Genomic DNA, 72,089 nt, shown 5'->3' on the forward strand with positions numbered 1-72,089 from the left:
TTGTTTTTCTACATGCAATGCACATTAAAAAAAACATGAGGCCCAGTTATGCCCACCATTTTGATGCTGTTGACTCACCTTGGGGATGGCCCTGCTTTGCCCATGTTTTATATACAGCTATTTGTGCTTCTTTTAACAAGCATTCATTCTTTGCAACAGACAGCATACTACCCACAACCCCTGAGGATTTGCATATTAGTATTTCTCTGATTGTTTCCCCATCTTTAGTAACCATTCTATTAAGGTAGATAGAGTAGTCTACTTTCCCCATTCCAGATATATGATTGAGGTCAATAGGCTTACACTGTAACAGGAATGTTTGGCATTGTAGTTTGAGTGACAGTACTAATTGTTTAAGAATCTATTTTGTTTCCAGAATGCTTCATCTAAAATAAATGTGATCTCACAATCTGTCTCCTTCTTCCAGGATTCTGAGGAAGTAAAATACAGCTAAACTTGGATCTGTGGACCTACATATGCTCTCTTGCTGCTAAAATAAACGTCAACCTTATCTTAAAAAAAATAAATAGAATACTTAAATGCTAACATGATTTTTTCCAATCTATTGTTCTGTCAAGTACAAGTCTTGAAATTTCATAGCTTTTAAAGCTATGCCAGTTTTTGGTATTTGTTGTACGGTTTTGTTCTACAAATACTGTTGTTGTTTTTCCGCAGGTAAATGTATATTGATACTTCAAATCAGAGCCCATAGTTAACACAGTAACACTGTGTTAATTACAAATATTCTCAGTTAATTATATTTGTTCCTCAAACCTAGTGCATTATTTGGTGGGGATTACACTCAGTTGGCCACAACTCTGAGCCTTGGCAGAGTAGTATGTTAGAGAAGCTATAGGAAGACATTTGTTTCCAACCCCTTTCCTTTTCCAGCAATACTCAGACTAACTGATTAGCCTCACAGCAAGCTTGTGAGACAAGCCTTGGCAACCTTCAGTTGTGTGGATTTCAATTCCCAGAATTCCCCAACCAGTATAAACATTGTTGTAAATTTGGGGAATTGAAGTTCACACATCTGGAACTGATCAAGTTTGGGATATTCTGAGTAAGATTAATAGAATTAACATTTACTATTATTTTCCCTATGAAATCCTAGGAATTACAGTTTTGTGAAGAGGTAGGAATTACTAAGCATTTTCAATATCTTCAAAAAGCTTGCATAGGATATGTTTAAGGAAAGAGGCCTATAGTTCTGATAGTCCCTAGAACTCTCTCACACAAGTTATTATTCAAGTTCAACATTGTTATCATATATACTCACAAGTAAGCTGAGAATTTTAGGTACCAAAATGCACCCAAAAAATTGGGCTCAGCTTATCCCCAGATGGGTTTATCCATGAGTACATACAGTAATACTTAATACCCATATATCTTGTATATAGTTGCATATAAGCCCATCAAGATAAGATAACCCTTGAATTTTTAACCAAAATACCATGAAAAATGGATAATCCGTGGATTACCCACAGATAAACCAACTGTAAAAATTAAAACGTATGAAAACTTTGAGGGTTAGCTTATCTGCAGGTGGAACATTTTTCACTATATTTTAGTTTAAAATTCAAGGGTTGGCTTATCTGTGGTTGGGCTTATACACAAGTATGTATGGTATATTCATAAAATGGAATTTTACAAGTACGGGGGTGGGGGAGCAAATGATAGTACATGTTATGTCCTTTAAGCTATGATGACTTGACACATTTGCTGTCATCAAAGCTTGTAACAAACACCATGCTGAGCACCTAGCCAACAAATTTATGTAATCATCAGGAATTGAACTTACCTAAGGAAAAGCTTTATCTAAGCTCTACTCACTGCCATATCTGAAACACTAGGAGGATCTATCAAAGCTTCTCTGACGCTTTTGTAACAGAAGCGTGTTCCATATGCCCACTGTGTTACCGTGCAGTAGTGGCCAGATAAAGGGAATGGTGTTACAGTGGAACAGTAGTGGAGAGTAAAAAATCAAGCATCTCAACCCTCTTTGCTCCAAAATCCCTCTTCACTTTAGCTACAGTTTTTCATTTAAAAAGCTGCTCTTGAAGTTTCACTAAATTACAGTGTAACGTAAATAAAGATAGAAAGTATATAGTTCTAATCTATTTTCTCCCCAGAATGTACAGAAACATGGAAGTGGAATATCATATATAGAAATGTTAGGAGGGAAATTTAATTTGAGCAAGGCTCTCTTAATTCCATTGCTTATGAAAGAATGCAGCACCCTCTAGTGTACAATCCTTGACTATATTCTAAAATCAGCATAAAGAGAAGTTGCTTACACATCTTAAGGTAAAGGTAAAGGTTTCCCTTGACATTAAGTCCAGTCGTGTCCGACTCTAGGGGGCAGTGCTCATCTCCGTTTCAAGGCCGAAGAGCTGGCGTTTGTCCATACACACTTCCGTGGTATGTGCCTATTAATCTACTCACATTTGCATGTTTTCGAACTTCTAGGTTGGCAATGGTGGTGGGTTTTTTTGCTTACTGGCCGACTTACATTTATTGGATGAAGGGTTTAGAACTCCCCTGTTTTCATTAGCTTACATGCTTCAAGAATTCTAAGCAGAAAAAAAGGAAGGAATCATCTGCAAAAATAGGAAGCAGAGAGAAAAAGAAGAGGGTTCTTAACCGGACAGTCCTAACAGAAAATAAAAAAGGGGCCCATATTTGAGACTGGGCTAAGGAAAGCTTCAACAGCTGAAAACTGAAGACTCACTGAAACAAGACAAAGACAACAGTTTGAAAATACCAATGCTTTTATTTAATTATTCCTTTATTGCATTATCATAAGGGTTCTCCATTTTCAGAAAACGAGCTCTAAACTGGAAAATAATGCACATACAAATATTCTACAGGAAATCAACTATACAGAAATATACAAAGCATTTTGTTAGTTTATGCAAAATACAGAATTAGAATGCCCAACATCCTAAATCTTCTAGTTCGATACATGAATCAAAGTACTCATAGTTCAGTTAGTTATCATCAGAACTATAAAAGATAAACAAGCCACCTGGAAAAAAGACGATGTTTACATGTATCTACAACAGTGCAAATGTATCACAGCGTGCAAGCAGCAGCAGTCTCTAGAATAGCAAAACCAACAGGAATCCAGAGTAATGCAGTGTGCATCACACAACCAAGACAGAAGAACTGTTAATTTACGTAGATGCACTCTTTAGCACGCTGAGGTTTTGAAATTACTTGCATTGACTTTTGCTTTTTCTTAAAAAAAAATAAGAAGAAAACCACACATATGCATAAATGTCTTAAATAAATACGTTTTTAGGGCAACAACTTACCACAACTAAGAATCTACATTGCACAGAAGGTATGATTTAAAAACAAAAAGTGTCAAAAATACTGTCACACTGATACTCACATACAGGTGATAATTCCTCTCCCACCATTAAAGATGCCTCAGATAATATCAATTCAAAGTTTGTTTTAGAACTACAAATAGGAATTTTTGTTGGGCTCTTTTTGGAGCAGGGGCTCAGCAATACTTGAGCATGGAGCTCAGAAGAATATAGTTCCTAAAAGAAAAGTAGGATATGTATAGTCTGAAACTCAAGAGCATGCACATAAAATGCAAACGTTTCATGATCTGTGTGTTGTTTATTCGTTTAGTCACTTCCGACTCTTCGTGACCAGCCCACGCCAGAGCTTCCTGTCGGTTCATGATCTCTACATCATAGTTTTGATATGTCTGAAAATAGGTTTCACATAAGAATACAATAAACTGAATGGCTTTGATAACATGCTTAAGCTTGTTTACTGGAATCATGGTTTACTTCATTGATCCAATTTTCTGGGTTCATGTAACACAGTCTTCAGCAAAGGATTGTTACCTTGTCGTGGTGCTGAAGCTTGAGCACCTCAATGATGCCATGAGCTAAACCGTGAACGGCCACCCAAAACGCGAAAGTCATGACAGAGAGGTCAGACTAAATGTGATCCCTGGGGAAGGTAATGGCAACCCACCCCAGTATTCTTGCTGTGAAAACTCAATGGATCAGTACAACCAAAGATATGTCAGTATACCATCGGAAGATGAGACCCCCAGGTCGGAAGATGGTCAAAATGCTACTGGGGAGGAACAGAGGATGAGTTCAACTAGCCCCAGACGTGATGACGCAGCTAGCTCAAAGCCGAAAGGACGGCTAGCGGCCGACGCTGCTGGTGGTGAACGGCGAATCCGATGTTCTAAGGATCAACACACCATTGGAACCTGGAATGTAAGATCTATGAGCCAGGGCAAATTGGATGTGGTTATTGGTGAGATGTCAAGATTAAAGATAGACATTTTGGGCATCAGTGAACTGAAATAGACTGGAATGGGCCACTTCACATCAAATGACCACCAGATCTACTACTGTGGACAAGAGGACCACAGAAGAAATGGAGTAGCCTTCATAATTAATAGTAAAGTGGCTAAAGCAGTGCTTGGATACAATCCAAAAAACGACAGAATGATCTCTATTTGAATTCAGGGCAAGCCATCTAACATCACAGTGATCCAAATATATGCCCCAACCACAAATGCTGAAGAAGCTGAAGTAGAGCAGTTCTATGAGGATCTGCAGCACCTACTGGACAACACGCCTAAAAGAGATGTTATTTTCATCACAGGAGACTGGAATGCTAAGGTGGGCAGTCAAATGACACCTGGAATTACAGGTAAGCATGGCCTGGGAGAACAAAACGAAGCAGGACATAGGCTGATAGAATTTTGCCAAGACAATTCACTCTGCATAACAAACACTCTCTTCCAACAACCTAAGAGACGGCTTTATACATGGACTTCACCAGATGGACACACCAAAATCAGATTGACTACATCCTCTGCAGCCAAAGGATGGCGGACATCTGTACAGTCGGTAAAAACAAGGCCTGGAGCTGACTGTAGTTCAGATCACGAACTTCTTCTTGCACAATTTAGGATCAGACTAAAGAGATTAGGGAAGACCCACAGATCAGCTAGATATGAGCTCACTAATATTCCTAAGGAATATGCAGTGGCGGTGAAGAATAGATTTAAGGGACTGGACTTAGTAGATAGGGTCCTGGAAGAACTCTGGACAGAAGTTCGCAGCACTGTTCAGGAGGCGGCGACAAAATACATCCCAAAGAAAGAGAAAACCAAGAAGACAAAAAGGCTGTCTGCTGAGACACTAGAAGTAGCCCAAGAAAGAAGGAAAGCAAAAGGCAACAGTGATAGGGGGAGATATGCCCAATTAAATGCAAAATTCCAGAGGTTAGCCAGAAGAGATAAGGAATTATTTTTAAACAACAATGCGCAGAAGTGGAGGAGGACAATAGAATAGGAAGGACAAGAGACCTCTTCCAGACAATTAGAAACATCAGAGGTAAATTCCAGGTCAAAATGGGTATGATCAAAAACAAAGATGGCAAGGACCTAACAGAGGAAGAAGAGATCAAGAAAAGGTGGCAAGAATATACAGAAGACCTGTATAGGAAGGATAACAACATCAGGGATAGCTTTGATGGTGTGGTCAGTGAGCTAGAGCCAGACATCCTGAAGAGTGAGGTTGAGTGTGCCTTAAGAAGCATTGCTAATAACAAGGCAGCAGGAGACGACGGCATCCCAGCTGAACTGTTCAAAATCTTGCGAGATGATGCTGTCAAGGTAATGCATGCTATATGCCAGCAAATTTGGAAAACACAGGAATGGCCATCAGATTGGAAAAAATCAACTTATATCCCCATACCAAAAAAGGGGAACACTAAAGAATGTTCAAACTATCGAACAGTGGCACTCATTTCACATGCCAGTAAGGTAATGCTCAAGATCCTGCAAGGGAGACTTCAGCAATTCATGGAGCAAGAATTGCCAGATGTAAAAGCTGGGTTTAGCAAAGGCAGAGGAACTAGGGACCAAATTGCCAATATTCGCTGGATAATCGAAAAAGCCAGGGAGTTTCAGAAAAACATCTATTTCTGTTTTATTGACTATTCTAAAGCCTTTGACTGTGTGGACCATAACAAATTGTGGCAAGTTCTTAGTGGTATGGGGATACCAAGTCATCTTGTCTGCCTCCTGAAGAATCTGTATAACGACCAAGTAGCAACAGTAAGAACAGACCACGGAACAACGGACTGGTTTAAGATTGGGAAAGGAGTACGGCAGGGCTGTATACTCTCACCCTACCTATTCAACTTGTATGCAGAACACATCATGCGACAAGCTGGGCTTGAGGAATCCAAGGCTGGAGTTAAAATCTCTGGAAGAAACATTAACAATCTCAGATATGCAGATGATACCACTTTGATGGCTGAAAGCGAAGAGGAACTGAGGAGCCTTATGATGGTGAAAGAAGGAAGTGCAAAAGCTGGCTTGCAGCTAAACCTCAAAAAAACCAAGATTATGGCAACCAGCTTGACTGTTAACTGGCAAATAGAGGGAGAAAATGTAGAAGCAGTGAAAGACTTTGTATTTCTAGGTGCGAAGATTATTGCAGATGCTGACTGCAGTCAGGAAATCAGAAGACGCTTAATCCTTGGGAGAAGAGCAATGACAAATCTCGATAAAATAGTTAAGAGCAGAGACATCACACTGACAACAAAGGTCCGCATTGTTAAAGCAATAGTGTTCCCCGTAGTAACATATGGCTGCGAGAGCTGGACCATAAGGAAGACTGAAAGAAGGAAGATCGATGCTTTTGAACTGTGGTGTTGGAGGAAAATTCTGAGAGTGCCTTGGACTGCAAGAAGATCAAACCAGTCCATCCTCCAGGAAAGAAAGCCAGACTGCTCACTTGAGGGAATGATATTAAAGGCAAAACTGAAATACTTTGGCCACACAATGAGAAGACAGGACACCCTGGAGAAGATGCTGATGCTAGGGAGAGTGGAAGGCAAAAGGAAGAGGGGCCGACCAAGGGCAAGGTGGATGCATGATATTCTAGAGGTGACGGACTCATCCCTGGGGGAGCTGGGGGTGTTGACGACCGACAGGAAGCTCTGGCGTGGGCTGGTCCATGAAGTCACGAAGAGTCGGAAGCGACTAAACGAATAAACAACAACATGTAACACAGTGAATCATAAACTAGCTGTACAGGCTGAGATTCCATGATGCATTGAGCTAAATTGTTATTAGCTAATTTGTAGTTTGGTGTGTTGTATGAACTCAGCCAGGGTGTTCCCCACATATTTAGCTAGGGTTCTGAGCCAAGCCTAGATATATGCAAATATATTTGCAATCTAGAATTCTTTTATTGAGGGGGGAGGGGGGCAAGGTTCCTGCCTGTCTGCAGAGATACCATGAATGTACAATTTGTACACAGCAAGGCTGGATTTACATCTTCAAATGAAAACATGGAAGTCTGGAATAGGGAGCTATCCTGAATCCCTCATTCCTGCAATGCATTCCCAAAATGTGTGAAACAGTCATGCCTACTACTCTAGCTGAAAAGCAAGGGAGGTCCCAAATGAACCTCAGTTGTAATCTCTGTATGTGACTTCCTAAGGATGCTTGTGTGTTGTTGCTCTGTTGTAGATTCTCACTACATAATATATTTAAGGTATTTTCAGGGATGTCAGTTAGAAAAATCATTTTGCATCTGTTTTTTATATCATATGTGCCATATGTGCAACCATTTTTGTTCATTTGTCCTAGTCATACACATTTCACACAGTAATTATTTCCAGTTTCCATTGCTGAAAATAATTCCTGTGGACTTACAATTTGTAACAGAGTTTTCCTTCAGTTGTGGAAACGTTATGCCAATTACAGTTTTGTCTAAAGAATGGGCCTACAGTATCTATGATAGGAGTATCTTTAAAATGTTATATTCTAGACCAGCCTTTCTCAACCTTTTGACCCTGAAGGAACCCTTGAAATATTTTTCAGGCCTCAGGGAACCCCTGCACATTCAGGCTGAAATATAGGCTGGAAGTTACAAAATTGTAATATTCGTTTCATGTGTAGGCCTGCATATATGCATGAACAGTGTTCTTAAACTAAAAATAAAGAATGAAACTTACCTCTTTAATGTGAAGTTGCTCGAATTTGAAATAATTTTTTAAATAAATTGTGATCTCCCAGGGAACCCTTAGTGAACTCTTGCAGAACCCTAGGGTTCCATGGAACCCTGGATGAGAAACCCTGTTCTAGAAAATCCTGGCATGTTAATAAATTACCTGGTATTTCCACTATCTTAGAAACAACACAATCAAGTTAAACTGGGTGAACTTTAAGTAATTTACAAACTGAAATCAACAGAATTTAAAGGTGCTTAATGTGGATTGTATTTTTTTTTCAAAAGAATTAGGAATTTCTTAGTAACTTGATCCAATATTGCATCAGAATATGGAAATGATCACGTTATCCAAATTGGATATATTACACTGGAAGTAAAAACAGTTATTAAGGATGTCATACAGTATATAGTTCCAGATAAGCTGTTTTCTTTCACTTGTTTTTGTAATATTTGTGGGGGGAGATAGGTGTTGATAACAATAAGATGGAGGTGGCCAACCCAACCCAAAGGCTTATAGCCACTGCAAATTGACTACAGGGTTTCAGATTGGTCACCACAGGGTGGATCTTATTTGAAAGACTGATGCATAGTCCACCACTTGGCCTCCCCCTTTACCTTAATCTAGTGGCCTTGAGAGAATGTACCACAACATTATCATGCTCCATATCTTCTGTGGCTCATGTCTCCTGTACCAAAATAAGGTTACATTTAGAGATATGATCCATAAATGATCTATCCTACACTTAGGGTGCCAACCTGCAATAAAAGATGTTCAGTTCCTGTGAGTGCCTTAGTTGTCAGTCAGTAGACATGCCTGAGGAGCTTTTAGGAAAGCACTTCTTGTGTGGCTCTTTCAAATCTGGTGGGGTCCACCACAATCCATCCATCCATCCATCCATCCATCCATCCATCCATCCATCCATCCATCCAATTTTATCACCACCCATCTCCCCCCAAAAGGAGGGACTCTTTTTTTTTTTTGGAGGTCATTACCCTCCAAAGGAACTTGGGTATGAGGCAGGTTCTCTTGTCCAAGGTAAGTAATTACATTTTTGGAGGTTGTCTGGGCTAATCCCAAATGTTGTTACATATCCATTGTTAATTTACAAAGTTCTTAATAGTTTCTGGATGCAGACCTACAGGTACCTAATTAGTGGTGCAGATTTGAATCTTGTGATACATATGGGCCAAATTGCATGCTACTTTAAAAACATAGCCAAGAATTGTGTATGTTGTTATTTATTACTCTAAAGTAAGACTAGATGACTAGGATTGTGGGGAAAGGAAGACTTTGGCTTTGCCAGCCAGTCAGTGCAATCCCAGTTACTAGATCATTTTCCAGCAATATAAACTATGCTCTTAAGGAACTTGTTCTAGCCTGGAAGAACTGTGGAAGGGGCAAATGATTAAATCAATCTTATAATATGGATAAAACAAATTATCTTCAGCCTTATAGCCTTGTTTGTTTTGTTTTAGTTTTTATTTGTTTTGTTTTAATGTTCTAGCTTAACTCCAGAGATGTTACTTGAGTGATTAAAGTATCCATTCAACAACAACCTCTGCTAGGAATCTAGCTGTTTGGAATCAGCCATTTGATCTGGTTTCTGAATGTACAGCTTGAAATCTATTCTGGATTGAAAACCTGGTTTCCTAGTAAACCAACCTCAACCTATATCAGTGAGGTAGATATGGCTGGCCTAGAGTGCTAGCCTTCTTCCCTATAATGCTTGTTTTACAAAATGTTATGTACAGCTAGAATTTGAAATTACGGTGTAGGCACTTCTAATAATTGGCATCAGTTTACATATCTCACATGTCAAATTAAATGTCAAACTGGTAACAAAAACTGTTTAGATAAATTTGGTGCAATCCAGCAGAGTGAATGAGGGAAATATAAACTGTCTATCAATGGGTTTGAAATCACTAGCTTTGCTGGAATGTGAAGGTAGTATGATTTGCATTTCTTTTAGAAAAAGTCAAAACTGGTAAAAAAACAGAATTGATGAGTCTTGTTGTACACAGTATTATGTCTAATCAAAGCTGGGGGGGGGCACATATGTATCACAGCGACCTTTCTACTAAGTCCTTAAGCATTCACCATACAAAACACCAAACTACTGACAGTCCTTTCTCTTTTTAGAATATGTGTTATTAAAATATGCTAGAGTATTCAAACAGGCTGTGAGATTGGTTTCCATTTTGCTTTCTTTGGGGTTTTGCATTCACAGAAAGTAGATAAAACATACAATGAGTATTTGAAATTCCACAGGAAAAGACTCTATAAAAGCAGAACGCTAGGAGTAAGGAGCTGGGTATTCATCTTGCATTTTCAATCTTTTTCTACATCATTCACTGGAATATGAGATAATAGTAAAATTTGGTGCATGAGACCAGCTCATATGATTAAAGATCCAAAACTGGGTATTAAGGAGAACCAATACCAAATTTATCATCTTCTTTATTTTTAAGCATTCAGTTTAAAGTGGCACCTTTTCATAAAACTGGAAAAATATGTAGACTGCTGTGGAATTTCTTGTGGGGAAAACACTGGTAAGATGCAGCAGGAAGTGGTGATGCAACATTTCTTGTTTTTCCACATATAATAACAGACAGACATTTTCTATCTTGTTGCCAGAACTACAACTACCTTAGAAAAAATACAATTTCCAGGAGAGGAAACCCTTGGGATCAGCAGTGACATTTTTCAGAACTGAAACAAGAATTCTAGTTCTTCTAGGGGCCAGCTAATAACATGGTTTGCAACTGAGCTTTGAAAACTCATCAGCCACAACCAAAAAACAACAGTCTAGAACTGCATGTTATCACATTTGTTCTATCTCTCAGCTCGAATTTTGTATCTGAGAACAAAATAGGCAATGAGACGTAAGGAGATGAAGAAAATTCCAAGCACAATGAAGTCCAAATAAAGTTTAGCATTTTCTACATCTAATTCTTTGAGGATAGCCTCTGATTTCTGAAAATGGCAAGTGTCATCTTTGTCACAGTGAAGATCTTCTCGATCCAAACCATAGATGGAAAGAATGACACCTTCAAATCCATACCTATGGGGAGGAATCATTTAAAAGGTCAAACTCAAAGCATACACACATCTGAGCTCTACTGGCAAAGAAATGCAAGAAATCTATAGCAACAGTATTATTATTTGATTAATAACTTGTATTTTGGTTCTGCTGAGCACTCAAGGCAGTTAATAATAAATGAAATAAAGCCTACAAAAAGGATATTAAAAACATACTGTACATTTAAGCTAATGCAAAAATTCTTATTTTAAAAAATCCTTCAGTTGAAAATAAAGGTGATGCCTCAATAGGGATTTTTTTTCCCTCACGGTCACAGAGTTGCATTTGCTGATTAGGCTGAGAATATGTAACTTGACTCAAAGCTGTTCAGAGCCTTTGTGCTGAGCCAAGCTTTAAATTCAGGCTGTACAATTCAGGTCCAATTTTAGCTATACAGCAGATCAAAACAGCTTACTCATATGTGGACTCTATAAAGTCAAATTATACAGTCTTCCCCCACATTCATCTTTTTAAGAAGTGCATGCATGCATGTGGGTGTAGCACATGTATTTGTGTATATACACAAACACACATGCCCAGAATAGTTAAAAATGAAAATAGTTAGCTGTATGAAAATAGAGTTCCAGAGAATTCCCTGAAAGATACAGCCTTTGCATAGCTAAGATTGAAAAACCAAGAAACACCCTTCAAATGTACCTGACATAAGAGATGTAGGACATCCATTGGAGATAAGCAGGAATGGTATCAAAACTGACGAAGAAGCCTGAGAAGAGAAGAACTGGGATTGCTGTAACAGGACCAACAAATGTTGCCACCTTAAAAAAAGAATAGACAGAAACATTTTTTAAAAAATTAAGAGATTGATCAAACGTTTATGAGAATCATGTTTGCTAAAAGCCATTTTTAGTGATACATGGTATGGACTGCGGAAGCACAGTGAGTACAGTTCAGTTCCAACTGCCAATACATCATTCCCCAACCTTTGGCCATGCTGGCTGGGGAGAATGGGAATGGAAATCCCAACCCCTCTGGAGGACATCAGGTTGAGACAGGCTGGCCAAAGAGAGAGAGATATAGAAGGTAGCATAAAGCAGGAGAAGAGACCTGAAGGGAGGTGGATGCTGCTCCAATCAAAAGTCCAAGGGACTGAGCCACAAGTGATGTCATGGTCCCCAGTGCTGCAAACAGGACAAATCGCAGAGCATCAGAAGGCTGTGCTGTCATCCAGTACACAATGCTGCAGTACGCCACAGGAAACATAATCTGTAGTAGACAAATAACAGAACATGGTGCTCTGTTAAGTCAAGAGTAAAGGAAGGATTTACATCCATATCTTGGTATTAGTGAAAGAGAGAGGTAGGTATCCCATCTCTTTGTCTTTATGAGCTGAATATTTTTAGTTCCTATATCTGCCAATGCATATGAGAAGTCAGAGACTACTTTTCCTACTTCATATTATATGAATCATTCCTGTCTGGATTTTTTGGGACTAGAGCTCCAGTTCATGAAATGGTTGTGTATGCACATGTAGATCGGGACCACTGGAGCAGCTTCAGAAGCAGACACCGGCCTTGTGAAAAATACAGCTGCTTTAATAATTTGAAGAGAGTGTTTTGTTTGCCCAAGAACACAGAATGAAACATATCACTTTAAATGCTTTGCACATCCCTAAGGTTTTATCCTGTTAATTTCAACTCAAATATAGCTGGTCTATCTTTTGTCTCAAAATTTGGCAGCCACTAGAAACTGAGTCAATGAAACCATCCATCTGTAACTTAGTTTTACTTCTTGGCATAAACAGGATTTGGGCAGCCCATTTCCCAGTGCATACTGAAGTAAAACATTTACAACTGGTTGTATACTATACAGTATATATTATATACCATAAAAGAATTTGTGGCAGCATGAATTCATATTCATAAGCTACATATTGCATTTTATGAACCACATCAGAAAAAATCATTTATTAAGTATTGGTATCTACCTTCCTGTTCTTTAAAAAAAGAAAAGGTGAGATGCAGAAAGAGATTTACCTGAAAAGGGACATCAGCCACAGTTTTAGCCAAGTAATAAGCCTTCAGACTGTACCAATAATTCAGATGTTCCCTAAGAAATACGCTCATCTCAAGAGGAACTATGTAGAAAAATTAAAAATAACAGCACTTGAAATAAATAAAATCAAAAGCAATCCTAGAAAGTAATGTTATTATCCATATGTGGTAGTCTACTATTCAGCAGCAAGTAGGAGAAAGGGCTCTTCACTTTCCATTAGTCTAGTAAATAACGGATTTATCTAGACTAAGAATCAGGCCTATCAAAAATACATAATTTGGTACAGAGCTTGCATATATTTCTGGAGAAAGCAGAGGAACTGGATTTTCCAGCCCCAGTTCACTAAATTCACCCCGTTCACTCATCACATTAAGTCAAAATGTAGTTTGCTGAAATCCACGGTAGTTTGCAAATTATTTTCTTTCTAATGATTCATTTCCACATCATATGCTTGAACTGCTCTTTTGAATTCAGCTGTGAAACAGGAAGGCTGCTAGGCTAGCTCTGCATCAATAGGCCATTCTTTTTCTATCAGAAACTTTGCAACTTTTCTTTTGAAAATCTTGACCAACAGTCTTTCACAAAACTATCCCTATTTAGATGCTGTCCTGAGCCTCTTATGTTTGACCTTGTCATATTTAGTTTCTCTTTCATTTGAAAATGTATGATTTCAATGTGCTTATTCATTAATATATCATTTTTATTAAAAAAAGCATGAATTGGTTTTATTTATATGGATATGTAATTCTGAAAACTGCAGAATCTTCACAATTTAATTTTTTTTAAAGTGTAATGCATTGTTTTAGATGCTTATTTCAGGAAATTCTCTCCCTAATATACTGTATTATTCAGAAAAATTCAGTTGTCGGAGAAAAAAACTTAATTTTCCAGACTGCTTTTATAGTAAGATGTATATTCTCTTTCTGGTTAATTAACAGCAATATATTGGAAAATTGTCCTCACAGATAATCTTGGAATAAACATATTTGAAACCCTATATAAGCTATAGGATGTTAGAGTACAACTCCTTTGGAGAGTATGGAATTCCCCCTCCTTCTGTATTAGCTACTGGGAATACATAGCCTACAAAATATCAGAATAGTATTGCTGGATCGGGCCAAACCTTAACTTAGTCCAGCATTCATTTCTCACAGTGGCCAGATAATGGCCTTGGGGTGCACACAAGCTGGAGGAACAGCCAAACCACTCTTCTAGTATTATTCCTTGGCAGCTTCTATTTGGGGCGTATTGCCCCCAGTTTAGAGATAATTTTAAGTCTAAGACTGATAACCTTCATAGACCTGTTCTCTGTGAATTTATCCAGCTCCATAAAGCCATCCAAGTTAGCAGCAATCACAATATCTTGTGCTAATGAATTTCACCAGTTAATTTTGTATGTAATAGCACACCTGCTTCAGTTTGATCCTTATCATATTGCTAAATTCACATTATGGGATAATTGAAACTAGAGAATAACAAAGCCACCTTTTTGCTGAAGAAGGTAAACAGCGGGTAGAGTGTAATCCTATTAAAACAATAGGATTAGATTATTGTTTTGCTCTTTTGAGGAACTGCAACCTAGGTATCATTTGCTGCCTTGGAGAAGGAAAATATTTTCAAATTAAAATACCTTTTGGCACTAGACAAGAGTCAGCAGCCTTAAGTGTCTCACAACCAATTGGCTACTGGAGGATTGAGTAAATTCTTTTAAATAAGAAGCCTTTAATAATCCTTTATATATGATTGTACATTGTCTGTTGATCAAGGGGTTGTTTGATAAGCAAGCACAACTGCAGGTCTTCCCTTCCTCTACTTTGGAGCAGCTGTTGGCACTTCAAATAACCTAACTCTAAAGTGAAGAGACAATTTCCCCTCTTAGTTGCAGAGATTTAGCAGTGAAAGACAAGGGTTAGGTCAGAAGCCTGGATTTCTCTTTCTTCTGCTGTATGCATTTACTCTGCAGTAAGGTCAAAGGATTAGGGTGAAAGGCTGCTGTCCCCCTAAAACCAGACTAGCTGATTAACTGGAGGGAAGGGAAATAAATGATCAGAGAGAGGGAAGAGTTTTAGCTTGTGAACAACGAGCTTGCTTTAATTGTTCTCATGTTTGCTGGTGAAAGTACTAGCCAAAGTGGTAGATTTAGAATATTTCTCCTGAACCTTAGTTGGAAAACATCAGTCTCTGCTGATCATTCAAGTAGACTTTAAAACACTCTGATTTCCCCACATTCCACCCAGGTTCTCCAGTTGGTATATTTTTTATTTTGTTTTTGGATATAAGGCAATCTTTCATTAACCAACCTGAGTGAGAGTAGCTGCTTTGTGGGAAAATGGGGAGTTATCTGACAATACTCCCAATGGAAGAACTAAGCTCTTGGAAACACATATGGGAAAGAGGAGGGAAATCATTCAAGAGCACTTGAATGATCAGCAGAGAATCCTAGATTCCAAAGATTTAAACCCATGCAGGTGTCAGCTACCAATCACTTTCCTGAGCCTACCCTATGATACAAATCAAAAGGACTGCAACACTGGCCAGCCTCACTGCTGAAAACCTGTAAAACTCAGCTCTGGGAGCTGTGCAGTTTATAGACATTCTTTCCTGCCAACTTATAGTTGGGATGAAAGTGGGTGTGGGTGTGAACTATATGCCTTTTCCTGGGATCACCTGCCACACACTCCATGAAAAAGATGCAGACAGGTGCTGGCCTAGAAAACAGGAGACTGTGAGTTCTAGACCTGCCTCAGGCATGAAACTGGGGGACTTTGGGCCAGTCACTCTCTCTCAACCCAACCCACCTCACAGGGTTGTTGTTGTGGGGAAAATAGGCAGCAAGAGTATTAGGTATGTTCACCAGCTTGAGATTTATATAAAAAGACAGAAGAAGAAGAAGAGGAGGAGGAGGAAGAGGAAGAGGAAGAAGGCACCACTGCAAGCTCTGAAGAGCCTTTTTCCCTGGAATCCAAAGTGCTGCTCAGCCCCAGTGTGTTATATGCATGTATGCATATAACAACTACATGGAGTGTTGCTTGTATTACTGAAAAAATCTAACAGGTGGCTTATTAAGCCATTAGCATTTTGGCAACCTTCCAACCCTGGTGCCCTATGGACAGTTACAGCTTCTCTTGCAATTCCTTGCCAATGTAACCAAAGGCTAGGAATTTTGGGAATTGAAGTTCAGGATATCTGGGAAGCAGCTGGTTGAGGAAACCTAGTCAGCTGTATGACACTGCTATTACTCACATGTAAGGACCGTTGGCATGAGAGCAGCAAACATAAGGAACAACATGGAAAAGAAGAGGAAGCCAGAATTGCTCAGGACTTTCTTTGCTTCATTTCCAATCCCCAAATACAGCAAGCCTATCAGAAGTCCAATTCCAATGTGTGATGTCACCCGCAGATGTGTCAGGACCTGTTAGGAAGGAATATTATCTTTGGGCTAAGAATATTTTTGAGTTAGCAAATCCTGCAGCCTGCTAACATCTATACATATACACCACTCTATCACATGATATCTCTGTATAGTGTAGAAGCGAGAATGCAAATAGTTTTCTAAAACAATGTGATTTTTGTATTAGTCCAGCCTAAGGGGCTTCTTAGATGTGATGCTTCCAGTTAATGTTTCCAGTTAGTGAAAAATTAAAGTATCTTCCTAAATTTTCCAGTGTGACAAAAGAAGACCCCTTGAGGACACAGGATGTACAGTATGCATGCAGGTCTCACTAACAAGGGAAAAGGAGGAATAGATTTGCATAACAATCAGATGTGAGGGACTAGTGGGAAAAGAAAAAAGAAATATACTTGGGTACAGAATACAAGGCTGGACCATGCATTTTGCTAGAGTTCACCTTTATAGTTTTAATTCCATAAACTTCCCAGTATTTTGTTCTCATTCATTAATGCCAATATGGACGGACTGTAAGAGAACAGGACTGAAGACCTCTGCTAAGAGTGTGGATGAAGCTACAGACAAAGGAGGTATCTCAAAAGAGTTGGAAAAAAAATCAGAGGTCTGAATAATAATGTGCTTAGTAACAGCTTTATGTCTGTATTTCCCTTCACACCTCCTGACTTTTGAGGCCTAGGGTAAAGGTAAAGGTTTCCCTTGACGTAAAGTCCAGTCATGTCCGACTCTAGGGGGCGGTGCTCATCTCCGTTTCTAAGCCTTAGAGCCGGCGTTGTCCATAGGACACTTCCGGGTCATGTGGCCAGCATGACGACACGGAACGCCGTTACCTTCCCGCCGAAGCGGTACCTATTGATCTACTCACATTTGCATGTTTTTGAACTGCTAGGTGAGCAGGAGCTGGGACTAGTGGTGAAATAATGCAAGACTGAAAGTATGAAACATATTTTTATTTTATTTTATGCACTTAATATGGGTAATGTGGCTTCATATGCCAAAACTTGATCATTTACAATGTACTTTTCTTTTTAATACTTACTGAATCCCTCATTATGGTGAGAAAGGTTCTTTTAAACAGAATGCAAAACTGAGTAAGACAGCTGGCTGAGAAGCTATGACAGCCTTCCATGGATGAAGAATCCTAGTGCAAAACACAAATGGAAAATAAAATTTTTGTGCTGTTTTGTTTTTCAGGTTTCATCAACAGTATCAATGAACATAACACTAATTCTACAGATTCACTGTCTAGCATTTGGGTAGGCATTGTATTGACTTGGTTTGCTGCAGTTGGTTCTCACTGAGGGACAAAATCTTAACTAAAGAAATGTGCTGGCTTGGTTATATTCGGGACAGTTGAAATCCCATTCCATCCACTGACTCTAAGATACTCTAGCAGAAAGATAATGTAGTCAAATAATGAAATATATGGGCAAAATGCCAGAATGAGGCCAGGAAAATAACCAAGCCCAGCCAGACCAGAAAAACATCCACAAGGCTGGCACAAAATCAGGCCAGACTGGGCTAGACCTACATTTGTATTAGCTGACTTCTCAGTCAGCAGAAAGCAAATGTAAGCCATTTCCAACATACTGAATCTAATCGCAGCTCCCCACTTCTGGGCAGCGGGAGTGATGTTTGACCTGGATTCAGCATACAGCCAAATACTGCAACGTAGCTCAGTGAAGCTTTGACCATTTGGATTATTAGAATTGATTGACTAGTATCAGGACTTGATTTTAATGAAACCTAAATTGAAATACTGTATGACAGATCTGACTCAAACTTACAGTTTAAGATAGGAAAAGTTTTGTTGAATCAGATGAAAGGTCCAGTCAATTCATCTTCAACTTTCTAAACAGAACTCAACCACTTGCTGAGTTTAAAATCAACAGCTCTCTCCTGAGATATAATTCCTTGTCAACAACAGGTATTTAGAGGAACACTAAACATAGCCTTTATCACTAATAAGTAGTGATATATTTATCCATGCATGAGAAGTCCTTTCTTAGTCTTTCTCAGACTCAGTTTTTCTTCTGTTTCAGGTGAGAAAGATGTTTCAGAGAAACAACATAAATGCTCTGAATAAAATATTTCACATGGTATCAAGATTCAACATATTAAGGCTTTACACTTAAAAATAACTTTGACAGGTACATCAGCTATAATCTTAAATCATGTCACTTCCTTTGGGTTTCAACAGACTTTAATGAACAGGGTGTGAAAGAAAAAAGTGAAATTAAACTCAGTGTTACTAATTCCAGGGACTGGATTTCAGATATAAACCTATTCTGGATGGATTGGCATTCCCACTTAAAGAACAGTTGGCCGCTGTGGGTGCTCTTGGATCCAGCATTCATGCTGGACAGCCACATGACATCTGTGGCATGGGGGTCCTTTTACCAGTTTTGACTGTTAAATCAGTTGTGCTTCTATCTGGAGAATAGAGACCAGGGATTGGTAACAAGTGTACTAGTACTCTCAAAATTTTATTATTACAATCCATTCATTGTGAGGTGAACCTTGAAGATGGTCCTAAATTGCAGATGGTCCAGAATTCAGCACTAGAATTTGGTGACAGTTTATTTCTGCAATGAAAAAGTTACACTGGTTGCTGGTTGTTTTCTGAGCCTAGTTCAAAGTGCTCACATTGGTATACAAAACCTTTAACTTGGGGCAGAATTACTTGAGAACCACCCAGATTTCTGTATGATCCATCCCACAGCAGGGCATCTCTTTCAGGTCCCATCAGAAATACCTCTAACACTAATCATGAATTCTTTTTTTTTTCAGAGTGGGTTTTTTTTATTGTGGAACTAACTGCTGAGTCAGGTTCACTTTTTATTATAGTTTAGGAAAATAATAATAATAATAATAATAATAATAATAATAATAATAATGATAGCCACCCAACTCCCAGTGAAAGGAAGTGCTTAAAACTAAAGAAACTACTCAAAGAACTCCAGTAATTGACTGAATTACCTCCTCTGATGGTCTGTGCCATAAAAAGGGGTTAAGTTCATTTTCTCCTTCAGAGTTTCTCTTGTAATCTTCATCACACATTCCCTCTTGCACAGCTTTCACAAGCCTACTATTCTGGTCTCCATATTCACCAGAGGCAACTTCAATCACTAAACAGGCAGAAGAAAATGATTTAATCCATTTACATGGAAGAATAAAAGCCAGATACATGAAGCATTATTCCTAGTTGTCGTGTATGCATACAATTGTGGAGTTTGGGACAAAGTGCAGCAACACTTCCCACTTTCAGAACTTCCCACTTTCATCAACATGATGAAAGCAGCATTGCAATTTTGTGCCTTAAGCTCCACCCATTTGGGCCATATATGTGATAGACTGCATTGTGACGCTGTGACTTGGGTAACATCAGAGAAGAGTCAGGACTTGCATCATAATGCTGTGACATCAGTCTGACTGCCCTTGGCCCCCTTCGTCCATTGTCAAAATGGCTATTGCCATTTGAAAGCATTTGGCATGCATTTGAAAGCAATGCTGTAAACACAACTTTTAATGCCATGCAATTAATGATCATTTTAATTAAGGATAATATCCACTGGAATTTTATAGATAGGAAATTGAGTTCCATCTTACATAATAAAACTATACTGTCTGCTGTTTCAACATCTAAGTCAGCCACTTAAGCACAAGCTGTATCTTGGAATTAGAAACAGTGCTTTGGAGTACGTGGCAGCCATTACAAATTAAGAAAAATAGCAATTCCAGAGATCTGAGAATCAGATAAGGAATCCGAAAATACTTGCTGCAGCTACAGACATAGAAGTACAGTATATGCTAGAGGTTACATACTGATCCTGCATGAATGTAGATTGTTCTGATGATATGACTAACATGAAAGTTTAGGGTACAGCTATCAATATAACCCTGAAACCTAACCGTCCCCCCTTGTGTTCATTTGTGGGCATGTTATTTGGACTAAGTATGTGAAAAGCAGCTAACTCTATGGAGAGGAAATAGAGTTTAAAAGCTGCACAATTTCTGAAATCGTTTAAATTGATTAAAAATATTTTTTCCTGGAGGACATCTGCATCTTAAGCCAGCAGGAAATTAATTGCTGTAGAAAGAGTTACTAAACACAGTAATTGTACCAGCACTTGTTATGGTTCAGTTTTGCAGAAGAAAATAAATACATGTCATGTATCTCACAGCAAACTCATACCAACTATAATTACAGCTATTAGTGTTGTCCACCAGTTAAACAATCATGGCTGATTAGCCAACCAATTTAAATGTGAACTTTATTTCAATGTTCATGAAGATAACTTTAATAATCGAAGTTACTACAAATTCTTTTTTTTTTAAAGGACACTTCTGTATGCTATTCTTTACTCCATATGATAGGAACACATCCAAAATGAAAATATTAAAAAAAAAAGATGTCCTGAACGTTTCACCATCCTAATTGAATTCTATTTTCAGTAGGTAAAGTATACCCTTCAATTAATATAAATTAATTATGGTTGCAATATCCTGTTGAATTTAGGCTTATAAACAATCAGTTTATACCATAAACTCCATCTCTCCCAGACTCTGCTGTGCATTTTAAGGTTATACAGTGCTATTTTCATTGGGGTAGAACACAAAACACCAGAAGACTTTTCCGTAATTTTCCAAATCACCTGAAGGGTTTTCCCCAATTTCTTTGTGAGAGGACCCCAGAATCGTCAGACTCAAGAGACTGATTGCTTTGTGATTAAAACCCACACCTGCAGTAGTAATGAATGATGAAACTTAGTTTAACTAGGTAGATACCCACAATATAAATGTAGAAAAACTTTTTAAATAAAATAGAATATATAATCTTAAAAACATCTTCCATGAGTATAAAAAATATTCAGATCCATATGACTATATAGATATATTTATAGGATTATGGCTGAGTATTATTATTCCTATAAGTGACTATGATTAGCACTTTATAGAAAATCTGGGTATAAATTCCAATAATAAAGGTATAAACATAGTGAGAAAGATTTATGCTAATTAGGGTGTTAGCAATTCCATCATTCTGAATTACAAATTCAAAACAAAAGAACACTTCAATATGTTATTCTTTGCCCCATATGAATATGTCCAAAATGAAATTATCCCACAAATAAAGCATGTGGGTTTCTGTGTTTTTAGCCATAAAAGAAAAGGAAGAATTTCAGCAAATACAGCTTTGTTGTATTTTACTTGCTCTCAGTTTTATTTCAAAGGAATTTTTTTTTATTTGTACTGGGTTTGGTAAATCTATCTACCACTAGAGGGTATAAGACATCAAGAAATAGATACCACCTAATTACTATGCTTATGTAGATACATACAAGTTCAGTATCCTTCCCAAAAGCCTGTGAAAGAAAGTTAGAAACTCCATCGTTTTGCTCACCAAAATCTGCTGGATTGTGATATGTTGGACAATTTAAACCCAAATCTCTCAAATAAGGGACTAAGTTTAATACTTTCCCACGATAAATGCACTGGCCTTGGCTCAAGACATAGAGCTGAAATAAAGAAGAACAAGAAATGATGAAGAACCTTCCTGTCTAACTACAGAATTATGGTGTGCAATCCTATCATGAAAAATGTTATCTAAGGAAAAGGAGTACTTAAGACTGACACAGTCTTCAGGATGCTAGTATACTTACCAAGAAGCAATAGGATTTTGCAGTACATAGTACAACTGCAGTACATGCAGTACAACTGTCTCCTCATACACACAAAAAACACCTATTTTTCTCATGCTTAGTGTTGTTGTTGCTATAAAAAGTTACATAATGTTACATATTTTTTAATTCTGTAAGCCACCCAGAATCACTGTGTGTGAGTTGGGTGGCTTTATAAATCTGTTTAATAAATAAATAAATATCAGCATTTTTTTCAAGAGTAGCTTTAAATCAGTCCTAAACCTTAATTAACAAACATTATTTGTTACATATATTAGCACGGATGCACTATTATACCACTGCTAATTTAAGGTTATCTCTAATCCCACTTTTCTTATCACAAATTTCCTAAATACACAATCTCAATGTCTTCAATCTCTCAACAATTTCCTAACTCCTCTACATTCTGTTTTAATTGCTGACAAATTTCAATGTTAAATACTTTTATTTGATTACACATGGATTATTATTTTTATTTTATTTTGATATGAATTAATTAAATCTTAAAACTATGCAGATCATGGGCAATCTACCTCAAAGAGTTGCTTCACCACACAGAGATGTTTTGCCCTACCTTCCCAGAACTACATTTGCCCACCTTGATGAAGAGTCATAATAAGGCTGATCTATTTCAATCAACAGATTTAATGAACAGCAGCTATTGTCTTCAAACAAAGCAGCTGTTCTGCTCCTTTGAAAAAGAACAGGGTACCACTTCATTCCACAGAGGCATTTTGAGGAGATCTGTCCTTAGACATCCATCAAAATAAAGTACATCTGCATAAACCTACTACATATCATATGTGGAATGTAACACAATCCAATGTCCGAGAAAGGTTGAGTAAGAGTTAAAAAACTGCATGAATGGCAATGTGTATGAACTCTGCAACATCTCATGTTTTATTCTTGTGCTAAATGTTAAGACTGGTAGATCTTTAAAGGGGCACTTCTCTTTGTTGAGCAAAGCAGCCCTTTCAAATCTCCTCCCCTTATGAAATGAAACATCCCCACTTATGTTCAGCAAAGTTGGCTGGCTATTTTCATTCAGCTGCTATTCACAAGGGCAGACCTGATGAGTGAGGCAGATTGGCCCTGCCTAGACTTTTTGTGAAGGCAAAATTTTACTACATCAAAGTGCTACAGTGGAATTCTGTGAGGAAAAGCACCTTATTAAAGCAAAGTACCTGTGATTTGCACACTAATAAATGCATTTACTACAGTGTAAGCATTTTGAAGGAACAGCTGGCAAGAGATAAGTTAACTTCCCCACAACACTCTGTTCTAAACTGATCCCCAAAGTAATTCAACTATGTTGACTCATACATTTCTGCAAGTGATGTTTCATTGGTGTGAAAGGTCCCCTGTGCAAGCACCGAGTCATATCTGACCCTTTGGGGGATGCCACTTTCGCGACATTTTCTTGGCAGACTGTTGCGGGGTGGTTTGCCATTGCCTTCCCCAGTCGTCACCTTCCCCAGCAAGCTGGGTGCTCATTTTTCCGACCTCAGAAGGATGGAAGGCTGAGTCGACCTGAGCCAGCTGCCCGAGAGAGAATCCAGCTTCCGCTGGGATCGAACTCAGGTTGTGGGGAGAGTTTCGGTTGCAATGCTGCTGCCTACCACTCTGTGCCACATTAGGCCCCTAGAAAACCCAAGATGTAATCCATCACCTATGGGAGGTTGCCACTAATACACAGGTTTTCCCTGTGAATGTATCACTGGAAATTCTCAAGATGCATCACACAGAAACAGAGAGATGTGTCCAAATACAAAAGTTTTCCATATGAAAGGATAGTTAGCCATGCAGTCATTTTCAAGCAAATAGTATCCCAAAGTGTTTTTGAGGTAGCAAAATCCTGTGTGAAGATCATGGTAGAATGACCATAGAATCAGACTGAACCCCAAACACCCAATGGTAGCATTTCTATATCTACTCTTAAACACTGGGCTTTCTTTCCTCTGAAGTTTTAAAAACCCTCCAAGGCTGCATTTTACTGAAAATATTATAACATCCATTCTCAAATTAAGCTTTTGGAAAACAAATTTCTGTGATTGTTTGCTTATTCTCTCTGACATTATTTCCCCAGTGTTTAACACTGATGTCTTCCCATATCTAAGGTAGGGAGGCACATTACTTAAAACACATCAAAAATTTTAAAACAGGAAACTTGTGCAGGAAGGCAAACCAAAACTAAAATCCATTTTAGCTTGAAAGTCAAACTTGGAAGCAACTACTTCATGTGTTAATACACTGCACACCGTGTATGTAAATTGTGGTTTTTGGAAACAGATGACCTCTGTGATTTATACATTAATGCTTGTTAATGTGTGACTGCCTCCAAAGAGTCCTCTAATAATGAGGAGAGGCCTTTCCAAGACCAGGACCTATGTGGCTCAGACACTGTGTGTACATATACATGTCAAAATAATACCTGATCAAAGAGTTCAAAGAGTTTGGCGCTAGGCTGATGGATAGTGCAGATGATGGACCGGCCACCCTGGGCTAAAGCCTTCATCAGAGAGACAACCTGAAAGCAAGATGCACTGTCTAGGCCACTGTGGAAAAAATAAGAAAACATACTTTGTCAGCTTCTGTTCTTCTAGTATTCAAAACTGACCTTGGAATTAAATGAAGAGGAACTTTTTAATTTCAATGGAAGTTGATCAAGAGACTTCCCAAGGGTAATCTTTGATTCTTTTTTTTTTCACATTTTAGCTTGTCATTTACAAAGTTGCTATTACCATATTCAGTGCACCAAAATGTGCCCTTGACTACCAGCGATCTATGTATTTTTGCGTATGTGTGTGCGTAATATTTTTTTCACATATCTCAGTACATTCAAGTTTTGAGTGTCATGAACCCAGAGCAAATGAATATCTCTCATTTTGGGAGCCTTTGAAAGGGCTGGCATACATTCAGTTAATCAAAGTTGTTTGACAGGAGAGTACCTTTGTGAAAGTGTCACAAAGATACTGAACAATACAAGTGAGGTATCAGAAAAACAGGGGAACTCGTGTGTTTCATTTTCTAAACCAGGGCCCTGTAGACTTTTTGGGTGGGTGGTTTGCCAGTCCACAGAATGGCTGTTACAGAAGATATAAACAATTGCAAAGCATCTGTTTATCACAAAGCTACCTGAAATCCCTCTAGATCATCCCCATGCAGGATGCTGCCTGCTACCTTTGCTTATGTTGATCCTTTTTCCAGAGGAGAAACAAAGCCCTGGCTGTAGCTGCCCAACATTTTTATTTCCTAAAAATTTGTTTTACATTTATTGGGGGCCCAGAGACACTCTTGAAAATGCAGGAGGCTGGCCGTTTTGCTTTACAGTATGCTGGGTTATCATTTTTTCTAATTAAAAATGGCTTTTAAAAACGTCCAAAATCAGGGAGGCTGGCTAGGACAAGGAATATGTCCATGAACCTCCTGGTATTCTCAGTGCCAAAGGGTTGTTGCTGTTTGTTGTTGTTAGATTTATAACAAATTCCAGGACCAACTCATGAAGTCACGGGGAGCAATGACTTGTAGCCGTGACAGCAGTGTGACTGCCTCTGAAGGCCATCTGCTGGGAGAGTAGTGGGCTTCCTTGTGCAGTTGGTTGGCCACTGTGAGGACAGACTGCTGGACAAGATGGGCCCGGGGTCCGATCAAGCAGGACACTGCTTATGTTCTTATGTTCAGCACCTTGTTTTCCTTATGGAGCTCAAGGTAGCATACATAGCAGTAGGGACCCCAGTTAAATGCAGGATTTCACAACCCACAGCTGTGTACACTGTGCTTAATGAAGAGATAAAGAAAACAACAAGGCTCAGAGAGCACCGAGGACTCCACATATATTTTTTTCTATCCTTCCTTTGGAGGAAAGGAACATCTTAAATTCAGGATTATCTTCCTTTCAGATAAATATAATACATGTATGCACAAAGAATTTCCACTGTCAAAGGCCTCTATTATCTTTAAAAAGATCTATTTCAAATGTTGAATTAAAAACTTAAGTGGAAATTCTCCACTTTTTAATGTTAGATATTAACTAAGAATAATACATGTGTTAAAGCATATTTATAATACTGTAATTGTCAGTCTTTACTCTAGAACACAAATTACCTGGTAGGTTCATCAAAAAACATAACTGGTGGGTTGTTCACCAGTTCCAAAGCAATCGCGAGACGCTTTCTCTGCCCTCCCGAAAGGCTTCCAGTACGAGTACTGGCACATGACAGCAAACCCAAAGCTGTCAGGATCTCATTCACCTGTGAAAAGAAACAACATAATGGAAACTTTTCTAATAATTTCTATAATCATATTCAACAGTACATATCACAATAGTTGACCTCTGAGACATAACTGGCTTCCTGATATTTTATGTGGGTATGTGGGTGGATATTTCATAAAATCTCTAATATGTCAGTTCTGAAAAGCGCATTGTTTAATATTTATTTTACCATGGTTCAACACTTTGGTAATTTGCTATTCCTAATAGTTAAGGTTGTGACAAAACAAGACTAAGCAGTCCTCTTTAATGAAAAATATGATCCTATTCTACTTTCATCTATGTACTATATACTCTGGTAGGGTTCCAATTTATCATTTACCAGAGGCCCTTCCTCACTTCTCATCTAGAAAACAGAGGAAAGATTGGGGCTACCATATTTGGACTACAAAAATCTGGTTGACTTCTAGATTGCAGCAGAGTGTTAAGTGCCTTTGTGTCCCTTTACTTCCATCTTTATCTGTACTTTTTCAGCTCAGATATAGTAGCCCTATGAAAGAGGAATCCCTCATACCCTAATTAGAATGTTTTGATTTATTTGCACTTAAATTTTAGATACTGTAGATGCCAGCTTTTCTCTGGAAGATATATCCTTAAAATATATATTTTTTAAAAATAGTAAAGATTGCATTTTTAGTCCATGCACATCTTCCATGAAGATCCATTTGACTTCTTTCTGAGTAAATATGTCCAGGTCTTCAGCTTTTACTGGAAAGATTCTAGATGTGCTAAATGTTCCATGCTATGCTTTTAAATATGTCTTTGCCTCATGCATTATTATTTTCATGATTAACATTGCACTATATCCCATCTTTTTCCTGGGACCTCAAGGAAGCATATATGGGGATCTCCGAATTTTATCACCATAACAACCACCCTATTAAGTCGGTTGGGCTGAAAGATAGTGATTGTCTAAAGTTGCCCAGTGAGTTTGATAGCTGGATAGACTTTCATTTTGGATCTCCTGGTCCAATAGCTTAATCACTATACCACGCTGGCTCTTCAGTGAACTTTTAACAACATGCCTTTAAAAGCATATTTTACCATAAAAACAAACCCTGAGTTACCAATATAGCTAAGAACCTAAATATCATGTTCTCAATATCATTCTTCTGTACATACATTTCCCATTTGTTCTTCCATTCAGTCATTTCAAGCTACTAATTTTAATTTCATAAGTTATATGCAAACTGGGTATCCTTTTCATTCAACATTTTTTAAATCTGGCCAGAAAAGAAAAGAAAAAAGAAAAGAAAATGTCCTATAAAATCTTCTAAATGTACTGCTTTCAGACATAAAAATAATACTTTCAGATATTAAAAGTATACTGTGTTTTCTTATACAAGAAAATAGGTGCCAGGTTTTAAGTCAGAATAAAATAATGCACATACCATTTCTCTCCTGCCTTCATCTTTTTCTTGAAGTTTCAGATGAGCAGACACCTGAAATAGTAGAATATTATCCTTATTAAGTCAATTTATTTGGGGAACTCATTCATGCAAAAAACTTACACAGTTTCTAGCATACAGTATGTCTTTTACAACTTACATGGCTGTTGCTTTAAAATACAGATCCAAGCTATTATTGTATGGAAACCAGGAAACAAATCATTAAGAGATGAAATATTACCAACGGTTTGGGTTAGGGTAAACATTTGTTAGGGTAATGTGAGAAGCTTGCAGGCATTCACAAAGAGAAAAAAATCCACCTTTGACTGAACCACCTCTTCAAGAAACTACTTGGAAACATTTGATCTGAAAATTATATTTGTATTCTAATAATTCTGCTTAGGAAAATAATATTTTCCTAAGTTCTGAATGCATTTATGGATACTAACCACAAAAAAAGAAAGAAAAGAAAAGAAAAAGAAAATATTTGATTGGATTCTGCTGCAATTCAAGAAAGCCAGCCATGTAGTTCAAGACTTGGCTCTTGATAAAACTCTCAGGTTGAGATCTGCATATCATCATTAGATTTATCTGTTCAATTCAGCATCTGTGACACAATGCTCAAAGAGGCCAGACATTATTTTCAGAGTGAATGCTTGCTTAGAAAGGCATACAATATTTGGTCAACAAGATACTGTCATGGAAGTTTAATTTCAATTTTTTCTGAGACCCCCAACATGATAGAGAAGGTGACAAAGAACTGGGAATAGAGATGCGAGTGGGATATCATTAAAAGAGTCACAAAACAAAACAAAACAAAATTGTATGGTTGAAAAGAACCCCAAGGTTATTCAATAGCCACATGCAGCAAAGGCAGCACATTTTCTCTTGTGTTTAAAATGTGAACATGATGCATAAACTGACCTTTGGTGTTGTAAGTATGGGAGAAATAGGATGTTGGAAGGTCACATTTATTAATAACATATACCACTGTAATAAAATTGTGATCTGCCCAGAATGTACTGATTTGGGGCAGCATATAAAGGCTCTAAAACGTGTAAATAAATAACTGGATTCCAGTTGCTTCTGTATTTCTTTAACTTGAAATCCACGCTCTGTGAATGTGCAGATCTTGTGATGTATAATATAGCTTAATAAAAATAGCTTTTTAAAAAATCACCAGTTTCTTGCTTAAAAATTCCTTTCTTCCAGGAAAGCTCAGTGTACAGTTTATAATCTCCTAGCCATTCTTTGTTTTTTTTGGAGGGGGGATTAACCCATTGCTGGGCAAAGGGTACAATCTGTCCACCAGTCCTTCAGCAAGACAGATTTATTAATGGAAGATTTTCTTCCCCATGAATTGCGATGGCAAATTATCGCTGCCCATAATTTCTCTTAATCCTTTTCATGAATGCACCTCATTTCTTTTCATTCTCTTTGATGATGCACAAATCACTGCTGTATAACCTGGAAGCAGCTAATTCATTAAAAAACAAAACTGTATGTTGTACAGATATTGCTGCTGTTGATAATAATCATACCATCATAGCTTCTTGGACAGTAAGATGTGGAAGCAGCATGTCATCTTGCATAATGTAACAAGACACTTTGCGGAAAGAACGCAAATCACGATGTTGTCCATTGATGAGAATCTCTCCTTTCATCCCAGTCTCCCTGAAAACAAGATAAGAAAACAGCCTAATTTTTTCTTCATGTCTTTAGATCAGATAAAGCAGGCAAGACTGCACATTCAGGTTTTTCACAGTATAGGAGTCAATTTTATTTCAGCATATGCAAGTAAGCATGAAGTGTGTAATAATTATTATCAGGGTCTGATACACCAACAGTTTTATTGTAGACAATTCACAAATTTTATTTATTTATCAAGTTTGTACATATGCAACTATCATATCCAAATGAGCCCTCATAATAGCACAGTGTTGGATTTGTATCTCTGAAGTTCCTGAAAGAGTAATGCACTTTGATTGACAATAACTTCACAATTAAAAGTTAAGTGCATTTAATATACAAATTTAAACAACATATCTAATGAAAATTAAAAACACTTAATCTGCAAGATAAGATCTGGATGATGGTGGTGCTGATATAAGCTGAAGTATTTCTCACAAAGAGCAGTGTTGCATAAAATTATTTGATCAAGAACGAATATTCAGACACAGGGCTTTTTGCAAATGAGAGGCTACAAACTAACATTCACAGTTTGCCAATCTACCCATTAGACATGTGCAATCACCATCTTCACCAGGAAGAGCTGTTAATCACATAGACACAGGGAGATACCCCAGGCTCTCCCTTTTGGAGATAGAAGGGAAAGAAGTAATGAAATGTCTTAGTCACATGTCTCTAAATTACATGGCCAAGAGGTGGATTATAATTTTTTCCTTGTAATTGCAAGAAAGGCAGTACATGTTGCGACAGCTCTATCTTTCCCACACACCAGAGCTATGGAAAGATGCCAGGTCAGGTGGCCCTGGAAAAAATAGATGATGGCAGAGGAAATGACCAAACTGCTAACTCAAAGCAGGAGGTGGGACCAGGGCATAAAGAGAAGAGGGCTTCTGAGAGAAGGCATATGAGACCTCCAGCCTTCCATTCTATGAGCCCAGCTATTCCACCACAGGGCCTTTCTATACTTTAGACAGAAACCATTGGTAATATTTAAACGTGACAAAGAGATGCAGCCTATCTGATAAATATAAATTACATATATTTTCAAATATATATTTTTCTCACACAGTTCATCCGGGCAACACACTTAACACATCTTAGACATTGGTTGTAAAAACATGCATGTGTTTGTCTTTATTCTTACTGACCTGTATCCTGCCAGAAGATTCATAAGTGTTGACTTCCCAGCTCCAGAAGGACCCATAATTGCCACCAGTTCTCCACTACTGAACTTTCCAGAAATTCCTTTCAGCAAAGTCTTGAAACCTATACAAATGGAAGGAAGATAGAGAATTCTAAAGTTTAGAAAACACATATTTTTCTAAGATAGATGGGACAGCTATCTTAGTAAAAACCACAGTAAAAAATTAGTAATTATAAAACTTGTGTGGTTCGGGTGTGATGCATTTTACAAAACTTGGCCACCCTAATGGAAATAAAAACTTAGCCAAGTTAAGATAAATAAAATTACACTGATTGGATGGTAGCAACTGTAAATAAAACAGATCCAGGTGGCCTGGAAATCTGACTAGATAGGTGTTATTAACTGCAACCAAGCAGTGGTTCTGGAACTCCATCACCACAGTGGCAAAGTCTTTGTCCATTTTTTTTCTAATATTCTAATATTTTTCTTTGATTTTCTAATATGTTTGCATCAGCTCCAGCCCAGGTTAAGATAATCTTTCAGTTTCCACAAAGAAACCTTCTTGTTATAGGCCTAAAGATTCTAGTGGTCTGGTTTGATAGGAAAGTTGTTGTAATAAAACCATGCTGAAGACAGCGTGACCTACTATTCTTTTCCATTTCCAGGGTAGCTCCATGGCCCAAATTACTTCCCGTGTTGAACAACTGAGATCATGTACAGTATTTCCAGCTCAGTTCCATTTCAGCAAAAAACCTACCAGCTTAGCAGCATTCCCACATAGCAGGTGCTAAGGTTTTCACAAAACAAAACAAAACCACCACATAAAATCCTGGGATGGGGAATTGACCACTGACTGGAGCAGCATTTTTGTGATCTTGTATTGGTCAGGGAGAAGGGCTCATGTGCTTTCCTCAGGGTTTCAAATCAGTGGTGGTAAGGACACTCATGGGTCAGTTTTAGAAGATTTCATAGCATTTAGCAGAGGAGAATGATGACAATTCTTTACATTTTCCTTGTTCCTAGAAGAAAAAGTCTATTAATCTAGATTCCCTTAATCCTTTCCCCTCCCAATATACAGTACGCATCCAATATACTTTAGATATGCCCTGGAGCATTCACCAAGACACACATCCTGGGCACATTTGGGAGATGTATCAGAGGGTGGAAAAGTGAAGGATGTACTGTAGCTATGGATGTCCACATTGCTACGGAAGGATATAATTGAATACGTTCAGTAATTGTTGTGAATAAAAATTCTATACCATTTGATTAGCTAGTATTCCTTTTTGATTTTAGAATTCTATTAATAATAGCACTCATGCCCATTTGTCTACTTTTAGTAGTTAAAATACATTATTAGATTACAGCACCATGTATTATATCTTGATTCTCACTCATCTTGACTACAAAATCCAGGTGTGAAGATTTTTTTCTCATATTTCTTCCCTTATTTTTGTCGTTTCTGTTCCCTTTTTCCAGATTTATGTGAAATGGAGACTGGGAGATCTTAAATGTAAATGTAATTAAATGGTTGAAAAATGTAAAAAGAGCAGGAGATGGAATAAGTAAGAGTACTGTGTGGGTTCATCCCATTTTATTTCTGGTAAACACGTTTTTGCATTATCTGTCTTGTACTACAACAGCAATAGAATAAGTCCCTTAAGAATGATTGTCTATCTCTAGCCTGAAGGAAGAAAAATACTGAGGTGAAGAAGATCCTGAGAAGAGGCTAGAAGAATTATTTGAAAACTGAATTTTGCATATTTTCACTGTGTGAAGCAACCAGGCTTTAATTTATGAGAATTCTGAAGTGAATGACAGGTCAACATATATTTTAGAAAGCTGGATGACATTTATTGGACAGCATGCTGTGACAGAATTATCTTCTTTTTCATCATTTTGTTCAGCTACTTTTCCCCTGCTTCTCAATCACCAAGCAAAGTTAGCTGAGCAGGCTAAAAAGAAAATGCCAGCCCATTGGCTAACAACTACAAAAGGGGTAATCTGTCAGGTTCTCAGATAGATTCAATGCCTGTTTCCTTATTACATTCAGCTATCAGAATGGTTTGGGAGGTGCAAAACATACACAGTACATTCTTAAAAATATTCCTACTATCACAAAGATGTTAAGTTCAAGTTTTCTTTTAATGATGATTATTTAGAATTTTCCTGAGAATTTCATCTAAGGCTGCATTTTAATTTGGTGAATAGATTAATGTGGTGAATACAGCAAGCAATCTAGATCTTGAAAAGGCATAAAGGCACTAATATTTAGGACTGCGTGCATGTGTATATAAATTAGTACTTGTTTTTAGTAACCATTCTAATTCATTCATGACATCTATATGGTCCATTTCATACATACCTACTGCTTTGTTACAACCCATAACTCAAAACTTATATTTTGGTTCTATTTTCATGGATCTCTTACAATTCAGGGCTAATTGCATAGGTATCTAAGGTGTGGGAGCAGCACAAGTAAAGGCAGGATTTGTATTGTGACATCACTACATACAGGCTGCCATTTTTCATCATTGCAGATACTTATGGCACGTTTCCACCATCAAAGTTGAAGCACTGCATAGCCCTAATATCTAGCCACAATTAATCACAGATGCACCTGCCTTGGGCTCAAGTAAGGACTAGAACACCATAATATTTAGTAACAAGACTATACCTATCTTTCTCTGTCTTACTAACACACTGAAATGTCCCATGGTCAGTAAATCACAGCACCATGTTGAGTTTAAAGTTTATAAACAACTGTTGCTTTTTCAAAATACAAAACAAATTCCAACTTTAGAATTTTAGCTCACAGATCAACAATTTTTGTTGAATTCTTTTTTGAACTTAATTTTCTATTGTGGCAAAACACACAGCTCAAATATAAAAGCAGAAACAAAGAATGATTTCAAAATATCTTCCAAACCCCAAATAAAAGGGAAAAAACCCAACCAACCCTTTGCTATCACAACCCCACCCATGCAACCCTCAGTCACTCAAAGTTCACTCACCTTCAATTTGCTCACTTTGCCTGCCCTTTGCATAGGGGTGTGAATAGGAGGATTATATCTGAAAAATGAAATTATGATGTATGGATTTGACTGTAAGAAATATGGACTCATATTTCATAATGTAAGTTATGTTGTAAACTTTAAGCAACAGATTGATGTATACTGTCACTTGTAATTGTTATAAGGAGGGGTAGAAATAAATTCTTTTTCTTCCTTTATCTTTTTTTCCCCTCTTTCTTTCCCACTTTTGACATTAGTCTTTTTTTTTCTAATTTTCTTCTTTTAACATTAGTTTTTCGTAGTTTTGTTTCTATTTTAAAATTTAATAAAGTTATTTGGAAAAAAAAAGGCTGTGCTAAGCTTGTGGATGCAAGCAGGACTGGGACAACTGCAGCTTCCAGAAGGCCCCACCTGGCTGCTTCAAGGCTTTTCCAAGGGTGTTCTTGCTGCACACACCCTGGAGGCCTGGTTTGGCCTCAGTGGAAGTTTTGGCTCTGCAATCCACCTACACCTGCAGACAACCTGGGAAAGCCTCAGCACTTTTTTACTTTTATAAAGAGATTCTTTAGTGTACTTCCAAAATCATTTTGAAAATGTCACTGAAACAATTTTGGAGAGCCCTTATAGTATTTGAAGGAGAAATCCCTACTTCTCCCGATAAATACATTATTTCATTTGGTGGGATTACAAAGCTGGCCTAACAGTATGAAGCATTTTATACCATGCTGCTGTATTAAGCTTCTGAGTCATTCCCTGTAATGTACCATACAAATATACTGGTACTGTTTTCTTTTTAAAAGGAAAGGGGACAAAGCAAATTATCAAACTGGATTTTGTTGATTAGTACTGCAGGCCAGAGGGACCTTAAAACCCTATGACATGTGTTATTCTCTCTGGAAATGGGTAAAAGGTCTTATGAAGGTCTACCAAGCAGAGGCAAGTTGATTAGGTAATACTAATACTGTGGTCTTTGTAATCCATTTTCAACTATTAAAATACTCACAAATAACCAAACACTTTTTGCTATACTGAAGTGAATCTTCCTTGGAATATGCTGACCCATACATATTATACTGGCATCACATGTATATTTGGCAATTTCTGATCTTTTTATTGCTTGCCATGGATTTACCAAGAACAAAAAGTTTTGAAATGGCTAACGATACTACTGAAGAGCCATTGCCTGGGAAAACAAGCTACATCAATACAGGACAAAACTCACAATAAGGGCTATATGATACCTGAAAAAAACAAAGCCTTTTCTCTACCATCAATACCATCTGTAACAGCCTTCCCTAACTTGCTAGTTGGGAATTCTGGTAACTGGACTCCAATCATATCTAGAAGGCGTCAGGTTAAGTAAACTGATCTATGCAATATCATTCTGGATAGTGAATGGATAAGAAAAAAGCTGCCATTTTGATAATTTACTATATATTTGCACAGTTGACAGAGACAAAAAGGCTATATATAAGCATAGCTATCATTAACCAGTGTACAGAGCACCAGATGCTTCCTGAATATTTCTTACACGTTTGATTGTCTCTTGTGCTAAATCGCCAACACGTGTAATTGCTGTGTGATCATATCTCTGAGAAAACATATAGCCATTTCAAAACAGAAGTTAAATTGCAGTCACCATAAATAAAATAAGTGTCAAACTTTTATAAATGCCATCATTTCATAACAACGTTTCATAACATGTTCAGCCAGTTAGGTATTCAATGCTAAAAGTCAATCTTGGGTGCAGTCACAGAGAACAAATTGGGAGAAACAGCAGCATCTTCTGCACCTGCTAAGCTAAGAAATTGGTGGTAACTACATGGCTGAAGAACATAGTAAATATCCAGTACAAGAAGGAGGCAGGACTTCTTTCATAAGTCTTACACTGATCAAATTAACCAGTTTCAACCTCTGTGGGCCAATTTACAATTGGTCAGTCAAACTGACAACTCAAAGATTACACTCTTTCCTCTGCAGCATTTATTAGTGAACATATCTTTCAAAGTCTCACTTTTTATGTTGTCAAAATGGCATTTTTAGGCACACCTTGTATATGAATCAAACTTTGAAGACATGGACTCTAAAATCAAAGGAATAAAAAGGAAAAAAAAGTTCCCACAAACACAACAAAATTAATTTAGGCACAAAATAAACTCTTAATTTAAATTAGTTTAATTATCTTAGCCAACAACTGCTAGAAGGTTGTGGTTCTAAGATAGAAAATTAGAGTAAGATTGCAACACTGGTTCTTAAAGATTTTATTAATCATACTAGGCACTGCATTTGTCTTTGCCTAAAAATAAGTAGAGGCAGGTAAGAAACTATATTCCAATAGCTTATTCATCCAGAACAGAAGTTCCATAAACACTCTTAATGCTCTTTTCTCTGAGAACATGGATTACATTTCAGTTCAGCATTCAAAAACCACTGCACTGACATAGAGCTAAATCTTGACCAATAGCCTTTCCCATCTACTGAGTTAAGTGCTATCTACTCATCCTTCAATTGACACAACCCTGGGTGGGACTCAATTGTAGGGCTCTAATTTTCTTCAGGCTGGTTTGAATGCCCCCAACTTCTCCTTGGACATTTTGAGGGAGAGGGAGAGGGAGAAGCAAGACATCAGGCCAATTAGCTTGGTCCTATACAGAAACTGAACTAACTAATCCTAACTGAAACTACCACCTTGCTGGGCAACCGTATGTAAAGAGTTTACATATTACAGATATGTCTCCTTAGTTATGAGACATGTTTTTAATATATAAACTCACTTCACAGGGGCAGGGTGAAAAGTATTGAACCTGACAAATTATAATGGTATGTGGGAATGACCTTGGGAGACAGGAGGAAGAGCCACAGACTAGACACTGGCCAGATAAGAGGCGGCTGAACCTGCAGAAGGAATGGGACCATGGCAAACATCTCAGAAGAGACCCTCCCTAGTTTCTGTAATGGTGAGGGGGGAGAGATGTACATTCAAGCTTGCAAGTTTCTGTTAATGTAACTTTACAATAAAGATAGAGCTAGTACTCCTAGGTGTACTTCTTGTCTGGACTACCTCACAAGGCTGACACAAATATAGGACAATTGACAAATAAGAAAAAACCATTCAACTGGATACTGCAATGAGAAAAATGGGGCTACTGAATCTAAAGATGTTTCAGAATACTATTAAAACTGGGATAGTGCAAAAATGCCTCTTTTGCTAAATGCCCACATGTAATGATTGCCTATTCTAGAACACCATCAGACTCATGAGCAGGATCATAAAGATATCTGATTTATTAAAGAATAGTATGCAGGATCACAAAGAAAGCTGAGAATGAAAAAAGCGCGCCAAATGCAGACTAAAAACCCTCGGTACAAATGAGATCCCTCCCCCCGTAGAATCTTCCCAAGCTCACAATCCCAGGTGCTCCTAACGGCTTCTGATGGTCCGCGGGAAAAGTCCTTGAGCAGAGCACATAACCCAAACACATTCCATTGAAATGAACATAGATACAGAGCTTGGCACAAGGTTTCACAGCAGCTCCCTCCCAAACAGAAACGCGCGTCACCACCATGGCACGTGAAACGTTACGATGTACAGTGCACATTGAAACAGTGAACATGACACCACATAGAATAGTAAGTGTTTGGTCATTTCAGAATACTATTGATGTGAATGGCATTATTACAATCCTCTTCTTCCCCAAATAAAATAGTGGAATCTGTTCTCATATCCATTGTCTGAAGCCTGGAGAGGAGCTCACATCAAAAACATGGAAGATGACAGGAGGTAATGGGAAAAAAATGAACTCAGGAAACCAAATGCTAATGGAAAAAGCAAACGTTGGGAGAGAAATAGTTGTGATGGAGACTGGCTCCCAATGGGGAGGACACACAACAGTGTCTCCTAACATTCCCCAAGCAAAACCAACCCACTTGACCTCAAGTTGAAAATCATGAGTGTCAAAGCATTTATGCTCCTATGTTTGGTCTAGTTTGGTCTAGTGATTAAGGCAACAGGCTAGAAACCAGGAGACTGAGCGTTCTAGTCCCACTTTAGGAATGAAACTTGGCTGGGTAACCTTGGGCCAGTCACTCTCTCTCAGCCCAACTCACCTCACAGGGTTGTTGTTGTGGGGAAAAAAGGAGGAGGGAGTATTAGGTATGTTCACCGCCTTGAGTTATTTATAAAAATAATAAAGGTAGCATAGAAAATATAAATAAATACATAAAGTAAATGCCATGGAAATGTCAATGAAATCACCAGAAGTCAAGCTTGACTTGAAGGAGACTTCTTTAAAGCTATAAATCTTGCTATTATATTGCCATTTAGTATACCCTTTAATTGATGCACATAGGAAAAATGAAAATAACCTTCTCCTAAATAGTGTAGAGTGGAACTGCATTGCCATTTTACTAGTTCCCACATAGACCCCTCACAGTATTTAAAACAGGTTGTTAATATCAATTGTAAAGATGCCTCTCTCTACCCCACCCTCATCACATGTGAAGTTTTTGTTTTAATATGCACTTCTGATGTGCTTGTCAAATAGCAAGCCATACAGTTCAATCACAGAGATCACTGGGAGTTATTTTATAATGAATCAGTCCTCTAGTCCAGGGTTTTTCAAGATGTGTTCCATGAGAACTTGAATGCAGTTCCATGAGAAACTAAAGACAAGAAAAAAATCACTCAAACACAGCCAATTTTCTATCACTAAAGCTTTATCTCTTGATCAGGTGTTCTGGAAAACATTATTGTTGTTGCTTTTTAACTAACAGGTTCCACAGTTTGGTAAAAGTTTGAAACCCCCTGCTCTAGTCCATCTAACTGAATATAGCAGAATAACTATTGGCAGCAGCAATTGTCAAAAGTTTCACTCATAAACCTTTTCCAAGCCAACCTTGAAATGCAGGGACCAAATGTTTTATAAAGCATGAGATGAGCCTGTTCACCTGTGAGTTCCAGCAAAGGGTCCATGTCGACTCTTAGCAACTACATAGATAGATTTTCTCCATGACAATCTGTCCCTAACCTGGTCCTTCAGGTATTCCAGTGGTGTGAACAAAGGATACCAGAACAGATTGTCAAACACCATGCATGTAAGCATGTACAAAAAACACTATCATTCCATAAGCTAGTATGAGTTCATAAAAAACAATCATGTCTTATTAATCTTATTTTTTTAGAGCAGATAAGTAATCAGGTAACATAGCAGACCAAGAGAATGTTGTGGCTGTAGTGTTTCTCGATATCAGGAAAGCATCTGACAAGGTCTCCAGTGCTATCCTAGTCAAAAGTTGAATAAACTGCAATCTGGTAGACATGCAGCTAGTTGAACAACATGTCAGAACCTGCTTCTCAACAGTAAACACTAGGATTATGTGAGAAAGATTAAAGCAAATGCAAGTAGGTATAGCACCCTTGCAGCTCAGAACAGAAAGAGTCTTTTAAATGGGTCAATGAATGATAATAACCCTGCAGACACCAGACTCCACGCAAATGTTTCTGTGATGTGTGCCATGAGGCAATCCTCATGCCATCCAGTTGGAGAATTAAGACTTATGAAATATTTTGCTCAAAAATCAAGATCTGCCCATTTGCTTCTTTCCAGATAAAGGGAAATACCATGACAGCATGCTTGCATTATTCATGATTTTAATACTTTGGTGACTGAAACTTTATATAAATATTATGGGCAAGGTTTGTTTGTTTTTTCCTAAATCCCACTGAGTAGAATCTAGAAGAGAATAGAAGGGCTTTTTTTTTTTTTGCTTATGAATAGAGATCTTTGCCTAATACCTAAGCACATACCTAACAGATGAAGACAATACGGAATTGCATGTGTAGAAAATACACATGGTTGGGGAGAAGACTATTTACATTGTTTAAATATAAAGCCTTATATTAAAATAAAACATCATTTTTTTTTAAAAAAACTATTTCAATTTTGAAACAGAACAACTTTTTAAAATGTAAAGTTCTATATATTCAATTTCTTATACAAAGGATGTAATTACACTTAAATTTAAAAGTCAGTTTTACTTGAAACTTCTACCACCATTAAATATTTCTAGTGGAATAGGTAGGCTTTCACAGTAACTTTATATCAGAATCTGTGTTTTTCTAAGGGAGAAGGGGAAATCGCTAATGAAAACAAGCTTTTCCAGTGTGCAAGTTCCAGTGTGAAGGTTTTAGTTCTTCCTTTGGATCACTTTCATTAACCAAGTCTCAGAAATGAGAATATTTCACTGGAAACAAACTAAACACAGAAGCTGTTAAAATACCTGTGACTGTTCTAATTATCCATCATAATTTATTCTGGAATATTTAGAAGCATGAGACAGAAACCCATCCTACATCACTCTAATCAAATGAAAAATTACATTTCAAGAGTCTTTAGGTCCTGCAGTTCAAATTTCAGGCCTAAGCAATTAAAATAATCCTGAACTACCTTCTGTTTCAAAAAACCTAACTGACCTACATTCAGTATTTCCGATCAATTTAGATAATAGCATAGTATACAGACAACCTTGGAACTTACAATTTTTATGTATTTTATGTAATGATTCTTACACCTATCTAGTCTGAACACACATAAAATAAGTACAGTATAGTCTATGCAGTTTTTAGGATTCTCTGCTGCATTCCAGCTATGGTAGTTGGCCAGAATGAACACTTGCAAGCTGCTGCTGAAACATCCCAGTCTGAACAGAAGTTCACATTCGGTGGCTCCCAGGACTGCAAAAGGTGTGATTGCTCTGTTCTGGATGGAATTGCCCTTCCTTGAGGCATCAGGATGAAAGCTGGGGTGCTCACTGAACCATACTGACAATAGAAACTCAAGTAGCCAAAGACTACCTTTGACTGGCAAGATAGCTACTGCCATTTCCGGGCAGACACAGACTTGATATTTTTAATTCAGTTGTGCCAGTTCTTTAGGAGAAGCCTCAAGAATAAAAAGTACAGGAAACTGGTTCAAGATACATCCATAGAGACATAAAGGTAGATCCAAATGTAATCATCTTTAGAGTAGATCCATTGAAATGGTGAGATTAAAAAGTTACAATTTGCTTGTGTTCAGTTTATTTTAACAGATCCACTCTGACCAAGTCTACAGCCATTTAGCCCTGGATTTATCAACCATGGATCTGTGAATTGGTGCAAGTTGTTCCAGGGTACATTTTGTTCATGACACAAGCACTTCTCTTCCCAAAGTAGATAACAAGATTCAGTTCGCCAGACAGTGAGAAGCACCACCTACCTATTGGTACTGCAGGGATGCATTGCAATCAGTTAAAATTATTTAAAGCACTGTAAGATCAGGCTATTTATAAAAATATCATTTTTAAAAGGAGCAAAGGTTTTCTTCTGCCACCTTCAGTTGATATGAAAAGGGAAAACGCATCTGCTAATTTCTGCTTTCCCAACATCATATTCTAATTATCTCACTGGATCAAAGATTCCTGTCTATGGAAGTCCAATGCTAAAATGTGCAGCTGTTACAACAACAAAAGAGAATTTCATTATATTTGTTATTGGTTTAGAATAAAGGCAATTAAACGGATTAAGTACAATTTAGAAAATTCATTTTAAAAAGGTGCCCTTAATGCTATCTTTGCAGTGAGTTGCTGTGTCCTGCATTTCATTCAGTCTAATTGGGTATTTCCTTTTTTTGAAAGGCGGCTAAATCTTTTGTTAACTAAGATGTAAGCACGCTTACTGTTAGAAAATGTAAGCTCAATCCTGACTATAACATCCAACTATTTTACAGAGGAGAATGTGTATTTTTCCCTGGCAATCATTTTGGTCCTTCCTTCCTTCGCTTATCTTAGCAACAATCGTAGCACAACCAATCAACCACGGCTTCGTCACTGCCCCAACATCACAGACTGAGGTTACTATAGTGCAATGACTGATAGTAACCGAGCATGAATGAGAGAGAGCCGCTCCATGCGGCACCTCAACTGCAGTGCACTTGCTGTATAAGAACAGGCTTTTCTTGATTTCTCTGACTAGAAACAGCAAATAATATACAACAAATCCTACTTTTCGCAAGGCATAGGGTATGTAATCTTGCAGGAACCAGCATAACACAAGATATATCCTTATTATATGAGAGAATGGAATTTGTAACACCTCAACTTCTTTGAAGGTGTAACATTGGCATATTTATATCACATTATTTCATTTTGCCACCAATGGGTGTACCCCTTGGTAAAATCTACTTTCTCTAATAGTTTATAAATACTGGCTCGCAGGTTAAACATATATTTAACTACAAATTAGAAGTATATTATTGGATCAAGTTTAATTCTGATATCTGAAAAAATCTTAGATATAGGCAGCTAATCAAAATATGTGATTTTTCATAGCAAAGAGAAATCTTCTATAAACCTATGAAAAAACAGCTGCCCTTAATAACCTGAAAAGTTTAGAATGTTTCAAATATTTGCTACATAATAGAAGAGTGAAAAAAGATTTAAAAGCGTGCCTGCAATTCACCAATGAACATATATAGAAATAATGGGATTTATGTAAGAATCCTACAGCTTTATTCGCAATAACAATTTATAGCATTTGCAGTAATTACTATAGACCATCTTTCACTGGAGACTGCACAGGAGTTAGTCAATATTTAATAGCATAATTGTAGAATGTGTACTAACATGCAAGTCTCACAGTGTTTAAAGGTGATTACTCCCAAATAAGTGTTCCTTATGTTGCAGCATAAGCATTTAAAGCCAAGTTATCAATCCTAAAACTGTAATATATAAATAAGATAAAAACATGAGTTTCAAGCAAGTACCAAATAGGTATTATTTCTCAGAAATGATTAACAAACAACCTATATGATTATTTAATATTCCATTTAAAACACTATTTCAGTATTTTGCAACCTTTATCTCTCTTACACCAAGTGGCAAGGTAGCAATGGAATAAGCTTTGCTCAAGTGCATCAACTTGTGACTCCAGATGTCACCTCTGCTTGTTACCCACAATCAACAGGCAACCACTAACATTCCACAAACCTCCCTACATTCCAAACAATCTAATGGAAGTCCATGCTATTGAATTTATTCCTTAGAATTGATGAAGTGCTCCTTTTTCAAGCAAAACTTTGAACAGAACATTTATACCATATCAAAATATACGGATGTATCCATGACATCACCAGGAGCTAAGTTTACCTCAAAGGAGACTCACTAGTTTTAGATACCACTTGCTGAATGTAGGTAACTCCATCTTCACTGAAAAACAGAGGAACAAAGGTAGCAGCAGGGCAGCAGCGTGAGATGAGAGTTCCATATATTCTGGTTTACTTTTTTCAAAGTTTTCCAATAATCAGAGTGTTCTTCTCTGGTATGCAAAGCTTGCCTTCACTCAGAAAGGCTCAAAAGACTCAGCTCTTTTGGAAGGCCTTTGGAAATTGAAATATGATGTTGTACGTGGGATGCTTTTATACAAATTGTATAATTTTTATTGTTATAGGCACTACTGTATATATAAACTTTTCTTTTCTTTTAGTGCCTCTGAGTCAGTGTTGACTCCTGGTGACTCCTGGACTAGCTCCTGCAGTTTTCTTGGCAAGATTTTCAGAAATAGTCAGCCCCAGGAAGAAGCAGGCAGAGAGAGGGACTGGCCCAAGGTCACCCAGCTGGCTTTGTGCCTAAGGTGGGACTAGAATTCACAACTTCCCAGTTTCTAGCCCGATGCCTTAACTACTACACCAGACTGGCTCTCATATAAACCTTCCAAATAAATAAACATTTTTGAGGGCTATAAATAGAGATAGCCAGATCTTAACAGGATAGATAGAATACATAGTGTCACTTCATAATTCTTTGTTAAATTGAGCTTTAAAGAATTAAAACTGCTAATTTATGGAAGTCTAAGAAAGGCTTAATCTGGCTTCTGTTAATACAGTTTGTGTTTCAAAGGAAATTTGTTGTAAAAAGCTATAAACATCTACATGATTAAGAATTGTAAAATGTGTTCTGATAAAATGTATTCTAAGCTGTGTTCGGCGTTTCTGAAATGTTTACTGAAAAGAATAGTTGTTCATACATACTGTTTTTCCTCTTCAGATAGTGCAAGGCAGTGTGTTCTATTTAGCACCCAATTTAAAATCTGCAACATACTGCATAATCTCCAACAACAAGAGAAGCATGTTAGTACTTTGTTAAAACTGAATGGAGCATGCTGAGAGAATTATAATGTTTGGCAGAAACCATTTTGGACTACTAAAGTTATACATTATATTTTAAGTTTTGTGATGTGTATTCTGCCGGGAAGGAAGAAGACATACATGGGATTCCCATTAGTTAATAAATCTATTGAGATAATTGCTCTATAGAAAAAATAAAAACTCTTGAGGCTAATGTCCCATATTTATTATGAAGCAATTAGATTTTCACCTGGATCTTTGGGCCTGGCTGTATGATATCACCTGTTTGTTTTATACTTTCAGAACATACTGATGCACAGATTTTTAGAATGGCTTGTTTCTGATGTGTAATTCTCTAGAATATTCTTTTTTTCCAGTCTACTAAAATGCTGGTTGATATTTTGTTAATCAAAACTTTGAAAATATGACACCAACATTATTAGATGCTATTTATACAATATTAAAAGTACTACAGTTACAAACAGTCAAAATCAATCTTATTTTTACTTAATGTTCCAAACTACATTAAGCTGATCTGCAGACTAAGACTAAGCAGACTAACAAGGAATTGTGGATAGCAATCAAGAGCAAGCCATTATGCCACCCAAGAAGATGGGTATAACTGTGCAATAAGGGTTCTTAAAGCACTCGTCTACATTTAATTTTTTTTACTCCAAGTTATATAATCAACCATGTAAAGAAATCAGCATCACAACAGCAGCTGACCATCACAGTGCAAGATCTCAATGTGAGAAACAGTAGTCCTACATCATTAAAGGTTTAATTTTAACCTCAGAAGATCTAATAATCAGAGTTCACATCACACTAGCCATGGTTTGTTAACTATGGTCTTCCAGCAAGCTATATGACCTAGTTTAATTCATAAATTACATACACTGAACTCACACTCACACTGAGCCAAAATTAAGCTACAATATGCTGTGATGTGCAAACCAACCATCACTGCCTTTGCTACTGTTTAGGGTATTACCAGGATGTAAATTACATAAACATTCATCTTGGCTTACCCTTCTTGTTCCACCAGGGTCCCTCTGGTATAGCATAGGAGAGGTCTTTAAACTCAATGTTCACAGCTGGTCTCCGAGGAAGGTAGGAAAAATGGTGGGCTTCTGTCAAAACATTGTCCATCTTCTTTAAATGGCCACTGAGCAAATGAACCTCTTGTGTGTCTGTACCACCAGAGACCACCTCATCTACTGAAACACATATTGACTTTGGCTCAGGCATAGTAGATGAAGAATTACTGGCATTCTAGAACATAAGAAGGGGAAAAAATAAAGCATAGTTTTCTTTCTCTCTCTTTCTCACAGCAAAATACAATTACTATATATTTGCCTCAGAACATTGTCTCATAGTACTGGAGGGGAAAAAAATTAACTCTACTGATGTTCTGCTGATAATTGATATTTTAAAAGAAAATATGACTGTTTGGGGATGGGCAAATCTGTCAAACTTAGTGTTGTCCAATTTCTCATTTTTCAACTTAAAATTTGTTCTGCCTTGATGCATCATTGCTTTTTTTAAAAAAAAACTTACATGAAAATTATTTCATTGTTTCTCCTAATAAGGACTTTTGTGCATACTTTCCTCCCAACATGTACAATTTTGTACACATTTTAAATAGCACTCTGCATCACAACATTTGTGAGTATGATTATTGTCTTATAACTGCATTTCAGTTAATGTGTAAATTCAGGAATTTTAAACTGGGTTACTTCATAGTAAAAGATGAATGAACAAATGTGTTTTTCTTACTGAAAGGACTACCCCAACTCCAGTGTTCATCTTTGCCAATCTTAAATTTATCACATCAGTTTCTTTGTCTGCAAAGGGATGTTAACATGTGTTTCTTTTTCATAAACCATCTGAAGTGTTCCCATTTGTATAAATAAGCAAGGATCCAGTACACCGATAATATCTCAGGCTTTGTGCATCCCTCCTTTTTTTGCCTGTGGCAGGTCCATACAACATTCATACTTTATATTACCCACACTTTAGTATTGCACCCAAATTGTAAACCAAGGTTAATTTTAACTATGGTTATCAGCTGTTTGACAAACTACAGTTAGAAGCATGCTTCTGCTAACCATAGTTAAGACTAACTGCATATTGTCTGAACTCAAATACAGTAAGCAAAAGTTTCCCATTTTCTTTGTGGCCATGCCAAGGGAGAAGACGGTAACATGTGAGCCAATGTTTGCTACAGCTTATTCTAAATATGCTACATCATAACTGAGGGAGTATCCACAGCCACAATGTAATCTGGGCAATGGCCAGCAACAATTCTAATTAGTATAGTAAGCGTGGAAAGCTTACAACAAACCATCTATTGCTAAGGCTAGACTGGACACCAAAGGTAAATTTGAACTGATGTCTATAACAATGCACTTAAAAATAGTCCTGGCTGTACCTTGACAAAGAAGGCAAATACCCAAACAGAATTCCTTTTCCTCAATGTGCTTATGTAATGCAGGAAGGCTACAGAATTAACATTTATCCAAATGGTTATTTATATAAAGATTGGAAAAATTCTCAGCAAAGTTGGCTAAAATTACTACTCTCATTTCAGATCACAATGTGTGATCATTTAACACTTGCAAGAGCCATGCAGTATCTATTTATGTTCTTTCAAGTCTTCTTTCTTCTGGCTCTGGAATCTTAACTTTTTGTATGAAAGTTCTACATAAACTTGTTTACAATTAGGTCCTCTGAGTCAGGCACAGTTAACTGGGATATGAGACATCGATCTTAACCTGTGAAGACAGAACTTGTAGTACAGCTGGTAAGGCAAATGGATGAACATCCAACGTTTAGGAATATTGAAAACTATCCATCCATCTTTCTCAAGATTTTCTGCACTGATCAGCAGCAGCTGTTGAGTGATTCATACTGATGTCTTCTTGATTTGTCACTGCTGCCATCTTGACTTTTTTACCCCACCTGCAGAAACCCCTAATAATACACCAATATATCTTTATTTTTCCCCCTTTGTCCTTGCTATTTTTATCTGTTGTGCCCAATTACTCACTGTCTCAATCAGCTCAATCCATTCCCAAACACCTCTATAATGCATGCTTTTCATACAACTAATAAAAAGGAAAGCTTTCACCTAGCGAACTGCTGTTCTTCTTATATTATAGCCTTCAGAACAGGACGCAGCTAGATGTCATTCCCACAACAGGGAGACTCCCAACTTTGCAAGGAGTCCATTTACAAAATTTCAAAGCATAATTTCATCAGCCAGTGGCTAATTCTATGTCCAATTAAATTTAAGCCCTGAGCACTCATTGATTTCACAAAATATGTGAAATATTTCATATTGATTTCACAAATGATACAAAACCCTGTATCTTGGTAGTTTTTTTGAAGAAAAACCAAGTGAAGAATGCTTCATTATCCTTCGTCTGGTTACAGACCACACTTCCTTGGTTTGTGTACTGCCAGACTTGTGTTCTGAATAATAACTTTCCCTTCAACATCCAATGAGCCATTAAAAAAAATACTATTTATTCTCCATATTAGAACGCATCTAGACCCACATGTGAATCTTCCGATTTATACAAATGATGTTCTTGGTTTCTAGAGATAAACTGCTGGGTAAGTACCATCACAACAATATTTGGTACAAATTACTAAATCAGCTTCAGAGCTAGGAAATGGCTGCTGTTCTTAAGGGCTGACTTAGCAATAGCAAGTACTATATGCCAGCCAGCAACATGGATTATGTCTAATACTGCACTATTTCAGGGATTGTGTGCATTGTAATCCAATACGTATGAAGGCTACTAGTTTGGAGGAGAGCTTCTATATACAATTGAAATGTTTTGATCCATGTTTTAACAGATGAAATGTTTTTGCTTAAAGGCCCTACAAGGTCATTTCTGCACTAGTGGTGTAGAGCACCTTCCAGAGTCACCCAATCAGTGTTGTGCCACCATGATAGTAATTATGCTATATATTATACTTGTGCATTTGGGTGATGCTATGAAGATGCTATAAACTGATCATGTGCAAAGGGCCTATGACAAAGGAAAACAAATGTAGAAAAGCTCAATAATCTATGGAATTGAACTACATCAGGCTGTTCTGTGGGTGGTCATACTTCAACAAGAACAACATCAAGGGAAGAGTCAAAGGGAGATTCCAGGATGAAAGAACAGAGCAGAAATTCCTTCAGTTGTATCAGTGTCTTAGAGATAAAAGAAAGCCCTTTTAGTTAAGGTAAATAGGGTACCAGATTTCTGCTTTTTCCTCAATCTGTAAAATAGCCCTCTATGTAATTCATATTCTTCTAAACTCTATGAGCAACATTTCAGGAAATGTGCGGACTGCTAGGGCAAGAAAATAAGCAAAAATTAAGCAGTCCATCTTGTGCACATATGTGTAGAATGACACTGAACCTATGCCGGCAATGTGCCTCTTCACATTTCCATCAGCTGGCAGATAATCGTAGCACTTAAGTAGCTATTCAGTCAGTTCCCTGTCCAGGCAACCAGGCAGAAACAGGTTGTTGTTTGTTTCCCACTTATAAGGCATCTTTTACAACATAGTGAAGAAATTAAGGAGCTAAAGGAAATGACTTGACACGAATTAGAGTCAGCCCTTTAAGGTCAGAAGATGGTCAAAATGCTACTGGGGAGGAACAGAGGATGAGTTCAACTAGCCCCAGACGTGATGACGCAGCTGGCTCAAAGCCGAAAGGACGGCTAGCGGCCGACGGTGCTGGTGGTGAACGGCGAATCCAATGTTCTAAGGATCAACACACCATCGGAACCTGGAATGTAAGATCTATGAGCCAGGGCAAATTGGATGTGGTTATTGGTGAGATGTCAAGATTAAAGATAGACATTCTGGGCGTCAGTGAACTGAAATGGACTGGAATGGGCCACTTCACATCAAATGACCACCAGATCTACTACTGCGGACAAGAGGACCACAGAAGAAATGGAGTAGCCTTCATAATTAATAGTAAAGTGGCTAAAGCCGTGCTTGGATACAACCCAAAAAACGACAGAATGATCTCAATTCGAATTCAGGGCAAGCCATCTAACATCACAGTGATCCAAATATATGCCCCAACCACAGATGCTGAAGAAGCTGAAGTAGAGCAGTTCTATGAGGATCTGCAGCACCTACTGGACAACACGCCTAAAAGAGATGTTATTTTCATCACGGGAGACTGGAATGCTAAGGTGGGCAGTCAAATGACACCTGGAATTACAGGTAAGCATGGCCTGGGAGAACAAAATGAAGCAGGACATAGGCTGATAGACTTTTGCCAAGACAACTCACTCTACATAACAAACACTCTCTTCCAGAAACCTAAGAGATGGCTTTATAGATGGACTTCCCCAGATGGACAACACCGAAATCAGATTGACTACTTCCTTTGCAGCCAAAGGTGGTGGACATCTATACAGTCGGTAAAAACAAGACCTGGAGCTGACTGTAGTTCAGATCACGAACTTCTTCTGGCACAATTTAGGATCAGACTAAAGAGATTAGGGAATACCTACAGATCAGCTAGGTATGAGCTCACTAATATTCCTAAGGAATATGCAGTGGAGGTGAAGAATCGATTGAAGGGACTGGACTTAGTAGATAGGGTCCCGGAAGAACTCTGGACAGAAGTCCGCAACATTGTTCAGGAGGCGGCAACAAAATACATCCCAAAGAAAGAGAAAACCAAGAAGGCAAAATGGCTGTCTGCTGAGACACTAGAAGTAGCCCAAGAAAGAAGGAAAGCAAAAGGCAACAGTGATAGGGGGAGATATGCCCAATTAAATGCAAAATTCCAGAGGTTAGCCAGAAGAGATAAGGAATTATTTTTAAACAAGCAATGCACAGAAGTGGAAGAAGACAATAGAATAGGAGGGACAAGAGACCTCTTCCAGAAAATTAGAAACATCGGAGGTAAATTCCAGGCCAAAATGGGTATGATCAAAAACAAAGATGGCAAGGACCTAACAGAAGAAGAAGAGATCAAGAAAAGGTGGCAAGAATATAGAGAAGACCTGTATAGGAAGGATAACAATATCAGGGATAGCTTTGATGGTGTGGTCAGTGAGCTAGAGCCAGACATCCTGAAGAGTGAGGTTGAATGGGCCTTAAGAAGCATTGCTAATAACAAGGCAGCAGGAGACAACGGCATCCCAGCTGAACTGTTCAAAACCTTGCAAGATGATGCTGTCAAGGTAATGCATGCTATATGCCAGCAAATTTGGAAAACACAAGAATGGCCATCAGACTGGAAAAAATCAACTTATATCCCCATACCAAAAAAGGGAAACACTAAAGAATGTTCAAACTATCGAACAGTGGCACTCATTTCACATGCCAGTAAGGTAATGTTCAAGATCCTGCACGGGAGACTTCAGCAATTCATGGAGCGAGAATTGCCAGATGTACAAGCTGGGTTTAGAAAAGGCAGAGGAACTAGGGACCAAATTGCCAATATTCACTGGATAATGGAAAAAGCCAGGGAGTTTCAGAAAAATATCTATTTCTGTTTTATTGACTATTCTAAAGCCTTTGACTGTGTGGACCATAACAAATTGTAGCAAGTTCTTAGTGGTATGGGGATACCAAGTCATCTTGTATGCCTCCTGAGGAATCTGTATAACGACCAAGTAGCAACAGTAAGAACAGACCATGGAACAACAGACTGGTTCAAGTTTGGGAAAGGAGTACGGCAGGGCTGTATACTCTCACCCTACCTATTCAACTTGTACGCAGAACATCATGCGACATGCTGGGCTTGAGGAATCCAAGGCTGGAGTTAAAATCGCTGGAAGAAACATTAACGATCTCAGATATGCAGATGATACCACTTTGATGGCTGAAAACGAAGAGGAACTGAGGAGCCTTATGATGAAGGTGAAAGAAGAAAGTGCAAAAGCTGGCTTGCAGCTAAACCTCAAAAAAACCAAGATTATGGCAACCAGCTTGACTAACCATTGCCCCCACCCCCCTCTTATACCCCAGTAAGTCAGTGAAGAGACAGCCTGAGTCTCTTCTTAAAACTATCTCCCTTCCCAGGACTGTCCTCTTTGTTTACATTACTGTTTCTGAATATTTGCCTCAAGGTTATTAGTGATTTTAATTATTGATTTTAATTTTAATTATTGATATTAATGATTTACGGGCTTGTAGCTATTCTAGGTATGTGTAATATTTGTGCCATTGATGTATATACTTTATGCCAATTTCAAATATCTGAATCTCTGTATATGATTATGTGTCATCAAGTTGGTGTCGACTCTTGGTGACCACATAGAATTTCTACAGAATGATCTGTTCCCCCAAGGAAGTCCTTCAGGTCTTCTAATGGTGCACCTATCACTACTGCAATTCTCTCCACTTTACTGCTGGTCATCTTCTTCTCTTTCCTTCCACCTTTCCCAGCATTGCAGACTTCTCAAGAGAGCTAGGTCTTTGTATAATGTGTCCAAAATATGACATTGGTCATTTGTGCCCTGAATGAGATGTCTGGACTGATTTGATCTATGATCCATTTGTTTTCTTGATGATCCATGGTATTCTCAGGACTATGTCAGTATTAGCCCCAACATAAGCTTGCATTTAAGACCATAAACAGAGATTTCACAAAGCAGGAACTAAAGATCAATCTATCCAATTTGAACACACCTTCAAAAGGCTATTGGGTTACTTAGACTACTTCCATGCCACCACCCTCTCTATTGTCCCTCAAAAGAAGTTGAAGATAAGATGTTACTGTCTTCTCTTCTGCTGACCTTGCAACATTGAGAACAAAGAGAGAAGAATCATCACCCTATCTTCAGCTGCTATAGGTCCTGCAGTACAAAAATCCTCTCATCCTACTCCCCCCCAAAAAAGAAAAATATAATAAATTGTTTGGATACACACACACACACACCCTTCTTTACTTCATGTTCTGTATCTTTGCCTGAAACACACACATTGTCATGTTATAAGATCACAAAGGTGGAAAACTGCTTTCTAACTGGTGCAGAATTCACCTTCGATTCTAAAAAGGTAATTTAGGCTTAGCTCATTGTGATGTTTGTTTCTATTTTCTTGTTTAGATAGTTTTTTTGTAGTGCAGAGGGGAAGAGAATCATGCTAGTTGGACAAGAATTCAGAAATTTAATTTAAAACATCAGATGATAAAATGAGCATTTTAGTAACAATTAATTTTAGGTTGCCAGTTTGCTTCTGGGTGTGATTCAAGATGCTGGTCACGACCTATAAAGCCCTACATGACATAGGGCCTGGTGACTTGAGGGACCACCCATCTCCCATAGTATTTGTCTGGCCGGTTAAATCCTACAGGGTTGCCATGCTCTGGATTTCATTGATTAAACAATGCCACCTCTCTGGACCCTGGAAGTGCACCTTCTCTGTGGCAGTACTTGCCCTCCAGAATGAGGTTCCACCCAAAATTTGAGTGGCTCCCACCCTACTGGTGTTTCAAAGGGCCCTGAAGATGTGGCTCTTTACCCAGGCCTTTGGCGAGGACAACTGATACTCCACTCTTCCTTTTTGTTCCCCTTTTCTTTGCCATCGTTGTTCTTTTCTCTGTTTTTGTGGGTTGTTGTTTTTTTGTTGTTGTTGTTCTTAAATTATTTTAAGATTTGTAAACCACCCAGAGTCACTGGGAATCAGGCAGCATATAAATCTAATAAATAATAATGATTATTATTATCTTTTAAATCTTCATCTCCACCTACCAAATGTAAAAGTTTTACTGAGTGAGGCAGAGAATAAAGATGCTTATTATTTTGGGAAATGAGAATTCATGGAAAAATCTAACAGTTCAGTTTTGGATAATGCAGAAAGAGCCAATAATTTCAAACTGTGTAATGAAGAGACTTAACAATATGCACATCTAACTTACAATTATATACATTTAACTTCATGCATTACATGGCATAACACGTATGTTCTCCATCTCAGTTTAGGTAACCTATCTCTGCTTTAATGCTCATTCCACTTTCCCGTGGCTTTTTAAATCCAGATTTCATCACTTAGGGGGATTTTAAATCCTGTTACACAACAGTAACTGTAAATCCATTCCTTATCCAGCAGATGTCTTCGATTATAAAAAACGTTTATCCTCCAACTATGAACAATTACTTTTAAGAAAATAGACTCTCTTGCTCCGTTTACACCAAACCCATTATATATTGAGCTGGAAAGGTTGTTGTGCTTCAGTAGAAGTGTTTTCGAATCACAGGATGCGTCCGTGAAAGTCTGAGCATGCTCAGAGAACCATCCTATTTCCCCCCTCCATTTTTTTTAATGAGCGCACCACTGAGGTAACTTTCGGTCAAATCCTGCTATATGCAGCTGACTTCAAATACAGGATGATGTAAATGACTCCCTCCCCTCCCTCACCACGCCAAGCAAAAAATAAACATAAACCTCTCAATTCTAATCAGCCTATTTCGTTGCAATAAATTACAGTCCTAAATAACTTTGGACGTTTTCAAAGCACCGAAGTGAGAGAACCTACCGCCGAACCAATGGACAATCCAGTCATATAAATTACAAATTCTGGTGGAACACCAGAATTACACATTCTGCGACTGACGTTATCAGGCATTTCCGTGTCAAGTATACATTCAAAAAACACACAAGCCACAGACAGAAAGCATCGGGCAAAAGGAGAGAGGCATTCGCTTACCACGGCGATTTGCGTGCTGGGAAGTAATGCAAGAGGAAAGGAGAAGGATCCTTCTTCTGTCCCTCCAATTAGAGCGAGGACCGAACCGTGGCTATAAGAGTCGGAGTCAGGAGGCATCCGCTGCCCGCCTCCGTGCAGGCTCTCTAGGTCCCTTCTAGAGAGGAGAGAGCGGCGTCCTTCCCCTCGCTCTAGATGGACGAACTCCGCGCTTTGAACTCGGCCTCCCCTCTCCGGGGCTTCTAATCACTCGGCCTGGAACTGGCGTTCCAGCTGACAGCCCGACTTCCTTTTCGGGGAGATGGAACGAGCGTTCCGTTCCAGCAAGCCAGAGGGACAGCCGGACCAAAGAATCCGGACACAGAAAGTTAGGGCAGGGAGGGGTGGTAGGCAGAAGGAGCTCTCCACGCCTTCAGACTCAAGCAACAATTTCTGCCAGGTCCCCAAATTGCAGCGTTTTGCTTTTTTAATTCCTCCCACGACTTTCGAGCTCCTGGCTACCTCCCGGGGCATTCAAAATGCCTACCGCAAAGGTATGCAAGGTAAGATCCTGCTCTGATTAGCAGAGGTATGGTTCCGATGCTCCGATGCTGCACCTTAGGGCGGGCGGGAGGAAGAGGGAGAGAGACGCCAAAAGCATCTACTTACCAGAACGGAGCCCACGGAGAAAGCTGCCATCAGACATGCCATGTGCCGCCCCGGAGAGGCTGCAATCACGGCAGGAGAAGAGGGGAGAAACAAATAGAAATGGAAGGATCGGGTGGGAGGGAGAGGAATCCGCAGCAGCAACAGAAGCGCAGCAACAGCAGTGCCCGCAATGAACCGAGATCGATCGACTACTGAAAGCGGCGCCGGGAAAGCAAAGGCGAGCGGGGCCGCCGAGATACCGGCGGCTTCTTCACGAGGGCGGCTCTATCTCGGCATCCTACTGGCCCTCCCGCGGCTCTCTCTTGTTCCCTATTGGCTGAGGAACTGCAGGGGCGGAGCTTGCTTTTTGAGGGTAAACGTGCTCTTGTTTTCCTTCAGCCTCTCGATGTCTGCGCGTCGCTTCGCTTTGCTTTAGATCAGCCTGGAAGATCTTCTCGTTCCGCCCACTCTTTGGCTAGCTCCAGTGAAAGGGAAGGGACGCGACGGTACTCTGAAGAGCCGACATTTCCTGACCCAAGTGGCAGAAACCGAGGATAGGGTTTCCAAAATAAAAAGTGACGGGGGGAGGAGAGTGGGAGGTCAGAGATGATTTGACACCCGTGTTCTGCATCTTTCCCAGCACTCTAGCAAATGTAGGTCATGCCGCAGTTATTCGGTGGTAACGGCGGTAGCACCACACACGTTTTCAGAAGAACAAGAAATTCCAAGATTTAGATTAGTTCTCCAAACAGGTTCTGTCTTTCAGCCCTGCAGATAGTGAAGTGGAACGATTTGATTAATCCCACTGGGAGATTGTTTATGGTGGGGTGGGGTGGGGTGGAGGGTTATGTATTGGAAGAAATGTGTGCCTGATATTTACAAGGCATAACGTGTGTGTGTGGAGGGAGGGTATCCTTGCTGCTTGTGAGTTTGGAAGATTTAGGGTGGCTTCTTATGAAATATGGCACTAGTGTTATTCCTAGGTGGTGGCACTCTGACATTTAAGATGTAAATTGCAGAGGTAACCTTAGGGTAGATTCCTTGCCGCACTGCTGCTTATCACTGATAACCTTACACACTGATGTGTGGATGTTAACAGTGTTAATCAGGGATGTTAACAACTAGCCACAGTGAATCATGTATGCAGTTGTGCACCAGCAGCACTAATGTAAGAAAAAAAGCCAGTTAAATGAAGAATACAGTACCGTAATGCTTGCTTCCCTAATACTGTATCAATTTATCTTCATGTGGGCTATACTATCATTGTTATTTGAAAGTCTAAAGAAGTGACAGAAAGGAGATTAAGTCATAAATGACTACATCAGAACTTTTTCAGTTGTTTCATGTTCTGAATTGGTGCATCATTTTAATATCTCACACTCTGAGGAGTCCAGGGAGTAGTAAAGCTGTCCAGCAATATTATGTTGGCATCTTCAAATTATGCCTTACTAAGCTTCTAAAAATAAACTAAAAATTGTTTTATAAGTGCAGTGGATGATTCTTAACATATGAGAAAATAACCTTAGGGTGCAGTACAACACTCCTTTCAAAGGAGGGACCCTAAATGATGCTGAAACTTGCATTGCTTTGGGAAATGAAGATGTGCTGACTCTTGCTGCAAATATATCTGTGGAAAACATTCCACTGCTAAGTAGCTTCACCAGCAGAGTTCCACTCATGGATCTCTCAAAATGGAATAGAGTTGTTGGTGAGATAAGGAGACTGAGAGTTCTAGTCCCACCTTAGGCATGAAAGCCGGCTGGGCGACCTTGGGCCAGTCCCTCTCTCTCAGCCCAGCCCACCTCACAGGATGGTTGTTGTGGGGAAAATAGGAGGAGGAAGGAGTATTAGGTATGTTCACCGCCTTGAGTTATTTATAAAAATAGTAAAGGCGAGATAGAAATTAAAAAATAAAATAAATATCATTTTCACTTATTACAGTGTAATGCAGCTGCCTTCAGCAAAGGATCATTACCTTGTCGTGGTGCTGGAGCTTGAGCACCTCAATGATGCCATGAGCTAAACCGTGAAGGGCCACCCAAGACAGGAAGGTCATGACAGAGAGGTCAGACTAAATGCGATCCCTGGGGAAGGTAATGGCAACCTACCCCAGTATTCTTGCCGTGAAAACTAAACGGATCAGTACAACCAGAGATATGTCGGTATACCATCGGAAGACGAGACCCCCAGGTCGGAAGATGGTCAAAATGCTACTGGGGAGGAACAGAGGATGAGTTCAACTAGCCCCAGACGTGATGACGCAGCTAGCTCAAAGCCGAAAGGATGGTGGTGAACGGCGAATCCGAAGTTCTAAGGATCAACACACCATTGGAAACTGGAATGTAAGATCTATGAGCCAGGGCAAATTGGATGTGGTTATTGGTGAGATGTCAAGATTAAAGATAGACATTCTGGGCGTCAGTGAACTGAAATGGACTGGAATGGGCCACTTCACATCAAATGACCACAGATCTACTACTGTGGACAAGAGGACCACAGAAGAAATGGAGTAGCCTTCATAATTAATAGTAAAGTGGCTAAAGTGCTTGGATACAATCCAAAAAACGACAGAATGATCTCAATTCAAATTCAGGGCAAGCCATCTAACATCACAGCGATCCAAATATATGCCCCAACCACAGATGCTGAAGAAGCTGAAGTAGAGCAGTTCTATGAGGATCTGCAGCACCTACTGGACAACACGCCTAAAAGAGATGTTATTTTCATCACAGGAGACTGGAATGCTAAGGTGGGCAGTCAAATGGCACCTGGAATTACAGGTAAGCGTGGCCTGGGAGAACAAAACGAAGCAGGACATAGGCTGATAGACTTTTGCCAAGACAACTCACTCTACATAACAAACACTCTCTTCCAGAAACCTAAGAGATGGCTTTATAGATGGACTTCCCCAGATGGACAACACCGAAATCAGATTGACTACATCCTTTGCAGCCAAAGGTGGCGGACATCTATACAGTCGGTAAAAACAAGACCTGGAGCTGACTGTAGTTCAGATCACGAACTTCTTCTGGCACAATTTAGGATCAGACTAAAGAGATTAGGGAAGACCCACAGATCAGCTAGATATGAGCTCACTAATATTCCTAAGGAATATGCAGTGGAGGTGAAGAATAGATTGAAGGAACTGGACTTAGTAGATAGGGTCCCAGAAGAACTCTGGACAGAAGTCCGCAACATTGTTCAAGAGGCGGCAACAAAATACATCCCAAAGAAAGAGAAAAGCAAGAAGGCAAAGTGGCTGTCTGCTGAGACACTAGAAGTAGCCCAAGAAAGAAGGAAAGCAAAAGGCAACAGTGATAGGGGGAGATATGCCCAATTAAATGCAAAATTCCAGAGGTTAGCCAGAAGAGATAAGGAATCATTTTTAAACAAGCAATGCACAGAAGTGGAAGAAGACAATAGAATAGGAGGGACAAGAGACCTCTTCCAGAAAATTAGAAACATCGGAGGTAAATTCCAGGCCAAAATGGGTATGATCAAAAACAAAGATGGCAAGGACCTAACAGAAGAAGAAGAGATCAAGAAAAGGTGGCAAGAATATAGAGAAGACCTGTATAGGAAGGATAACAATATCAGGGATAGCTTTGACGGTGTGGTCAGTGAGCTAGAGCCAGACATCCTGAAGAGTGAGGTTGAATGGGCCTTAAGAAGCATTGCTAATAACAAGGCAGCAGGAGACGACAGCATCCCAGCTGAACTGTTCAAAATCTTGCAAGATGATGCTGTCAAGGTAATGCATGCTATATGCCAGCAAATTTGGAAAACACAAGAATGGCCATCAGACTGGAAAAAAATCAACTTATATCCCCATACCAAAAAAGGGAAACACTAAAGAATGTTCAAACTATCGAACAGTGGCACTCATTTCACATGCCAGTAAGGTAATGCTCAAGATCCTGCAAGGTAGACTTCAGCAATTCATGGAGCGAGAATTGCCAGATGTACAAGCTGGGTTTAGAAAAGGCAGAGGAACTAGGCTCCAAATTGCCAATATCCACTGGATAATGGAAAAAGCCAGGGAGTTTCAGAAAAACATCTATTTCTGTTTTATTGACTATTCTAAAGCCTTTGACTGTGTGGACCATAACAAATTGTAGCAAGTTCTTAGTGGTATGGGGATACCAAGTCATCTTGTATGCCTCCTGAGGAATCTGTATAACGACCAAGTAGCAACAGTAAGAACAGACCATGGAACAACAGACTGGTTCAAGTTTGGGAAAGGAGTACGGCAGGGCTGTATACTCTCACCCTACCTATTCAACTTGTACGCAGAACACATCATGCAACATGCTGGGCTTGAGGAATCCAAGGCTGGAGTTAAAATCTCTGGAAGAAACATTAATGATCTCAGATATGCAGATGATACCACTTTGATGGCTGAAAGCGAAGAGGAACTGAGGAGCCTTATGATGAAGGTGAAAGAAGAAAGTGCAAAAGCTGGCTTGCAGCTAAACCTCAAAAAAACCAAGATTATGACAACCAGCTTGATTGATAACTGGCAAATAGAGGGAGAAAATGTAGAAGCAGTGAAAGACTTTGTATTTCTAGGTGCAAAGATTACTGCAGATGCTGACTGCAGTCAGGAAATCAGAAGACGCTTAATCCTTGGGAGAAGAGCAATGACAAATCTCGATGAAATATTTAAGAGCAGAGACATCACACTGACAACAAAGGTCCGCATAGTTAAAGCTATGGTGTTCCCCGTAGTAACATACGTCTGTGAGAGCTGGACCATAAGGAAGGCTGAGAGAAGGAAGATCGATGCTTTTGAACTGTGGTGTTGGAGGAAAATTCTGAGAGTGCCTTGGACTGCAAGAAGATCAAACCAGTCCATCCTCCAGGAAATAAAGCCAGACTGCTCACTTGAAGGAATGATATTAAAGGCAAAACTGAAATACTTCGGCCACATAATGAGAAGACAGGACACCCTGGAGAAGATGCTGATGCTAGGGAGAGTGGAGGGCAAAAGGAAGAGGGGCCGACCAAGGGCAAGGTGGATGGATGATATTCTAGAGGTGACGGACCCGTCCCTGGGGGAGCTGGGGGTGTTGATGACCGACAGGAAGCTCTGACGTGGGCTGGTCCATGAAGTCACGAAGAGTCGGAAGCGACTAAACAAATAAACAACAAACAATGCAGCTGCAAAGCAGGCCAACAACATCTTGAAGAACATCAAGAGAGGTGTAAAGTTCATATCGTGGTAAGTAATTATCCTGGTCTACTCTGCCTTGGTCAGACCTCACCTGGAGTATTGTGTTCAGTTCTATACTGAACTGAAGTTTAGTAAGTTTAGACACTAAAGTTTCAGTTTAAAAAGGACATTGATAAATTGGAGCAAGCCCAGAGTAGGACTACCAAGATGATGAAAGGACTAGAAACAAAGTCCTATGAAGAGTGGTTAAAAGTCCTAAATAAGTTTAGCTTGCAGAAAAGAAGGTTGTGAAGGGACATGATAGCTCTCTTCAAATACCTGAAGGGCTTGTAGAGGGCTTGGACCTATTCTCACTTTTCCAGCGGGTAAGACTAGAACTAATGGGATGAAACACTAAACACGTAGATACAGATTAGACATTTGGAAGAACTTCTTGACAGTAAGTGCTGTTAATCAGTGGAATAGGTTACTCATGGAGTGGTTCACTAGAGGTTTTCAAATGGAGGTTGGTGGCTGAATGACTGTACCCAAAGGGTGATTAATAGTGTCCCTTCACTTGGAGGGAAGTATATAGTGGAGTACCATATGACTGTGTCCTGGGCTGTGTGTTGTTCAACATATTTTATCAATGACTTGGATGACGGAGTTGAGGAAACACTTATAAAGTTTGCAAATTATACAAAACTGGGAGCAGTAGCTAATATTGAATGAAAAAGAAGATTAAAAAAGAACCAAACAGGCTCGAGCAGTGGGTAGAATTCAACAAAAAGAAGCAAATTCTGCATCTGAGTAAAAAAAAAATTAAGGTACAGGTATAGGACTGGAAAGACCTGTCTTGGCAATAGTAAGTGTAAAAGGTATCTGGGTATCCTTGTTGACCACAAATTAAACATGACCCAGGAGTGTAATGCAGCTGCTAAAAAGGCAAATGCCAACTTGGGACATATTAACAGAAACACAGAATCAAGATCACAGGAAATAATTATTCCACTCTATTGTGGTCAGATGCCATTTAGAGCATGTGACAACTTGGAGCAAGTTCAGAAGAAAGCTACCAAGATGATGAAGGGTCTGGAAACCATGCTGTATAAGGAGCGGTTAAAGGATCTGGGTATGTTTAGCTTAGAGAAGAGATGAGTAAGCAGTGTTCAGTTGTCTAAAGGATTGTTACACAGAAAGAATGCAGTTTATTGCCCCAGAAGACAGGACTAGAACCAGTGGGTTAAAACTGTAAGAAAGTAGGTTCAGGCTAGTCTTCAGGAAAAACTTTCTGACTGTACAAGCTGTCAGCCAGTGCAATAGGTTGCTGCATAACATGAGTTCTCCTTTACTATAGATCTTCAAACTGAACTAAATGATCAAAGATATTCTAGTGGATCCTGAACTGAGGAGGAGTTTGATTACATGACCTCTATGTCCCCTTTCAACTCTATGATTCCCAGACCCTCATGCCCTACTTGGTGGATTACTTCCATCAAACATAACAGCAAGTATGAAACAGCTTGCATTACGTCTTCAGTATTTTGGAATCATAAATATTGGGTTGTGGGTACAACTAGGCTATTAAATATTTTGTACACAAGAAGTTACCTTACATTTTTACAAATAGCTGGCTTATCTTTTGCACACTTTGCACATGTCTTCATAATGCTGGATATATTTTATTCCTTATGTTTAGTGCCCACACTAGGACGTATCAGAGCAGAATATACATCTAGACACTAAGAAAGCAATCAGTTTTGTGGAAAGTGATTTTTCTTTTATCTCCTTGAATAATTTGATGTGTCTATCACATCCCGAGAACCAGTTTGGTATAGTGGTTAAGGCATCAGGCTAGAAATCAGAAGAGCATGAGTTCTAGTCCCACCTTAGGCACAAATCCAACTGGGTGACCTTGAGCTAGTCGCTCTCTCTCAGCCCCAGGAAGAAGGCAATGGCAAACCACTTCTGAAATCTTGGCAGGAAAACTGCAGAGACTTTTCCAGGCAGTCACCAGGAGTCAAGACTGACTCAAATGCACATGTGCACATACACAACCATACCAGGACCAGATGAATGTTTAAAACACAAAAAGAATGTTCACTTTTTATCAGTTTTCATTTCTCTAGAACATTGTGAAATTCTTCCCTTTGTTCTTTCCCCCTTCCCTTTAGAAATCCAGATAATGTAATTCTGAAATGTCTTCTACATTTCAAAATGTTTTTTTCTTGAAAAAGGAGCTTGGGTTTCCTACAATATGATTCACTTATCCACAGAATCTCTGAAAAATCAATATATGATTCATCTCCATGTAGGCTACTGTGCAGTATAAAATATGCTCACTGCTACCGAAATGCACTTAGGGATATTGCAAAGCAAAGAAATTACATCATGCACTATCTATTATCTAAAAATAGCGAACACTTTTATATGTTCAAATTTTTCATTACCTTCACAATTAACTTCGATAGTACCATAGTATAATTATTATATATTCAGAGAGGGAGAGGGAGAGGGAGAGGGAGAGGGAGAGGGAGAGAGAGAGAGAGAGAGAGAGAGAGAGAGAGAGAGAATCGACCACTACATGTTGCTTTGGAATTTAAGGCTGGCAGTGAATATGTTACAACAGTTTGATTAATCCTGCTATGTCCTGCTATGTCCTCTCCAAGTGGTATTGCTGGCAAAGTAATGTTGCTATGCTATAATTACAATTTCAGTTGTGGTATTGCATCCTCATGTGCATGAGTTATGCCCCTGTGAGGTAGCTTTGCAATTCATGTCATGGAGCTGATGGCTGGAATTGCTAGAAAGACCTTGGAATTTGATCCAGTGGCTGTTCTGTGGTTAGAAGCCTTGTGAGGGTGGGGGAGAGGAGGCATTGCTCCACAAAGCAGCTTCAAAGGGGTGCTTTGCCGAAAGCTTCCCAAAGCCATAACGTGCATCCGTTACATATAATTACCTTCCACGATTACAACAATCACACACTCAAACTATTTTTTTTGTTTTGAGAGTTTGCTCATGAGTTTTGATTCTTTAAAAGATTATCAAAGACTCTATCACCTAGCCCAGTAGAATAATGTTCAATAAATATTCCTAGTCAGGTAAAATCTCAAGCATATATAAATTAATGATAGGCAGAAAGGTCAGATGTCACCATTGGCTTTCATTCCATGATGGGTATAGCCAGATTTGCAAGAATCTGGGCAAGAGTATTTTGCAATAGGATGAATGAGTTCCACCAACCCAATAACAAGCTGACTGTCTTTGCGTTGAAAGTGACTTAGTGTTAGCGATAAAACTTGAAACAAATTAGACTCCAACAGTCCTTGAGTTTAGAAATAGAAAAAGACTTTATTTCGCTCTTTCTCGGAGCTTCTACGGTTTGCAAAGCGTGGTGGACTTTCCAGGAACACGATACAACGTGTCCAAAAGAAAGCCACACCATACAATACTTTAGGTTGATTTTATACATTCTCCTATCTCGTTTCTCCTCTTTATCTGTTTCCTCATTAGTTGGGAACTCTCAGATTTACAATCCTCTGGTTGTCTCTTCAGATCGTCTTTGTTTATGGTCCTGATAAATTTAGCCATTGTTATTATAAATTCTAAGTGTTAGCCATCTGGCAAACATCAAAAGCAAACATCACAAGGAAAGCAATGGGAGTTAGAGACAAGGTAACAACCTAGCCTGCGGCGCAGGAGGCAAAGATACAAGGTTGCTAACGTAATTGACAAGATAGCAAGAGAGCCCGAGCTGTCAGGCGGGTTTGAGAGCCTGATTGCCTGATAATAAATCATCCCCGTTCAACGAGACTCAGCTTTCTATTGGCATGCACTCTGCTTTCTAATTAAGCCAGAACCTAAGCCTACACTAGTGCCCATGCCTTTACTGGTTAGCTGAGTTCTTATCTGTTTTTCTTCTGGGATTGGAATTTATCAGAGTCTTGCAAAGGAAGGAAGTGGGGAGGTTATGCTGACCTACCCGAGGTGTGAGAAATATTTCCATTTTATTAGGTATGGAGGGAGCCCCGCAGCTTGCAGGAGTCAAGTACCTCCTTCACTTTGAAGTATTTGCTGTCCATCTATTTTCACTGGAGTTTTGTGTAGGTTTAAGTATTTTAACATGGTTCACTGGCTTGAATTTATTTACAAATTAAAATCTTTACCTCTCACATTAGTAGTGATGACTTTACAGCATTTACAACCTACTGACCGCAAAGAGCAGTGAGGTATATGTAGAGAATTAAGCATTTGCTCTTTGTCCCCCTCTCTGTTTTCCAGACTGCCTGCCTTTGGTCTATGAGACTGCTGATCTGAAGATCTTCTTTCTGCCTTTGTTCCCAAGATAAACACACACAGAGAGCCTTTTTTCCACTGACTCTCCTGATAGGCTATAGCATTGCCTATGCCCTCCATTTTTGCATGTGTATGTCTCCAAGTCAGTTTTTGACTCCTAGAGACTGCCTAGACAAGTGTCCTGCAGTTTTCCTGGCAAGATTTTTCAGAAGTGGTTTGCCATTGCCTGCTCCCTAAGGCTGAGAGAGAGTGACTGGCCCCCGTCACCCAGCTGGCTTTGTGCCTAAGGCGGGCCTAGAACTCACGGTTTCCTGAGTTCTAGCCTGGGGCTTTGACCACTACACCAAACTGGCTCCCCTCCATGCATTTCCTTAAATAAACGTCCTTTCTGTTAAAGTTATAAACCTGCTTCATTAATTTTTGCTCATGCTGGATTCACCATAGTCAGGAACACTCTGTAAGAGAGATTGGCTTTCTCCAACACTTCGTTAAGGAAGTCCAAAGGCATTCTCAGTACATATCTAGATAGCATCTTCCCTTGTGCAGCAATTTTTTGTGGCTTTATAAAAGATTGTTTGAGTGCTGGTGTACAAGAGCAAGGGCATACTGTCATTTTAAAGCAATTTTAAATAGTATTTAAAATGTCTTTTAAAGCTGAGGTAGAATTCATGACATTCTGTATGTTGTAGAACCACAGCTTCTAGCAGAGCCAGTCAGCATGACCAATGAGAGGAATATTTGCATATCTTGTTTCTGATTTTATAGGGAGACCACTTGCAGCAGTCTGCCCAGTCATGAAGGAGGTCATGATTTCAGACTGGGGCAGTTAAGAGAATTGTTTGTCATTTTGCCCTAGATCCCTTTAAAAAGATGTTCATTATTCTTTTTGAATTTGAGTCCTGAGTCCTGTTTCTTTTTGACACAGTCTTCTGTGTATTTAAAAAGTGTATAGGATTTTTTATTTTTGAAATTATCATACTTTTTCAGGTAATATGGTTTTCAGTGTATTTTATTAATTTTTATGTAAGATCCTTGATTGCTTCTTTGCATTCCAGATAACAGCTGAACAAATAAATAGGAAAAGGAAGGGAAGTTCAGAGATGAAGAGATAAAGACTTTTTTTTTTTCCAATCTCTACCTGATTATTATTTGTATATCTAGAAAGAAGATTAATTTGTTCAGAGTTCTAAATGCTTTTACAATTAGCCTTCCAAGAGAATGCTATAAAGAAAATTTAGTATTTAAGAATGAAAATGCAGGGAAAACAATAATTTAAAATACATTAAAAACAAGTTTTAGAATATATTATATAAAAGGGGCAATACTGGGGAAACCATACCAATACAGGTAGTTCTCGAGTTTCAACCATTCATTTAGCAATCATTTGAAGTTATGATATGTCAGGCTCTGCCTGCTAACCAGTAAAGACACAGACACTAATGTAGGCTTAGGTTCTGGCTTTATTGAGAAAACAGAGTGCATGCCTTTAAAAAGCTGAGAGTGAGGGGAGCGCGCCGGAACGGGATTTAAATAGCCCGTGCCAGTCAGCGCTCCACCCTACCTTATTCCAGGTGCGTCCCATGAGTCCCACCGGTTTCATCCTTGTCAGGTGAGAGGTCGTTCAGCCCCCCTGTGCCCCGGGCGTCGCCTCAATTGCCTTCCTGAATGGTAATGATTCATTGCCGGGCGATCAGGCTCTTAATCCCTTTGACAGCTCGGGCGTGCCTCTCCTGTTGTTTTGTCAATTACCTTTTGGCAACTTTGTATCTTTGTCTTCCACGCCGCCGGCTTTGGTTGTTACTTAGTTTCCAGCACCTGTTGCTTTCTTTTTGTTTCATGGTTGCCTTTTGCCTTAATCCACCAGGGACTCATTTCCCTGTATTGTCATGCGAGCCATTGCGATGTCACAAGCATCGCAACGGTGATCATGACATACTGCCCCCCTTTAGAAAGTCAAGCCACGGGTTTGGAGGGATAGGCGGTATGGAAGTTGCGGACCAGGTCGGGAGCCTGGATGTCGCGGGCAGCAACCCACTCAGTGTGGGAAGTATTTCCATTTTACTAGGTATTGGAGGGAGCCCCGCAGCTTGCGGGAGTCAAGTACCTCCTTCACTTCGAAGTGTTGCTGTCCATCTATCATCACTGGGGGGGGGGGCGTGGGTGCCACCAGGAGAGGTCACTTGCTGGCTTGAGTAAGCTGCAGTGGAACACCGGCTGCAGCCTCTTTAAATTATGGGGCAGGTCCAAGCACACCGTGACTGGGTTCACAATTTGTGTCACCTGGAATGGCCCAATAAATTTGGGGGCCAGTTTCTTAGACGGTTGCAGTGATTTGATGAATCTGGTGGATAGGTAGACCAGGTCCCCTACCCGAAACGTTGGTTGTTGGTGCCAGTGTTTGGCCACTTGCAGTTTGTATGCGGTTTGTGCCTCTTTAAGTGCGTCCTTGATGACCGGCCAGGAATCTGTGAGTTTCACACCCCAATCACAGGCGGCCACTGCTGGGGACGGGGGCTGAGGTAGTTCAGGGATGGGGATGAACTCCCGACCCGACACCACCCCAAAGGGGGTTTGTCCCGTGCTTTGGTGTATCGTGTTGTTGTATGCGACCTCTGCAAATGGGAGTAGGTCCACCCAGTCGTCCTGGTGGTAGTTTATGTAGGAGCGGAGGAATTGCTCCAGTGTGGCATTAAGGATCTCTGTAGTTCCGTCTGTCTGGGGATGCCAGGAGGTTGACAGGGCTTGCTGGGTACATATCAGTTTCAAAAAAGCCCGCCAAAACCTCGAGGTAAATTGTGTGCCCCTATCGGTCACCAAGTGGGAGGGGCAGCCATGTAGGTGGTACACGTGTACTAGGAACAGTTTCGCCAGCTGTTCTGCTGACGGGATCGAGGCACAGGGGATGAAATGGGCTTGTTTTGAGAAGTAGTCTTTGACTACCCAAATGACAATTTTCTTTTGGCTAGGTGGTAAGTCTACAATGAAATCCATTGAGATTTCATCCCAAGGGCGGGAGGGTTCAGCCACGGGTTGCAGCAGCCCCTGGGGTTTGCCAGCCGGTCGCTTGGCCATTGCGCACACCGGGCAGGATGCCACATACATCTTGACATCCTTCCTCAGCAAGGGCCACCAAAACTGTCTCCGAGTTAGGTGTAGGGTTTTCAGGAACCGGAAGTGACCAGCCTGTTTGCTGTCATGCGATCTGCTGAGGATCGTCTGCCTTTGTGAGTCAGGGACGTATAACCTTCCCTCCGCCCATGTGAGGTCCTGTTCCATAGTGACTTTGTTAGGGTTGGCGAGGAGCCAGGGGTCAGATTTTATCGCTGTTATAAAATCTGCCCATAACCCACCTGGCATTTGAGGTTGCCTGCGCCTGGGGGTGGGTTGCGCCAGAGTTGCTTGTAAGGGGGGGCCAGGCTGTCCCCGAGCACGTCCCCGGGTGACAGCTGCCAGACCCAGCTGGGAATCAGAGAGCACAGTCCCTATGATGTCGGAGATAGGCTCCGCATCCTGGGGTAGTTGGGAGAGTGCGTCTGCCAGGAAATTCTTTTTCCCTGGGGTGAACTTCAGCTGGAATTTGAACTGGCTGAAGAACTGAGCCCAGCGTATTTGTTTGGGACTGAGGCGCTGGGGTGTACGGAGCACCTCGAGATTGCGGTGGTCTGTCCAGATCTCAAACGGGCAAGTCGCCCCTTCCAAAAGGTGACGCCAAGCCTCCAGTGCTGCTTTAACCGCAAAGGCTTCCTTTTCCCACATGTGCCAACGCCTCTCTGTCTCTGAGAATTTCCTAGAGAGATAGGTGCATGGCTTCAGGATTCCAGCGGAATCCTTTTGCAGCAGGATGGCCCCAATTGAGAAGTCAGAGGCGTCCACCTGCACCACAAAAGGCCGTTCGGGGTCCGGGTGGGATAGAATGGGCTCTGCTGTGAACAGCGCTTTTAGCCTGTCAAAAGCGGTTTGACAGGCGGGAGTCCAATTAAGCACGCCCCCTGGGTTTTTGACCTTGTGCATCTCCCCGACGCCTTTGGTCTTTAGTAAATCAGTTAAGGGCAGGGCAATTTCCGCAAACCCCCTCGCGAAGGACCTATAGAAGTTCACAAACCCAAGGAAGCTTTGAAGCTGGCGCCTGGTGCGTGGGCGTTCCCAGCTCAAAACTGCCTGAACCTTCGCGGGGTCCATTTCTATGCCCTTGTCAGAGATTCTGTACCCTAAATAGTCCAAGCGTGACTTGTGGAATTCGCACTTGGACAGCTTAGCGTAGAGTTTGGCTTTCCGGAGCTTAGTGAGAACTTGTCTCACTAATCTCTCGTGTTCCCTCTGAGTCCTTGTGTAGATTAGGACATCGTCCAGGTAAACTAGTACGCCCTTGAACAGATGTTCATGCAGTACCTCGTTGATGAGTTGCATGAAGACCTGTTCAAGGGCGTACTAGTTTACCTGGACGATGTCCTAATCTACATAAGGACTCAGAGGGAACACGAGAGATTAGTGAGACAAGTTCTCACTAAGCTCCGGAAAGCCAAACTCTATGCTAAGCTGTCCAAGTGCGGGTTTGCTCACCACCGATGCCATGGACTGGAGCATGTGTTCCAGGGCTCATACCTTGGCTTCCAGGGTGCTGACCCTGTCCGGTATGCCAGGGTTGTCCGTCCTCGGTGCTGACGGTTGCTGCCCGATCAGCAGTCCTGCAACTCCTTGCTCAGGCGTTTGGGGGTAGTGGAGTCGCCAGGTGGTGTAGGATGTCCCCATCCAGGGTCCTGCTCCGCCGTCCCACGTGAAGAGTTGTTGGCCCCCGACTTCGTCTTCCGTCGGGGCTCTCCAATCTGGGCTGGAGCTCCAGGTATGGAATTGGGGTGTGGTGTGGGCAGGGAGGGAGCCCGTGTCCCATCTCGGGTGCACTGACTCTAGCAGCTGTCGGGTCGTCTCCTCCTCTTGCGTGGCGTCCTTCGCGCCTCTGGTGTGAAGCGCCGACTCCATGGTCTTCCCCAGTTCCATCATTGCCGGTGTTTTTCTCCCGCGGAAAATTTTTTTTCCCTGGTAGAGACTGGCGAGGTTCGTTTTTGTCACTCTCAGCTTTATGTCAGGCTCTGCCTGCTAACCAGTAAAGACACAGACGCTAACGTAGGCTTAGGTTCTGGCTTTATTGAGAAAACAGAGTGCATGCCTTTAAAAAGCTGAGAGTGAGGGGAGCGCGCCGGAATGGGATTTAAATAGCCCGCGCCGGTCAGCACTCCACCCCACCTTATTCCAGGTGCATCCCACGAGTCCCACCGGTTTCGTCCTTGTCAGGTGAGAGGTCGTTCAGCCCCTCTGTGCCCTGGGTGTCGCCTCGATCGCCTTCCTGAATGGTAATGATTCATTGCCGGGCGATCAGGCTCTTAATCTCTTTGACAGCTCGGGCACGCCTCTCCTGTTGTTTTGTCAATTACCTTTTGGCAACTTTGTATCTTTGTCTTCTGCGCCGCTGGCTTTGGTTGTTACTTAGTTTCCAGCACCTGTTGCTTTCTTTTTGTTTCATGGTTGCCTTTTGCCTTAATCCGCCAGGGACCCATGTCCCTGTATTGTCATGCAAGCCGTTGCGATGTCACAAGCATCGCAACAGTGATCATGACATGATAGCACTGAAAAAAGTAACTTACAACTGGTCCTCACACTTACAACCATCGCAATGTTCCTGTGGTCATATGATCAAAATCCAGGCATTTGGCAACCAGCATGTATTTACATCTGTTGCAGTGTCCTGGGGTCACACTATTGCCATTTCGACCTTCTCAGCTGACTTCCAACAAGCAAAGTCAATGGGGGAAGCCAGATTTGCTTAACAACCACATGATTCACTTAATGACCATGGCCAAAAAGGTCATAAAATCAGTAAGGACTCACTTAATGAGTCCCTTGGTTAGCGATGGAAGTTGTAAGTTGAGGACTACATGTAAATTAAATGCCATGGCAAGAGGATTGAGGAAAGTAGGAGAAAATGTGGCTTTCTATTTTCAAGTCTTTGTTCAAAATTATTTATTTATTTATCAAATTTATATGGCCGCTCATCTCACAAAAAGTGACTCTGGGTAGTGTACAACAATGAAGTAAAACAATAAATATATAAAAACAATTATTATTAAAAATATAAAATAGTCATTATTGAAATTCAAACCACCAGGCACAGGAGAGAGTTTTAACCACAATGATGGAGCCAACGTAGAATGTCACCGGTCCCCTGGGACCCCCAGGCCTGATGACACAGTCAGCTCTTGAGGGACTTGCAGAGCATTAACAGGGATGGATTTCTTGCGGGGAAATCCATAATGGTAGAGTGGGTGTTAAAATAGATTTATATTTTTCCCAAATTCTGAGAAGGGACTTTCTAATACAATGGTTGTTAAATGCTTTATTTACTTTCAATTTGTTATACCATAGGAATCCATGCCAACCAAATTTCAAGTCGTGGCCTTCTAGATTTAATAATCTATAATTTTGTAAAGTATCCCATTCTTTTACCCATAGTAATCCACATGCTTCATAATATAATTTAAAATCCGGAAGACCCCAGCCTCCTGGTTCTTTAGCATCCTGCATTAATTTGAGTCTAATCCTTTGTCTTTTCCTTTGCCAAATGAACTTTGAGAGGTCTTTTTGCCATAATTTAAAGTTTTCAGTTAATAGTATTGGAATATTTTGTAATAAAAATAACATCCTCGGCAGGATATTCATTTTGATTACAGAGATTCACCCCATAAGTGATAAATTTAGTTTTCCCCACTTCCCTAAGTCTTGTTGAATTTCCTTCCATATTTTTGCATAATTATTTTGATATAGATCATTAGTTTTTGCTGTAATCTCTATCCCTAAATATTTGACTTTTTTAACACTAAAGAATCCTGATTTATTTTCTAATATACTCTGAATATTTTGTGACATATTTAAATTTATCATTTTCATTTTTTATTTATTTTGAAGCCAGCTAATTCTCCATATTCTTGTAATGTTTTTAATAAGTAATCAAGAGATGTTAGCAGATTTTGTAGGGTAATAACTAAATCATCTGTGAACACTCTTAATTTATATATTTCTTGTTTTGCCTTTATTCCCTCAATCTGATTTTCCTTTCTAATATTTTCTGTTAAGACTTCCAAAAACAATATAAATAGTAACAGGGAGAGCGGACAGCCCTGCCTGGTACCTTTTTCTATTACGCATTCTTGTGTTATATCTTCGTTTATCACAATTTTGGCTTTTTGGAATGTATAGATTGCTTTGACTGCCTTTATAAATGTATTGCCAAAATCCATAAATTAAGCTTTAAGCATAAAATTCCAATTTAAATTGTCAAAGGCTTTTTCTGTATCTAAGAAGAGTAGCATAATCTGTTTTTCATTATGAATTTGGGCATATTCTATTATATTTATAATAGTCCTTATGTTATCTTTTATGTATCTTTGGGGTAGGGATCCACTTTGGTTATGATCAATTATTTCTTGTAATATGATTTTTAGTCTTTCAGTTAAAATTAAAGTAAATATTTTGTAATCATTATTCAGTAGCGAAAAAGGCCTATAATTTCTACATAGTGTCGGATCCTGTTTCTCTTTCGGAATTAATATAATATTCGCCTCAGACCACGATTTAGGTATTGGATTTCCTGATACAATCATATTCAATAAGTCTTTAAATGGTAGTAATATTTGATCTTGGAAATATTTATAGTATCCTGCGGAGAAACCACCTGGTCCTGGGGCTTTACGTGTTTTCAGTTTTCTAATAGCATCTGTGATTTCCTGTGTTGTAATGGGGTTGTTAATTGTTGCTTTTTGATCTTTAGTTAGTTTCTTTAAGTTATGTTTTAGCAAATAGTTTTCAATTTTGTCAATTGATATTTCTTGTTTCTTATATAAATTTGTAAAAAAGTTATGAAATGCCTTCTTAATTTTATCATGGTCAACTAATTCTTCCCCATTTTCTCGAATTTTGGTGATGGTTTTTTTCCCCTTATCTTTTCTTAGTTTATATGCCAACCATCTACCTGCTTTATTAGCATATTCGAAGTTTCTTTGTTTAATATATCTCAGTTTCCTTTCAATTTCATCTGTTGTAAGTATTTTTAATTGTTGCAAAATTTTTATTTGGCGATTTATTTCCTCATCAGATGGCTTTGATTGAAGCTCTTTTTCTTTTAACTTAATTTGATCTAAGATTATTTGAGTTTTTTGTTGTGCTTTCCTTTTCAAACATCTATTTTGATACATGAAGTACCCTCTCATATAGGCCTTACTAGTATCCCACATAGTACCAATGCTTACTTCTTTGTTTAGATTCCAATAAAAAAAAATCCTTTAGTTTCTTTTTACAATCTTCTACGAATTCTTTATTTCTCAACAAGGTTTCATTTAATCTCCACCTATAATTTTTTGGGTGGAGTTTTATACTCAATTGAATCGGGTTATGATCTGAGAAGGATCTGGGGAGGGT

General features: G+C 39.3%; 1 protein-coding gene across 1 annotated transcript; it reads right to left on the reverse strand.

Moving 5' to 3' along the window:
• Window positions 1-9,899: 9,899 nt before the first annotated feature.
• ABCG1 (ATP binding cassette subfamily G member 1) lies at window positions 9,900-54,369 on the reverse strand. Its single transcript, XM_063305321.1, has 15 exons — window positions 54,197-54,369; window positions 44,892-45,135; window positions 30,694-30,811; window positions 29,398-29,530; window positions 27,860-27,910; window positions 26,303-26,448; window positions 24,630-24,753; window positions 21,922-22,036; window positions 19,497-19,645; window positions 17,557-17,658; window positions 16,355-16,523; window positions 13,093-13,193; window positions 12,164-12,322; window positions 11,756-11,874; window positions 9,900-11,080 (listed from the first exon to the last, which is right to left on the reverse strand). Exons 1-15 carry the CDS (start codon window positions 54,236-54,238, stop codon window positions 10,852-10,854), a joined length of 2,001 nt encoding a protein of 666 aa, XP_063161391.1. The 5' UTR covers window positions 54,239-54,369; the 3' UTR covers window positions 9,900-10,851.
• Window positions 54,370-72,089: the final 17,720 nt, after the last annotated feature.

The sequence above is a fragment of the Candoia aspera genome, chromosome 5 (assembly GCF_035149785.1).
Source record: "Candoia aspera isolate rCanAsp1 chromosome 5, rCanAsp1.hap2, whole genome shotgun sequence".
Lineage (NCBI taxonomy): Eukaryota > Metazoa > Chordata > Lepidosauria > Squamata > Boidae > Candoia > Candoia aspera.

Bases quoted from the DNA above. Each gene is read 5' to 3' on its own strand.
- ABCG1 (XM_063305321.1), bottom strand. From the start codon at position 54,238: ATGGCATGTCTGATGGCAGCTTTCTCCGTGGGCTCCGTTCTG. The intron at 24,754-26,302 runs GTAATTTGTGTT...TTTTTTCCACAG, and splicing joins TTTTTTGATGAACCTACCAG to TGGCCTAGACAGTGCATCTT. The intron at 11,875-12,163 runs GTCTCTTCTCCT...TCTTTTTTTAAG, and splicing joins CAGCATCCACCTCCCTTCAG to GTGGCAACATTTGTTGGTCC.